The sequence below is a fragment of the Alexandromys fortis genome, unplaced genomic scaffold (genome assembly GCF_014885135.2).
Source record: "Alexandromys fortis isolate MF-2015 unplaced genomic scaffold, M_Fortis_MF-2015_v1.1 scaffold_38, whole genome shotgun sequence".
In the NCBI taxonomy this organism is placed as follows: domain Eukaryota; kingdom Metazoa; phylum Chordata; class Mammalia; order Rodentia; family Cricetidae; genus Alexandromys; species Alexandromys fortis.
Window position 1 is genome coordinate 6,678,511 of NW_026067916.1, and position 72,089 is coordinate 6,750,599.

Consider the following 72,089-nt stretch of genomic DNA (forward strand, 5'->3'; position numbering starts at 1 on the left):
GGGAGGAGCAATGATGGTAGGTAGTGCCTGGACTAAGGAGACGTAAACCGAACGCCGTGTTTAGTAATTTACAGTAATGACCAAAAGAGCCAAAAAGAGGAGGTAAGCAGCCATAAAGCTTTGACTTATGTTGTAAGAAGAGCGGGCTGCGTTCCTGCCGCCAGGCTGCCTGGCTAGCTTATGCCCTGAAATAATTACACGGAAACTGTATTCTTTTAAACACTGCCTGGCCCATTAGTTCCAGCCTCTTATTGGCTAGCTCTTACATATTGATCTAACCCATTTTTAATATTTTGTGTATCACCACAAGATGCGCTTACCAGGAAAGATCTTAACCTGCATCTTTCTGGAGTGGGAGAATCATGGCGACTGCCTGACTCCGCTTCTTTCTCCCAGCACTCTGTTCTGTCTACTCCGCCTACCTAATTTTCTGTCCTATCAGGCCAAGCAGTTTTCTTTATTAGTTAACCAATGAAAGCAACAGATAAGATACAAGACCCACCTCCATCAGACTTACAGAAGAATAGACATTCTACAAATATTTTCCAAAAAATTAGAGCATTGCAGCATGAGGAATAGGTATTTTCTAGTATTCAAGTTAAAATGAGCTTTTTAATTCCATTTTTTTTTTTTTTTTTTGGTTTTTCGAGACAGGGTTTCTCTGTAGCTTTGAGAACTGTAGCCAGTCCCAGAACTAGCTCTTGTAGACCAGGCTGGCCTTGAACTCCCAGATCTGCCTGTCTCTGCCTCCCGAGTGCTGGGATTAAAGGCGTGCGCCACCACCCGCTAGGCTTTGATTCCATTTTTTACAGTATTCAAAACTGGCCCTTTGCAAAGATGGTGCCATTTCTTATGGAGGAATACAAGAGGGCTTAATCTACTCATGTGGAAGGAGACACCAAGGGATGTATAATTAATATAATAACTACATTTACCAGGACCATAGCCAAGCATAGTAAATCTGAATTGAAAAAAAATTTCAGAATTTGTCTCCTATTTTCACATTAACAGAACTAATACTATATAAGATAGAGAAGGGTCCTAACTTTGATTTATAATAAAATTTATGAACCAAAGCAAATTATATTTGAGAAAAAAAATAACACTAACCTTAGAGATTAAGAGTACAAATACTGTACATATATGTAAGTTTCAAAAGTTTGTTTTGAGTTTAATGAAAAGAAAAAGTAATATGTACTTTATCTTTTGTTGAAACAAATGTAAAAGAAAATAGTCATATATGGCATATTCTTTAACTTACCACTCCATGTCTGCATTTATGATGCAGGCATTGCTATACAGAAAGGTTACATGGGATTGAAACTTAAATATTTTGTCAATATACTTTTTCAGAAAACACGAAATTATGAACACAAATTTAACCTTAAAGGGAATATCATGCCAAACAAACTATTTAATTTTACAAAGAAGAGAAACACTGAAAATCTAATAAATTCTCTCCACTCAGACCACTTCTGATCCCCTCTTAGCTTTAATGGTTTTAGTAGCATTTGCTAAAGAGACAGTGTAAAAACACATTTAGCTCACTAATAGAACAAAAACCATTTTCTGTCTATCAGAGGATTTCAGTGGAACTTTTCATTGTTATCTAAAAAAGGTGAATGATCAGCCAGATTTCTTCTCTACACAAGTCATGATATTTCGGAGACAGCTTTTCCTACATTCATGACCACTTTTGATCTGTGTATCGAGTATTTCATATTTTAAATTGGCAGTTTTGTTTATGGTAACTTTCCTTTAGTAAGCTGGCCATCGTGGACTCAAAGATCCCACATGTAACTGAGACTCCAGATTGACATCTTCCTTTGAAGTTGCTGCTTTAAAGATTCCACATTTCTAGATAACCGGAATTCCCAGATGTTGTCGTGATTCACATTTAACACATTCCGTCAGAGATTTGAATCTATGTCTAATAAGCTCTAAAATATCCAAAGAAAATATCCTTCAAGCGTGCTTATCTTGGCTTGTCTCTGCTGCTATCCCCCAAGCATGCTTGTCGGGCTCGTTCCTGTGGCTGTGAAGTAAGAGCAGCTTCGTGGAGAAAGGCCTCATTTTCATCCCAGTCCTGGCTTTCAGATCCCAACTTCAGGGCCATCCCAGTGGAGCAGCTTGAAGAACCAGGTGGCAGGGCATCTATAGTCATAAAGCAGAAAGGACAAATGAATGCAAACATTCTATCTTGTGCACAGCTAGCTTTCCCTAGGTTCCCTTTCAGTCCAGGACCTCAAGACCAAGAAATTATGCTACCCAAAGTGGCTAGGTCTCCCTACATCACAATTCCTACAACTAATGTAGTAAAGAGACTCCTTCACGGATGAATTTGGTGGCTCTTGTAGAGATGAATCTAGGTTGTGTCAAGTTGAAAATTAAAACCAACCATCACAATAATCGAATCCTAGTTCGTTTTCTTTTACTAAGCATCTTTCATAAGTGAAATAAAAATAGTAATAAGTACATTTTTTTCAACATATAAACACATTTTATACTTTGCTTATGTTCTGAGTTCACTCTTAAATCTTCACAAATATTTTACAGGGAACAGACTTTCCCTTTCAGAAAACACGGTTTGTCAGTAAGGAGAAGAGCAGCAATTGCGGCAGAATTTCAAAGCAGTGCTTTTGATACCATGGCAGCCACATTGCCTTTAATGGCGTGGTTAGGAGCTGCTGGTGGAACGTGTTCTGTGCACTCCCTGATGTTTTCCTGGAATGCCTCCAGCTATAAACATAACAAGCTCACATAATGAGAAGGCGATTCATGAACAGGTGACAATAATGCGGTGTCAGATACAGCTTTATGTATGTGTAATATATTTTGTGTTGAAATCATGTTAACACATGACTTGGAAGATTTTGCACTGTGACAGGACAGATCGCCAAGTGGGTGCCATTTGTTGCAGGATATAAAGTGTACCTCTAGGAACCATAACTGTTTTTTATTTTGCTATAAACTCATTTTCTTTCGATTTCTCATTATTCTTATTTATTCATCACTATTTCAGGTGGCACAAGAATATTTTAATTTTGACGTTTTCTGAGTGCACATGGAAAGCAATGAGTTGACCATCTTAGTATTTCTTGACAATGCTCATGAAGTTAAAAACATCAACTTCATTCTACTCACTAATGGCAAATATATTTCACTTAAAATTCTGTCAGTGAAATGGTTTTCATTATTTCAAATAAAATAAAATGTTCTTTCTTGCTCATTCTTTAAGTTGGCTTGATGTATCTTTATTTCAATTACATTCTCTATGATGGTTTTGGTTTTCTTATTTGACTTACCTAGATTTTCATCTCCAAACTTTTATATATTTTTTTCTTTATAATTGCTCCTCCTTAGCCCACGAGCCTTGTTTATTTCCCTGAAGTCTCTATGCCTTCCTTATCCACTCCCCATCATTGGAAGCTGTTGCAGAATTTTTTTTTCTAAGAACACTGTTTTGTTGCTTTCTTGTTTTGTTTACATTTGCATTTGTGGGGCTGAGTCAGGTGTTGGAAATACAGGTCTCAAGTTCGCTTTCTGTTCAAGTATTCACCAAGACCCAGGCAACACAAGAGTGCAGCAGGATTGGGGTAGTTTCTCAGTGTCAGTTGTGGGAGGAGCTAGACAGCTAGCTACCTACCCAGCGTGTCCAAGGAACCAAGCTGATCCACAGCACCGAAGGGAAGAAAAGCTGCAGCCCAAACCTATAAAAGCTAACCAGTGTTGATATATGTCCGTCCTATTTGGGAATGAGCATGTAGTCTTTTATTCTCCGAGTCTCTGATGTTGTGGAAGGAGCAGAGGTACTTGAAGAGTCAGATGTCGGCAATAGCATCAAGGAAACTATTCAGACAACAGGGCAGCTGCACATGAGAAATCGCCGTGATTTTGAGAGTATGTTCAAGTATCGTTCAAGCACCAGTCCGACAAAATTCCTACAAAGAACGGGGAAAGTGGAGACAAAATTCCTCCCCCAAGGGGCTGTTTGAAAGATACTGGGAGAGTGAGAGCCAGTTTTCTTTCTAATGGTATGACCCTTCATCGGTGGGTCACATTCTAGCGCAGATCCAATTCCGAAACTACCTGGGGAACACAAACTGGAAATACTGGTCCGAGAGAAGTAAAAGAGGAGGAGGAAGAGAAGTGGGAGGAAGAGGGGACAGAATCTAAAATTTGGGTTGCAAGGAATGGGAGAGTGGTTATAGGAGGAGTTGCGGGGTGCAAGTTCAAGAGGCAGCATGTGAAAATTTCAAGCAATTAGCAAAATTATTGTTTAAAAATAACAAGTTTAGCCAGGCATGGTGGTGCATACTTTTAATCTCCACACTTGACAGGCAGGGGCAAGAAGATGTCTGTGCGTTCCAGACCAGCCTGGTCTACATAGTGAGTTCCAGGAGAGCCAACACGACATGTAGAGACTCTGTCTCAAAAAGACAAATCAAATAATAGTAATAATAAAATAACCAGTTCTGAAAGTACAGTATTAATCAATTAAATAAGTTGCACTTTAGTATCAATAGCAGAAAAAAAATAGTGAAAACAAAAATGGGTGAACCAGAAACATATTAGTTAACAGGAATAAGAGTGAAATTATATGAAGCTAGCAAACAACGCTAGGAGAGAATAAAGCAGGAGGCTCAGGTATAAACACAGGGAAAATAAAAATAAGAAAAAAAAAAGGAAAATTAAAAATTTAGTTGTAAAAGCAGAAACAAGAGAAAGAAAAGAGCTGACCTACTTGACAAAAGAAGAAAATAGCAGGGGAAAAAAGGAAATGGAGAAGTAAGGAGGAAATGTTAAATGTTAAAGCACCAGAGAGACCGAGGCAGGAAGGAGGCCAGGTAGTCAGAGGCGAGCCGAGCACTGCTGTGAAAGCCTGCCTCCGAAGAAGAAAACCAGACAAACAATAACACATTTTTTTCAAAAAGAAAAATAATAATGACAGAAATAATGAGATTATTTTTTCATACAATAAAACACTTATATGCAAATATTTAAAGGATCCGAACTAGTTTAAAAATAGAAAAAAAAAAAAAAAACTAAAAATATGATACCAAAGGGGAGTGGCAGGTCTCCAGCCCTCCCAAGAGGACAGTCCCGTGGGCAGCGGGGAAAGATATCAGGCCATGCCCAGCAGTGCTCTGGAGTCCTGGGCCGTATGCCAGTTACAGAGAGCAGAGCTGTCATTTGGCGTCATCCTTGCTGGTGTTCACTGAGCTCCTGGGGCTTGTGGGCTTCTCCTTAGGGCAGGGTGGGGCTGGGTTTTCCTTCTTGGTTTTTTTTTTTTTTAATATATTTTTAGTGAAATAGTATTACATCATTTTCCCTCTTCCCTTTCCACCTTCCAGACCCTCCTGCTAATCCCCCCTCAACCCATGTCCTTACCTCTCAAATTATATCCCCTTCTTCTTATTATTATTGCAGTTATACGTGTTACACTCAAATACACACATACACATGCATGAACATACACCACCACCATCGCTGCCACCACCTGCTGAGTTCACTCTTGTTCAAGGAATTTACAGGGTTTCAAGGCTAACCACTCAGCAGTAGGTAATTGGTTCATAAAGGAGATCATCCTTAGGAGAGGCTAATTCTCCTTCTCCCAGCAATCATTGGCCATCACTAGTTATTTGGCTAAGGGTGGGACCTCTGGAAAATGTTCCCCTTCCACATTTACAAGTCCATTGATTGCTATTGTTCCAGTCTTATTTGTGCAGCCATTTCCGAGAAAGATTGTTTTTACCAGAAGACTTCTAGGTATCCTGGCTCTTAGAGTCCTCCCTCTGACCGGACCTTCTCTTCCTCCACGTTCCCTAAGTCACGAATGCGTGAACTGTGATAGAAATGTATCCTTTGGGGCTGGGCTCCCCATGGTCTATTGACAGCAGAATTGTTTCCAGCCATGGTTCCCTGGGATGGTCCCAATTTGCTCTGAAGAAAGGTTTCTTTGGTGGGACGTGGTAACTGCACTTATCTGTCATGAGTATTGTTTTTCCAGCATCATAACTGTAGAAGATTCTTTCTCATGCCCATGACTGCAGTGGCCCAGGAAACTGGCTGGTTGTAGTGGGAGGAATTACAATGCTGCAGCATTGTGTGCTTAGAAAATGTCAGTTATGGGATGATCCTGTTCAATGTCTCCTCCACAATGACTGTCCCCACACCTGACCTTCCCCTACCTAGCTTCCGTAAAAGACAGGCTTAGTTGCAAAAGTTCCAGGCCTTTCCAAATTATTTCCCACCTCAATTTCTTTCTCCCGTAACTAGACCAGCCAGCACTCAACTGATCTATCTACATGTGACCCTTGTTGTGGGTTCTGATGACTGAAAAATGTAGGAATGTTTCATTCCTATGTCACAGATGCAGATGGGACCTACTCGGCATGTTTTTTTTTTTTTTTTTAATGGTCTGAGAAGTCCTTCTATATATGTTGCTTTTGTTGGTTAATGAATAAAGCTGCTTTCATCCAATGGCTTAACAGGATAAAGGCAGGCACGAAATCCTAACAGAGATGTAGCGAGAGTAGGCAGAGTTGAGGAGAGAAGCCATGTAGCCAACTGCAGGAGACAGACGCCCCCCAGGGGAGCTCGAGGAACTTTGCAAGTAGGTCATGACCTCATGGTAATGCACAGATTAATGGAGATGGGTTAGTCTAGGATATAAGAGCTAGTTATAAATATGCTTAAGCTATTGGCCAAACAGTATTGCAAATAATATCGATTCTGTGTGGTTATTTTAGTCCTGGTAGTAACAAACCAGCAGCCTCCACAAACAGATTGGAGCATCAACTTGGGCTGACTACATCCACATAAAAGAACCTAAGAGAGCTTGAAATGGAATTCTAGATACACACACACACAAAAAAAAGAAAACAGAGTTTAGCGCAGCTTTTTGATAGCAGCGTCTTCTCTGGTGGGCTCTGTTTGCTGGAAGCAAGCAGAGGCACGATTCTTTTAAGAGAAGGCTTTCTGACTCAGTGGCGGCAGCAGCAAACACTGCGCAGCTCCTTTTAAAAATGTTCCTGGTTCATGATAGTTGCACAAGCAGCTCTGGTTCCTTCAGGAGGCCAAGCTCTTAAATGGGGTCTTTTAGGAGCATGTTACAAATTGCTTACTGCTGATACAGAGCCACTACAACCCTAGATCTGAGGCAGAAAGAATGGCTCTCGGGAGCAACAAACATGTTTCTGCCATGTTGGACTGGGCGAAGCAAGCAGGTAGGACTATGGAGTTGGTTTTAGGCATGCCCACTTAGCATTTAAAAAAAAAAAAGAAAAGAAAAAAGAGAAAAGCACTCCTGGTCAAAAAATAATTACAGATATGCATGCAATAACGACAAATCCAGATGGAAAAGACTTCTACATGGGTCAGTGTTGAATAAATGTACTTATGTTTGAGAGAGAGAGAGAAAGAAAAATGAGTATAGACAGTTATAATATAAAAGAGTATAGACAGTCATAGATTAAAGGAGTAAAGATAATAAAATAAATATTAAATTTGTAGAAAAGTAATAGAGTAGAAAAATAAGCCATGTAAAGATGGGATAGACACAGAGAGTCTGAATTATGTATATTATATTGTGTTTTCTTTGAATTTTTTGACTGTTAATGAGCTAAGTACAGAGAGACATTTCATTGTACCAGCTTCTAAACTAAATCAACATATATGTTTTAAATGTATCTTGGGTTCAAAATTTGAGTCTAAAAATATGTTCCTATGGAAAAGAGGTTCTACTTTTGTTTCTACAGAGGAAGAGAAGAACCTGTGGATTCCTTCCAGACTAATGTGGTTTGACCAAACAAGACCCTCTAAAACAATGGCCCAAATAGTCCAACATCCACGACAGCTTCAGGACTGCTGACTGAGATAGTCCTACAACACAGGAACCCCATGAGAGACCTGATTAACAGCACCCCCAATCAACAGGAAGTAGTGTAGACAACAATGCCCAAATTCCCAAATATTGTTTATAAATGTGTGTTTATATTTAACGGGGGATATGCTATAGAGATTTGCCCTGGTATGGATCTTGGTTTATTGATATAAATTTTAGGTCAATTTTGTTATATGATATTTCTGCTTTTGAGTAAGGTATTATGTTTGTGCATCTCACTTAAAAATGTAATGTATAATTAAGAAATACAGATAGATAGTCATCTGTAATAGTCAAGTTTGTAGTCATGTTAGTTAGGTTTTCTAGATATATAGAAATTATTTCACTTTGATAGATCATCTTCAAGCCTTTCAAAGACCTGGGAATATGGCATTTAAAGTGTTTTACAAACTTAGGACTTTTCATGAAAATGAGACACATCTGCTCCTGGCAGCATCAATTACTTCAAGAGGAAGACGGGCATCAAAAAGTCTCCTTATGGAGTTTGCTAGCCATTTAGGCAAGAAACGGCTCTTGTCTGGAGTGCTTGATGATATGCTGTATAAACTGTACATGGGGGATCCACAGAAAAAATGACTGCTGAACTTGCATAAAGGTGAGATGGTCCTTCAGGGTTCCTGCTTCGTGAAAGAACAAAACAAGTCTGCTAGACATTCTGCAGGACACAGATGAAAGCAATTGATGAACTTTGCCAATACAAGGAATAAGAGATCTTCAAATTTTCTGCTTTGTAGAAAAGTCTGCTGGATACTATGGGCCTGTAGGCTGATGAAGGGTCCCCAATGTTACAAAAGAACTTTGGGTAACTGTTCAGGAAGTGAGAAGTTTCTGTCAATTCTAGAGGGTTTTTCTTGTTTGGTTGGTTTTTTTCTGTGTTTTTTGTTTGTTTGTTTGTTTTTGTGGATTTCTGAGACAGGGTTTCTTTGTAGCTTTTGCGCTTTCCTGGAACTAGCTCTTGTAGATCAGGCTGGCCTCAAACTCATTGAGATCCGTCTGCCTCTGCCTCCTGAGTGCTGGAATTATCAGTTCTAGAGTTTTGGAAGTTGCATGCAATGTACTTCCTGTTTACTTAGGTAATATTATATCCTTCTGGAGTCTTTGATGGAATTAAAGAATACATAGTTATAATTACAGTTTCCCTTAGTAATGATAAAAAATAAAATAGATATAAATATGGCAACTGTTATTCTTGCTTGATACCTGTTTTTTTATATGTAATTGTACTATGTTAAAGTTAAAACCTTTTTATTTAAACAGATAGGGGGAAATGGTGTGGGAAGTCCTTCTGTAAATGTGTTGCTTTTATTAGTGTATTGCTTTTATTGGTTAATGAATAACAGAGTAAAGCCAGGTGGGAAATCCTAACAGAGATATATATAGAGAGAGAGTAGGCAGAGTTGAGGAGAGAAGCATGTTGCCACTGCAGGAGACAGATACCCCCACCAGAGATCACCAGAAATTTGCAAGTAGGCCAGGACCTCATGGTGATGCACAGATTAATGGAGATGGGTTAGTCAAGGATATAAGAGCTAGCTCAAAATATGCTCAAGCTATTGACCAAAATGTATTGCATATAATATAGCTTCTGTGTGGTTATTTTGATTCTGGGTAGCCAGGAATGAACAGCCTCCGCCAACAGTTTCCCACTACTTCCCACTAGGGCATACTGGGAAGAAGGAAACATTTCTTCAGTGTTGGCATTCTATGCAGACTCCTGTCTGGATAGATATAGAAACCAGGTTTAAGTGAGCCTTCTGAGTGTGATTTTTTTCCTCTTTCATTTTATACCCTTATGCCTTTCAGCTTCTCAGGGGCTACTCTCCTCTCTCTCTCTTTTCCTTCTCTTTCTTCTCTGACTGGTAACTTACTTTTTCCTACTCTCTAAATTCTACTTTTTTTTTGTTAGTTTGCTGTTGGCCTTTTGATTTTCTGCTTATTAAGCATGTTAAATACTACACTGTCTGTTCTATTTGGAAACCTGAGTGCTTTCCCACCTCAACTACCCACTATGGTCCAGTTTTTCTCTCACTTTTCCTAGGAGATATTGACTGGTGATGGTGTCCTCACTGCCACCCATCCTAAAGCTTAAATCCTTTAGGATTTTTTTTTTTTACTTTAAGAGTCATTGCATTGATCTAACAGCATAACAGTTTGAAATGTATGCTACTTAATTTCGTGTAGATTATAATAATTTCAAAAGAAGAAGAATAAAACTAAAAGTATATGGTAATTTTTTAGAGAGCTTTCCCCTTCCTTCCTTCCTTTCTTTCTTTCTTTCTTTCTTTCTTTCTTTCTTTCTCAATTTTTGTGAAATTTAGTTCTGTGGGGGTCATTGAGATGGCTCCTTCAGTAAAGTACCCGTCCCCAAGCCTAAAAACTTGAGTTCCATCACTGGAGCCCACACAATGGAAGGAAGGGGGCTGACACCTTGAATTTTCCATCTGTATTCCATGTATGCCCCATGGCACATGCACTCCAATACCCCCCCACACACTAAATATAAACAAATGTTTAATTAATTTGCCTACTTGGTATCAGGTGATTTTTGCAGTAAGTCTCCTGTATGTTATCTCCAGCTAGAACAATCCAGAGCAGGTTATTTTTTGAAAGTATACAAAATGTAAATAAATATGAAAGGAAACTGAAGGATTGCAGTTCCCCCATGAGAACTGAATCACATCGTCTTATTTTCATATACTGAGATTATGATCAAATTTGAATCACTGATAAATTACATATCAAGGCATATAAGATAAATGTGTTTTTCAAGTACAAATATTGGAACTGCTAATATTAAGGAATTATAATGGTCTTAAAAGCTGTGAAGAAACCTAGCATTGTTCATATACAACAGGGATAAGCTGACATGTGTAAGAGGTTTTACTTTATTATATTTTAAATCCATCACTGAAGAACGTGGTAGTATCATGTATTTGGACACATAAGTGAATATATACACCGAATTTTATTTTTCTATCTAAAAGCCTAGTCTTTTTCTCAGGTGCTTGGTCACATGACCTTTGTGTTCTTCGAGTCCTCTATTTCAAATATTTGTGAAATTCCAGACCTTCAGAAGCTCTCTGGTGCTCCTTTCTTGTCCCAGGTGCCTAAGCAGCCCACTTAAGATGTGCGGGGCAGGACGCTACCAACTCAGCAACAGCAGATCTCATCAGCAGCGTTAACCTACATCCTGCAACGCTCTTACGCTCCTGGGCCAGCCCTGTGGCTTTCTATTGGAGTCTCTGGGATGTGATTTCCAAGTGTATAACCCAAGTTTCTAAAATGTCTACCTCTAAATTCCAGAGACACTGTCATCCTCACAGAGGAGAAAGTGTGCGGTCAGATCACAAGCCTGGGCTCCTGTTAGCCAGTATGGCTGTGCCAATGGCTAGAGTCCTGGGTTCCGGTTCCTCACAACTCCGACCTTCTTGCTAGTGATGCAGTACCTGGCCCGCTATGATTCACTCTGAGATAATGAAGGCATTGTGTGCCTTGCTTTTTCTTTCACAGAAGACTGGGAAGCATTTTAGGGAAAATTTTAAACAAGTCTCCGAAATTTCTGGCAAGGAAATTAGCCTGACATCTGGAAGAGAAACAGCCTTGCCTTAGCCTCATCCAAAATGTATTTTTACTTTATGTCTGTACGTTTATTATCCCAAAAGATAATGCATAAGTTCCTCTTGGTCTTGAGCCTCTCAGCAAAAATGCTTGTGCGTTCCATTCGTTACCTTCTCTGTCTTAGAGCAGTTACTGCTTCAACCCCAGCCCTGTATTTCATACGCCTGCAAGTCGGTGTAGAGCTGCCTCACGTATTAAGTCAACAGCATTTACCAGGGGCGGGAAAATGCAATCCGCATGCACCCAGTGGGTAGAAGCATAAATAGAGCAGCACGCGGAAATGAGCTGATAAGCTTGGTGATTCTACATCTGCTGCCGCAGAGTTTGGCGACAGTGCGCGTTTGGTGGTTTGTAGTTTCTGTCCTCTGGTACTCCCTCTCCGGCAGATCTTTATGGTCTGGTTTCCTGAGCTGAGAAGAGACTCTTTCCACCCTCACTGAGTAGCTGCGTTGATGAATCTTAACAGATCTTTCAAAAAATTGTGGTGGAAAACTTTTCCCTGGTGAAGCTTTCAGAGATATTGGCTATGTAACTAAATAAGGCGAGCCATATTTCAAAGTAGTGTGTTTGGAAGAGTGCCCAGAGTAAAGAAAGCATTAATAGGCATAAAAAGCAAGCATATGGATACTATAAGATGCATAATGGAAAATGTCCAAATAAAGTAGTGGAACCTTCCAGTCCAACAGTACGAGGGGCAGCAAGGAAAATATGTTCTCTCTTAAGTTCCTGCCAAAATCTGAGGACAATGCCACCTATAGAGTAAGCTCGACAGCTGCTGGAAACTGAGAAGAAAACTAGTTATGGCCAGCTTATTCTGAGCTAATGAGATACTATTTATGTCTTGATTTGATTGCAATTAGAGTCTCTGTTATGCGATCCCAGGTTCTATCAAGCCCAGCCTCAGCATGTAATTAGATTGTATTAAATCTTTCACACAGAATGAAAGAAACCCTGAAAAGTGTTTCCTTGGAAAGGGCCTAAAGAGGAAAGTATACAACATGCCTAGAACTCTATCTATCGGTAACTGTCTCATTTCCGACCGTGCACATGGATTTGGGCTGAGCATATGAGTGAAATAAGATATAAATGATCCTTGAAAGCTTTTTAAAACTTATTGGAGTGGTAGCTATAATAAAGAATCTTTATTTTGTTTTCTCTGATCTAGGAGATCAGTTCAGGGTTTCTGATTATGAAGATAATTGTATTTCAAATTCTGAAAAAAAAAATCGTGCCCTGTATGTACTTACATTCGTGGGACACTCTCACGTTTTAGTTGAGGATTGATGTGTAGTTTTATCAAAGGGCAAATATTTTTGGATGACAAGAAACAAGAAAAATAAGTGACTGGCAGAAGAGAGGCAGAACATTTCTTACGTGCAGCTCTAAGGAGAAGGCTGTTCAGCAGGCGCTGGTAAGGGCTGCACCTAGAACGGGGCAACGGCGAGCTGAGCTGTAAAGAGGAGACTACAGAGTGGTGTGGGGTCTGATAAATTTCTAAACTACATTAGAAATATCGCAAAATCTAAGTAGAAAGCCCGTATTTTATAAGGTAAATCTCTAAAAAAAAATCAATGTATATTTTGCCCTTAAATATTTCCTCCTCATGCACAAAATAAACCACTGACATTCACTATCATTTCATCTGTTCCCAAGCATCTTTCTAAGGTCAGATCCAGCACACTGGTCCTTCCCGCAGTTCTGCTCATGATCCATTCTGTATCTTTCACGGATTGGTTTTTGCTACTAAAATGTTGTTTTGCTACTTTGTGTTTGGGCTGTAGTGATATTTCATCTGCATTTTAATAAGTAAAGCTTGCCTGATCTTCAGCGAGTAAAACAGTCACACTGATCAGTTGTGTCACCAGGCAGTGGTGACACACACCTTTAATCCCAGTAGCTACACTAGTTTGCCTTGGAAACTGAATGGTAATGGTGCATGCCTTTATCCCAGCACTAGAGAGGAATATAAGATGGGAAAAAACAGTTCTCATTCACAGTCTCATTCTGAGTTTCCTGGAGGCAGGATCGCCATTTCGGACTGAGGGAGAGGTAAGAACCAGTGGCTGGCTGTTTTACTTTTTCTGACCTTCAAGTTGAACTCAAATTTCTGTCTCTGGGTTTTTATTAATCGTGCTACAATGAATCACCAATATCCTGTGTCTCTTATTAGGCTATGCCATCATTGTTATATTTCCCATCGTACTGGAAGCCCCTGCTTCTTGTTTATCGTAACTTCATCATATCTGTCATGGATTTGCTATATATTACGTGTACCATAAATGATACATTCAGTATATGAATGAATAAACAGTAGGAAAATGTTTGCAGCTTTTTATCTATACTAATGTTTTATACGCTTTGTTTCTCAATTGTGCTGTTTAGAGACCCTGTCCAGGGGTCAATAAGTTTGCTTCCTTTGAGTAACTATGTAAATCCATATTCTATACCGCTTCCCTTCCGCTATTGCTTTGTGCCATCATAAAGCAAGCCACAACATACAAGACTGAAGGGCTAGACAGTTCGAGGTATCTCCTGTGGCCTAGAGATTACAAAAATCATTTAGCTGAGCCAATGCAGAGGGTGCTGGAGAAATTTAGACTAAAATTGAGTTAAGATATCATAAAACAGCATACCATAAAAGCAACTTATTAAATGCTTCATGCCATGGAGAATTGACCTCTTGAGTTTAGGGTCTTCTGACACTAATGGTCCAGGTCAAGACTGTAGTTGCTCCATTAAGAAAGCACACATAGTCCCGTCATCTAAACTAATCATAGAGTTTTGACTAACTCAAGCCTCAAAGTTTACCTTGTCTAGTGTGTGTCTTTTGCAAGCTGATTACTTACATTATGATTGATATGTGATAAAATTTTTACATTTAATGGGACAACCCATCTTTAAGGATACACCACAATATTTATTTTATTTTTTAAAGGAAACAAACTATCTTTTTTCATTTTACATACCAACCACAGTTCCCACTACCTCTCTTCCTCCCACCCCCTCCACTTTTCCACCCAGTCTACCCCCTATCCACTCTTCAGAGAGGATAAGGCTCTGAGGAAGAACCAAGGCCCTCCCCACTATATTCAGAAAGGTATCCTTCCAAAGAGAATAGGTACCAAAAAGCCAGTACATGCAGTAGTGATAAATCCTGGTGCCACTGTCAGTGGACCCAGTCTGCCCCAGCCATACAACTGTCACCCACATTCAAAGGTTCTAGTTTGGTTGTATACTGGTACCTTCCCTGTCTGGCTGGAGTTGGTCATTAGCTCAGGTAGACTGTTTCAGTTGGTGTCCACATTATGGTCTTGACATTTTTGGTCATATTCTCGCTCCTCCCATTCTTCAACTGAACTTTGGGAGTTCAGCCCAGTGCTCCACTGTAGGTCTCTGCCTCTGTTTCTATCAGTTGCTGGTTGAAGGTTCTATGGTGACATTTAAGACAGTCATCAATCTGACTACAGGGTAAGACTATTTCAGGCACCCTCTCCTCTATTGCTTAGGTTTTTAGCTGACGTCATCGTTAGGCAGAGGTGGGAAGATTGACAATTTGAGGGAAAATTTAAGATCTGTTACCTCAACAAAGAGGAAAGAAATAGAGATGGAGGACAAGTTTTTAAAATATTTGTGCAATAGAAAAGAATTTAACTCAAGGTTATTGATATTGACGTCTCAGTATTTACTGTTACTTTGCATAATTAACAATTAAGGTAGTAGGCTACATTTTTAAGCACAAATCAACTTCTGTACCCATTTATACTCATTTTTGTTTTCTGTGTGTGCCTCCTTATGAGCAAACACATATGTGCATGTGGGAAAATGAGAAGAAAACTTGTGAAAGTCCAATTTTTCATCCCACCATGCATGTTCTGGGGGTTGAATTCAGGTAGTGGTGTTGATGGCAAGTGCTTTTGCTTGCTAAACCATTTCACCAGACTAAATTTTAATAGTTTCCTCAACAAAAGTCTATAGTCAATACTTCTCTCTAAATTAATGCAATTAAAAAAACAATAATAAATTAATGCAATTGATTTTTAAGGATTATACCTAGAATTATGTTTAACTAAAGAAGAAATAGAATTCATACTCTCCTATAATATATCAGTTAAGTGTGCTTGTATACGCTTAGAATTTACTTCACTTTTGGCATAAGCTCTTTCTTTCAGGTCTGTTACATCATGTCATCATATTTCCCTTATATTAAGCACAAATATTACAGCACCATCAGGCATTCAAACCCTCGTCCCAAGAGCAGATTTCAGAGGTACTCATATTTTAACAGCATCAGGCATGTAAAACAACACCTTCTTCTCAATTAGAGATGCAACGTGTCCATTCATTACTTTCCTCATCTCTGTATATTCCTTTATCACTTTCATTTTGTATTAATACATGCTTGTTAAACATGCACATAAATTTCTCATCTGACTTAACTCCTCAATACGCGATAACACTTTAGCATGGTGTTTCATAAAGATTTGTTGGATGAATGAATAAATTAATTAGCAACAAGTTGTTCTCATTTGGAGATGACTCTAAGCTGTATCTTCATCATCCAGAGTTTCAAATTAAATATTTATTCCTTTTCAATAGGGATGCAATGAATTACTCGAAAAACATTAGGTGCAATTAGCTGTTACATTAGCTTATACCTATTTCTACAGAAAATAATATGTAGCTAAAGTTTTTCCTCAATTAATGTACTGTTATCAGAAAAAAATACTTTATAATAAACAGAAATAACAGTGGGATTAATTAATTTCTAAATCACTAAATTGTCACATAAAACAGGACTTTATTGTAGAAATAAAAATATCAATAAAACACAATATTATTTGATCTTTTCTTTGTTTTTGATTTTTTGTCAGTGGATACAATGAACTCACAAAAATATATACTGTGAGAGTATTATTGAGTCATAGTACAGGACTGTATCTATGAAAGAGCTAGAAGTGCAGATAAGGACAGAAATGGAGAGAGAAGGGGAGAAGGGAAGGGGGAAAAGAGAAAAGGGAGAGATGGGAAAAAAGGAGAAGGTAGAGAAAAAGAGTGAGAGAAGAAAGAAAGAGAGGAGAAAGAGAGAAACAGAGAGAGAGGAGAGAGAGAGGAGAGAGAGAGAGACTGAGAGAGAGAGAGAGACCAAGAGAGAGACCGAGACGAGAGAGAGAGACAGAGAGAGAGAGAGAGAGAGAGACAGAGAGAGAGAGAGAGAGAGAGAGAGAGAGAGGAGAGAGAGGAGAGAGAGAGAGAGAGACAGAGACAGAGACAGAGAGACAGAGGCACACAAAGTGTCTGGTTGAGGTTAAGAAAATCCTTGTTTGGTTTTTAAATATTTGCAACTAATTTTGTCCTGTTTGTTTGGGGAATGGTAAAGTAACAAAGCTTTTATACAATTGAGAGGCAGTTCTTCTCTCGACCATGCCACAGGAACTACTACCGTCAGCATAAAGAAAAGGTTTCCGGTGTCTTTGCTTCACAATCCTCTGACCAAGCATGGGCAGCTAGCCAAAGAATGCCATGTCTTGCCAGTTTTCGGCCAGCTGCCTAGCCAAGCAACCCCATCGGGAAGGAGTTCAGAAGCAGGCTTGAGGGCTGCCATCCTCGGAAAGAAGACTGGAAGCAACAGAGAAGTTCTTTTTTTGGATTTGGAGCTGCCATGTAGTCTCAGTTTTAACACTAATCTAAAAAAGACCTTCCTCTTGATTTGCACTTATAATATAAATATTTATATAGCACCAAGACTTGAAGCAATTCAAGAGTTGCCTCAATATGAATTATCTCAACAGAAAGGGTGTTCTGCTTTTAGTGTTTATGGGCATACTTGACTTATAGTTTACTTCATGTATAATGTTCTGGTTAAATAGCCAACGAAGGTTTAGTAAAGAATTGATGTCTACTTCTTTAAATGTATTCAATACATTCTCATGATTTCTTCTTTCGTTCTTCAAAAATATAGCAGACAGTTTTGAAAATGTACAATCTGTAACCAACATCAATTTAGGAAAGCATAGCTCAAATTGGAAGTGCATTCCCTTAGCAACAGTCAAATATTTAACCTGAAAAAAAAAATGGTGGTTATAAATTTTTTCTTCTTTAAGATAGTTCGATTTAATTTAACATATCTATAAAAGTGAAGAACAGATAACTTAATTCTTTCGTCCTAGGATAAACTTGCAGTATCCTACACTATTCATCAAGATTACACTAGAGCACGAGAGAAGACCCTGGAGGGTGAGTGCAATGAGATGGCTTGAAAAGTGTGAGGTTTTGTATGATGAAAAGATCTCATCTTTAAGCTGATTTCAACTTGGGATAGGATTTTCCCAATGTACAAATAATTAATAATATTTAGAAAACTTTTAATGAAGCTTGAGTTAAATTTTTAAGCCTTTTAGAAAAGCCAAAAGAATATGATTGAACGTGTTTGATTGACATACAAAGCGGGAACAAATGAGTTTCAAAGATAATTGCTTTGCACATTTGCTAGTAAGTCGAATAGCAGCAAGTAATACTACCAGTAATAGTTACAATAAGAGTAGTAATTGTTCATTCTCAATAACCAGTACCATTGGCATGATTCAAACCCATTGAACTGTCGGCCATTAACTTTATATACATAATTTATGAAAACATAACACCTTTAGCTTATGATCACCAAGACTGTTGTGGTGAGGATAGTTAAATATGAGCTAAGCCCTAGAGCATCATGCCTTAAAATATGTGTTTATGACTATATTATGTGATAGGGATGTGAAAGTGGACACCAACATAAATAATTCCTGTACTTTTTGTCTCTTTTTGCCTTTGCTGAAGGAAGTGAATGTGTATGTCATATTGTTGAAATAGGAGCGGCAGGGCTGCGTCCCCGGCACCCGGCCGCCCGCATGGCTAGTTTATACCCAGAAATAATTACACGGAAACTGTATTCTTTCAAACACTGCCTGGCCCGGCTAGGTCCAGTTTCTTATTGGCTAGCTCTTACATATTGTTCTAACCCATTTCTAATATTCTGTGTAGACCAAGAACTGGCTTACCAGAGAGGATCTTAACCTGCGTCTGTCTGGAGTGGGAGCATCATGGCGACTCCTCTACTAAGCTTCCTTTTCCCAGAATTCTCTTCTGTCTACTCTGCCTACCTAATTTTCTGTCCTATGAGGGCCGAGGCAGTTTCTTTATTATTACAAGACCCACCTCCATCAGTCATATCACTATCTACAGGAAACCAGAGAATTTGATATAAACATATTATTTTATACTTGGCATATGGAACTGTTTTATGTATGATCTCATTTTTATAAAAAGAATAAACCTGATTCCAATAAATAAAACACACATATATATATGCCTCCCCTCCATCTTATGCCATTTTAAATTAAAAAGGCATGAGTGTTTCCAAAGAAAAATCAAGCAAACTGATGGTGGGTATCTTTTTTGTCAGGCAAATTGAGGAAACTTAGAAAGAGAACATCCTTAATCTTTAGACAGAGATGAGCCAACCTGAGGGCATAATGAAAACCAAACGGACGATACCTACTCATATTTCTGAAGCAGAGAGACTGTTTCCATGTGGCAGGAGAGCAGAGAAAGCCAAGTTGAGAGGCAAGGGAGCATGGTAGCACAGGTGAATGCAGGCTCTTGTACTTAGGTGTAAGGGGAGCATCTGTCTTCAGACATCACTCCATGTATTTCCTATCATCCGTCACTTGAACTTCTGCATGAGGCCATACTGCCTACAGATTCTGACAGACAGATTCTTGCTGCTTCCCACCTGTCAGCAGGCTTTTATCCTCGACGTGGAATCGCAAAACTTAGAATCTAGCATAATCTAAGGATTTCAACAGATTAATTTTCAGTCTTCCCACAAATAAAAATCCAGGTATATATCTTTAATTGTGCACTTCTCTAAATATTTTGGTAACGAATTGTGTAACTTTTATACAAAATATTATAGGGAACTCTAAAGGAAGAAATAGTTCCTGGTTCATTCTTGCAACCAGAGGCACTGCCATACCAATGTGAGAGAGAAACTTTACACAGATTGGAAATTATAATATTTCTCATGTATCTCTCAAAAGTTAAAAATATATAATACCATATCATTATGCCCTAATGGGAGTTACTAGATGAAGCTGAACACCTTACTAAAATCAATCATTGTGCTTTCTCACAGCATTAGTAAAGATTAAAAATGTGATAGCAGTGGGTTGAATATGAAATGCTCCCCCACTGGCTCATATGCTTAAACACTTAGTTCCCATCTGTTTGTGGAGGTTGTGGGGACTGTAAGAAGTAAAGCCTCCATATAGGAAGCGAGTTGCTGGGTGTGGGTATTGAGACTTTATTCCACATTCTGTATTTTGTTCCTCCTTTTTTCCAGGAATGTAGATGGCAAGGCACCAAAAAGTCTCCTTCCTTTGTTGCAGCAGTGGTTTCTCAACCAGGACATACTCTACTCTTGAAATGCTATCAGAATGAGACCTTTCTCCTTAAATTGCATTTGTATTTTATTATAACAACAGGAAAGAAACTGAAACAATAACCCTCAACAATGGAAGACAAACCATTTGACAATGTTCAAATATTACATATAATATACATTCTCCAAGAACCATGATTAGAGGAGATTGTCCTTTATCTTTTAAGAGGAAACCATCTAAAACCTAGATGTTCTGGCTGTAAAGATGGCTGAGTACTTAAGAACTCTGGCTGCTCTTCTAGAAGATCCCAGTTTGAGTCCCAGCAACCAGACATCAGCTCTGTAGTTCCAGTCCTGTGGGATTAATGATCTCTTATGGCTAATAATCACTGAATAATGAAGCATAGACATTCATGAAGGCAAAACAGCCATACATATAAAAATAGGTGAATATATTAATTAATTTAGAGGTAATGTTATAATCAAAAGTAAAATTCTTAATTTCTCCATAAGGTGACAAAAGACAAATTTATACAGATTTATTATTTCTTTTCAACATTTTGAGGTAAAAAATTAGTCAGTGACATGCAAGAGAAGGTAGTTAAGCAAATAAAACCTAAAAGAATAAAGAGAAAAATCTATCATATATGAAAAATACACCTAACTAATTTAGGATAATTTAGAAAATATTAGTATTAAAAAATTTAAGAAAGAAATCTATAATGGTCAATAAATAAGTAGAAACAGTGTGAAGCATGATTTACAGTATCACAAATGTATTTAGTTTTGTCATTTAAAAAGGTATGTTTGATGCAGAGTTTTTCAAATATTATTAAATAGAAGACATGTTCTTGATGTACAGGAACACACATGGATAGATAAACTCAATGTTGTCCTCTCAAATTCATCTTCATTTTAATACTTAGTGAACGTGTGTGTGTGTGTGTGTGTGTGTATAGTAAGCAAAGTGTCATAATCTTGAGAAAATACTAAGAACCTAGATCAGTTCTCTTTAGATACAAGGAATATATCTAAACATAATAAAAGCAAAATACAGTGAAATGATAATCAACATCCAATTAATGGAGAGAAAAATCAAAGAAATGCCACTAAAATCAGGAGCAAGGCAATGCTATCTACTCTCCCCATGTCTGTTCAATATAGTATTCAAATTTCTAGCTAGAGCAATAAGATGATAAAAGGAGATCAAAAGGATACAAATTGGAAAGAAGAAGTCAAAGTATCAATATTTGCAGATGATATGATAGTACATAAAAAAAAGATTCTACCAGGGACCTCCTACAGCTAATAAAACCTTCATGGATGTGGCTGGATATAGATTGACTTTTAAAAAACTCAGTAGCACTTGTATGATAAAGAGGCTAAGAAAGAAATCAGGGAAACAACACAATTCAGGTTAACCAAAAATAACAGAAAATATCTTGGGGTAACTCTAACCAAGAAAGTGAAAGACCAGTATGACAAGAACTTCAAGTTTTGAAGAACATAATTGGAGAAGACATCAGAAGATGGAAAAGTTACCTATGCTCGTAGATTGGTAGGATCAACGTATTGGTCTATCTTACCAAAAGGAATCTACAGATTCAGTGCAATCCCCATCAAAATTCCAACCAATTGACAGACCTTGGAAAAACAATATTCAATTCATTTGGAAAAACAAAACAAAAACCAGGATAGCAAAACAATCCTGTACTGCTGTAGGAACTCCATCAGCCAGTAGCCTTTAAGTTACCAGCCCACTTGGGCATAGTCTCTTACACTACAAACTCTATTGTAAAGCACATGCTAGCCCTGTATTTGGGCTACTGGATTCAGTTCCTGTTTCCCCATTCATGCAGAAGACTATGATCTGTGAGTTTACCCCTAAAGAAATAACCCTTTATTATACTCAATTCTGAGCTAGTGCGGCAATTTTTTTTTTTACTATCCTTTTTCATCTGGTACCCATGTGGGTCCTCCATGCCTACCATGTGGACTGGTCTGAAAGGCACAAAAAGCCTGTGGTTCAAAAGGTCTCCCATCCTGTATGCCTGGCTTGATTTCACCTACTAAGCAGTTTTTTTGTTTTGTTTTGTTTTTTGTAAAACCACTCGTGAATGTTGCATTTTCCTGGTCCTGAGACATCACTTTAATACTGCGGTGTGTGTGAGCCCACAGGACCAATTAACAGCACAGATGATAGCTAGATAGATAGGTAGATAAATGATAGATAGATAGATAGATAGATAGATAGATAGATAGATAGATAGATACATAGATAGATAGATAGATAGATAGATAGATAGATAGATAGATACATAGATAGCTGATAAACATAGATGGTAGATGATTGAGAGATATAGATTATAGATAGATATAGATTATTTAATAGATGATAGATAAACTTAAAACAAGTAGTACTGTATATAATATATATTAGTATTTGTAGTATATATATACACACACACATATATTTGTATAGTATCTTAGAATTAGTATCAAAGTCTCATAAAGTCCAACTATGAACCAGGACTAGCACAACAGTTTTATTTTCATTTAAAGGCTTCCCTCCAATGGTGATGAAGAAACAATTGATTATTTTGCCAACTGCCAAAAGAGTAGTATCCAGACAAAATGTATACATGTATATTTTTTATTTCAATGAAAAGAAATTATGGGTAGCATAATTTCAATATACATTTAAAGGAAATAAAGTAGATTCACCAATTTCCATAATTTCTAAGTTGCCTCTTACAAAATAAAATTAGTCATTTCTCTTTCAAAATTGAATTTCTGATGACAAGATAGTTATTCAAGTACTAGTGATGTCTTCCAGGCTGCAGAAAAGGAAGCTTTGAGATGATCCATTGAATTATGTATAAAATATATTCTTTATTTAAAAATTAATTTCTCAATATGTGTCCTATAAATTCAAAGGAATAATTTTTTTCTCTTTCTCTTATAAACATACAAGAGTTAATAAGAATATATTTCAGCCTCTGAACCTGACAGATAGTGACTAGATGACTATGGCTGCACTGCTGTTCTAACATATCCAGCTGCTACTGCTGTTTAACCTATCCACCAGCAACACAGGAAAAAAATTCTGCTCTTCCTGCTTCATTTGAAGATTAATAAAGTCTAATAGTCAAGCTTCCACTCACAGGTCAGACTTTAAATTTACATTTCTTTAGAGTAGTTTTATTCACTACACATAATATTTGATTATTACTTATTTGTAAAATAAATATATTAGGTGATGTTTACCCAATTGCAAAGAGGTAATGTTTTAACTAAATTTGTTCAGATGAATGGATTTCCATGCCCATGAATCTTCAGACTCAACTACAAACCATCATATGAACCAATCCTTCTTGAACTTGGAAGGAGCTTACAAACTGTGACTCTGACTGGACTGGTGTGAGTCATTAGCATTTTTAAGGAGTTCCCAGGCATGTGGAGTCACCTGGTGTGCGATGCCCACGCACGGAATCATGAGAACATATGCTCGTCCCTCAAGGTGTCCATATGGGAGTGGAGAACTCCAAAATGTGATGTATGATTCAAAGAGCAGTTATAATAAGATCAGGAGGTGGAGACTGGCTATGTGGTGTAGGATAAAAAGACACCAAAGAAAAGTGATTATGTCATCAGGATGTGATATAAAAAAAAAAAAAAAAAAAGAGAGAGAGAGAGAGAGAGAGAGAGAGAGAGAGAGAGAGAGAGAGAGAGAGAGAGAGAGAGAGAGAAAGGTGACCAGTTTCTTTCTTTGGGATCCTGTTCTTGCTGGAAGTCAGAAATTACGAAAGTCTTTAAACTAAAACTGTCTCTGCTTTTATCATCACCAGAGATGAGAAAAGAAGTTTGGTTTTTCCTCATCTCTTTCCCTTAAAGCAGTTTACTTCTTTCCTGGAAACCACAGAGGACATGACTGAAACTGTAAGGCAGATGGATACCTGGGAGAGGAACAGGGACTATTAGTCTATTTTCTACTCCCTCCATCAAAATGCCTTATTAACTCAAAGACCAGCAGGCTCGATGCTATCACACTCCACGGGACCCTTCCTGTTGGAAAGTAAGGTGCTGTCTTTCTTTCTCTTAAGCTCCCCCATAATAATATACTTCTTTCTACAACCCTCTACTCTCTGGCGCATGAATTTCATGTTTTGAGTTTGCAAGACAAGAGCCTGAAAGCTGCTGGCCTAGGGCAACCTTCCACTTCCTCCCCTAACCCAAGTCCATCACTCTCTGAGATTTCCCACTGCTCCTGAATCATGAGTTTTCACACAGGGAGAAAGGTATTATGTGAAACTTTCCTGATAAAGGTACCAGATGGTCAGCCAATCCTTCATCCTTCCATGCCTCCACTACACTGTCTTCCCGTCACTCACCAACCACTTACTTAGGGTTGTCTTTTCATTTGCTTTCATCTTAACTGAAGAGCTCAGGTATTTTATTAGGCTTTAAAATTTTCTCTGAGAATATTTACAGAGAAAGACACATGTGTTCCAACTAAAGGAAAGTGGCTGTTTTTATAGAATAGTGTTTGATAAATTTATTGAGTCCAGAAAAATTTATGGATTTTTTTTTGTACTTGGTAAGTGAATTTATTGACTCTCTCTCTGTGTGTGTTAAGGATTTATTGCTCAGGAAATGAGTGGCTCCCTATTCTCTTCCAGAGAATAAAACAGATTATGCTTGTTAATTTGGGTGAAAATTGGGTAACTGTGGAATAAGCGATTGTGAGTGTTGATTTAGTACTTTTTGCTTTAAGCAGTGATCCCAAGTGTAAAACATCATAGGAATTGTATTTTATTATTTACAGAGAATCCATACATTAGCTAAACATACAGTCCATTACTATTAATGATAATATTAATTAAGTAGCTAATTCAGACTTAAAGAGCAACACATTTATAATAAAATTGATAGTTGCCTATTTCAATGAACTTTTTTTTTTCATTTTAAAACAAAAGTCTTGGTGCATCTCACAGCCCATTTTAAGCGTATTGCACTGTGAGACCAAGTTCTGGGCAATGAATTACATCCTGCAGATGGTAAAAGATTGAGTCAGAGACTCAATCCTTCTGGGCTATTATTATCCATCCAATTTCTGTAAGTACTTACAATGTACATTATGTGAATAGATGTCATGTGTTACTGGAGTTAAATGAGACGGTAGTCATGGTCACCTGTCCAGCCCCGCCCCACTACTTCAAAACAAGTGTTTTATCTCAGTGTATTTCCCCAGAACCCTCTTCCAGGGGTAGCCTCCTCTCCTCACTCCATAGCATTGATAAAGCTGACCATAGCCCTAGTGTAAAAACATTGTGTTGTATTGAGACCATCTAGAAAGCAAATCATTTCCCACCAAGGTTGACTTGACTATTTGATGACGTAAAAAGGCCTTCAGTCGGAATGGGAAGCTTTAGGTTACACCATGGGAAAGTTGTCCGTGGAGAGAAAGCTCCACTGGGAATTCCATCAGGCTGCTCACCTTGCCCCGTCAGTCTCTGCTGCTTATATGTAAGTTCCTGATCTCATGGCGCTATCTTTGCTTTTACTTCCAGTCTGCTCTGGTCCTCTCTGCTGGATGTTGTTAACTCCTGCTGTGATGATGTCTTGTAGTCTACCTTTTTTTCTCATCTATGCCCTACTTTCCATTTGAATTTTACATTTTGCTTGCTGTTGTGCAATAAACTGAATGTTTTATTGTATTCCATTCTCCAGGACATATGGGGCAATATTTAGAATTAACAAATATTTGCTAAAATTTACCCTAACTGCTTCATGTATGTAATCTGAAGAGAGTTGAGATACTGTCATGAAAATACCTCACTAATGCTTTTTCTTAGACTGAGTATTACAATTATTACCATATAACAGTGGGGGTACGCTGAGTTTTGAGATGTTCAGTGAAAGATAAAGTACAAATTTGATCTTAGACACAGGTTGTTGAAGTAACTACATCTGTTATGCTCTTTAATACCCCTTAATATCTCATTTGTTACACATAATAGAAAAATTGTCCCCAGCCAGGCTGTGGTGGCTAACACCTTTAATCCCAGCACTTGGGAGGCAGAAGCAGCAGATCTCTGAGTTCAGTGCAAACCTGGTCTACAGAAGTGAGTTCCAGGGCAGTCAGAGCTGTTACACAGAGAAACTCTCAAAAAAACAAAACAACAACAAAACTTGTCCCCAGTATTTATACTTCTTTTTTCTCCTACTACTTATGAGAAAGTTTTTGCAATGTTTGCTTTTCTTAGTGCTTAGTCATTTTATGATTTTTTTTTTCTTATAGGGATCAAACGCTATTTTATATAATTAGTTTCTGCTATAATACGTATATTATTTGATATAATCTGGATAGAGCATAAATGAGTGAAAAACATCATATACAAGAGTTTGAGACAGTATTATGAAGTCTATAATTGGTGTAAAATCAAGTAAAGAACAGAAAAAAATAGTGCCTAGACTTATGAACAATTATCTACAGTTTTATAAAATACAGCTATACATTTTCATTTCCTGTCTGAACAAAAGTTTAATATCCCATCTTTACTTTTAATCTCGTCAATAGTAGTCAGGTATAAACAAAATTCTAAAACTGTCGGTTTCTTGGTTCAGGAGATTCTTTCCCAGTATTCACAGTAGCACACACTCTACACCAGGTGGCATGATCTACTCTAGCTAGACAGAAATTAATTCTCAAGACGAAAATACATGAGCAGCAGTATTGTCTTGTCTTATCACATTTCTGTCACAGTATTTACACAGGAAGTGACCACATAATTACAAGTTATTTTGGTATAAATAAATATGCAATAGAGTAAGTATATACATACATGTGTATGTCAAATTGGCATTTCTCTTCCTTAAATGAATTTTGGTTTTATAAGTTCCACAAAGCACTTAGTGTTAGAATTATTGAGCACATTACGCTCATAAGTGTCAACACTGCTAAGCAGTGATAATAAAGACTTTATTGAAACTGTATCACGGTAAGAGAAATGAAATGTCTTCTCTGGAAAGACAGCATATTTGACTTTGCTTTGAAAATTCCTTTCCCTCTGGAACTCCCTAAATCTTCTGGTGTTTTTTGGAGCAGGTGCGGGCTATTTGCTAACAACATGAACGCCTTCTCCCAAACCACAGCCTCCTTCTTTGCTTGCTATGTGTCAAGGGGTAATGTATTAATCTCTTCATTTTTTAATATTGAAGTGGGGAGATAATCATTTTCCCACTTTAATTGTTGCAATAAATCAATGACTAGCACAACAAAAATTTAGAATAAAATAATTATTAAATACTTAATGCTGATACTAGTGATAAGAGCAGTAACCCAAACAAAATTGCTAGTTTTGAACATGAAAAAGAAAATCATGAAGCATCAAGAAACATGTGTTTTACTAACTTTTGGGTGAGGATTGTGTTCCTTTATATTTTTTTATTTTTATTTATTTATTAAAGATTTCTGACTCTTCCCTGCCACCCCCTCTCATTTCCCTCCCCCTCCCCCAACCAAGTCCCCCTCCCTCGTCAGCCCAAAGAGCAATCAGGGTTCCCTGCCCTGTGGGAAGTCCAAGGACCACCCACCTCCATCCAGGTCTAGTGAGGTGAGCATCCAAACTGCCTAGGTTCCCACAAAGCCAGTTCGTGCAGTAGGATCGAAAACCCATTGCCATTGTTCTTGAGTTCTCAGTAGTCCTCATTGTCCACTATGTTCCTGGATAAAACTGTGTTCCTTTATATTGATAGAAGAACTCTCTGTGTAGCCCAGGCTATCCTGACAGCCAGGAGTCCCCTATCTCACTCTACAGGGTACTGAGATATCATGACAGTGGCCCTATGACTGGCAAACAATGCATTTATAACTGAAAGATTTTAGAAAAGGGAGGTGCTGTGGAAATTTCTTCAACCAATAGACTTTTAAGATATCAACCCACTTGGTCATGGATATGATGTGATGATACAGTGTTGCAATAATGGCAAAGCAAAGCAATCTTAGAGTAGAACCATTGTGTTGTATTGAGACCACCTAGAAGGCATCTAGACAGATAGATATATGATAGATAGATATATGATAGATATAGATAGATAGATAGATAGATAGATAGATAGATAGATAGATAGATGATAGATAGATGATAGATAGATAGATAGATAGATACATAGATACATAGATACATAGATGATAGAGATAGATAGATGATATATGATAGATAGAAGATAGATAGATAGATAGATAGATAGATAGATAGATAGATAGATAGATATTATAGATATGACAGGTATCTCCCTCCCCCTTTCTGTCTGTATGTCTCCTCCCATCCTCTCTCTCACATACACACACACACACACACACACACACACACACACACACACACAGACAAATAAGTAAAGAAAAAGAGACCATAAATTTGAATGAGATTGGCATAGGAGACATTGGACACAGGAAAGGGCAAGGAAGAAATGCAATTAGTTATATTATGAACGAAAAAAAATAAAGAAATAATAATAAATAAAAATTGAGAGTTGGAGCCAAAAAAAGAAAGAAAGAAAGAAAGAAAAAGAATACTTTGAAACTAAGATTTGAGTATCATTGCCAAAATTGTACTTACATGTAAGGGTTTTTGTTTGTTCGCCTGATTGTTTTTCTTTACAGAGAACATGAAGATTTTGGCATGTTTCATTTAACATGTAACTAAAATAAAATATTTTATTCTCTGTAATAAGGAAATAGATCTCAATTTTAGAATCTTTACTTTTTACTTGTACATGTGAAATGGTGAAGAAAGGAAATAGTTAAGAAAGAAAGGAAAGAAAGGAGTGAAAGAAAATGAGAAGAAAAAGGAAGAAAGAATTTTGTGATCTGAATAATTCTTAAATCAGTTGTTTACTTATTAGTCATTATGGCACAAAATATTGTATCAATTTTGCTTGTGAAAATCACAGAATTGATATTGGGGGTGGGTGAGGTGCTCTTTCATGAAGGAGCACCCGAATTCTATCTCTAAAATCTAAATGGAGAATAAACAAACACACAAAGAGACAAGCCTGGGTGTGGTTGCACAGGCTTGTAATCATTGTGCTGTAAGAGGTAGCTCCCTTGAAGTTCAAAACTTCTTTTAACATCAGCTCCATGGAATACAACACCTTCTTCAGACCTTCACATGCACTGGCACTTGTGTGCACATACATACGTAAAGACCTACCCACAGACATATATTAAATTTAAAATAAAAATTATCTTAAAACAAAATAGACATTGAATTAAGTAATATGAAATGTCAAGTAATCGAGGTATAGCAAAAAGTGACTCATTGCACCTTCTTAAGAACTGATAGCTGATAAAAACACAAAATGCAGAGAAATTTGAGTAGTATAATCTTTAGCAAAATACTACATTGTTTTGTCAAGCTACAAATGATAAACCTTCACTGTAAATTTTACACATTCTTCCTAAACCTTATCCTAAATGATCAATTTCTAAAGGGTTATCATGGTAGCCTAGACAACTGGACCTTGGATTTTAGAAAATTTATGAGTGACAGTTAATTTCTGTACAAATCCTATTGAGATAAACTTCAAAACTTTGAAGAAAAGAAGAAAAAATCCAAATTTTTGTTTGACCTTTACTTAGAATTATAAAGTCCTGTTCATTATTGTTAGTTTTTGTATTCAAATATTTCCAAAAATGAAGCTAAGATTCCTGAATGATAAATATAAATTAATTTAAAAAAACAGAATCTTAGGCACTAGGTCTTATCTACACTTTTTATTTACTGTGAAGAGACACCATGACCAAAGCAACTTATAAAAGATCATATTTAATTGGGGACTTGCTTAGAATTACAGAGAGTGAGTGCATGGCCATCATGGTGGGGAACATGGTTGCAGGCAGTCATATTGCTGAACTAGTAGCTGAGATTACATATGATCCAAAAACATGAGGAAGAAACACTGGGCCTGGTGTGGGCTTTTGAAATCTCAAAATCTAATTCAAGTGACATATCACTTTCAATAAGTTCCCACTTCCTAACCCTTCCCAGAACAGTACAACAAACAATGCGCCAATGGGAGCAATTCTCAATAATATCACTACAGGTACTATTTTTCTTTCTTTTTCAAATTTTCTTTTAATGAACGCTCATCTTGTACCTATAAAGTTGTTTTCATCATTTCCTCTTGGAAATACAAAACCATTAAAAGAGAGAGTAGACCCTGTTAATAATAAAGAAATGACCCAATTAAATCTAATTATCAGATTCTTTAATTTTTAAAGCTCATGCATCTTGTCCTTTCCATTGCTCTCCCCCAGAGATTTCACTCTGGATTCTCAAGGATTTGTCAACATCTTGTCTTCTCTTATTTTCACGAAGATCTTGATTTATAGAGCAGTCAAAAAAAAAAAAAAGCCTTTTTAGGCAATACTTAATGACATTGGGATATGTGGAAATCCTAAGACACAAAATGCTTTATATTAAAAGGAATTTATAACAGTGTACATTCAGGTTATATGCATAGACATTATGGGCAGAATCACCATTAATATTTAAGTGCTTTAACACAGGCAAATGAATTAAAATATGTTTGCTTATTTTCTTCACAAAGAATTCATACAATCAGTAGATTACATAAGTGTGCCAACACAATGAAAATATTGTCCATCAATACAGTTATTCTGACTGAATTGGTTGCTAATTTACTGAATATACTTTAGACTAATATACAGGAAAACACTGAATTATGTAATCTCTAAATTCACACTAGATCTGAGACTGTGGTGATGAATGTTTTGATGTAAAAAGATATTGTTTTTATAATTTTTTTAAAAATATTTATTTATTTATTTATTTATTATCTATACAATATTCTGTCTGTGTGTGCCTGCAGGCCAGAAGAGGGCACCAGACCTCATTACAGATGGTTGTGAGCCACCATGTGGTTGCTGGGAATTGAACTCAGGACCTTTGGAAGAGCAGGCAATGCTCTTAACCTCTGAGCTATCTCTCCAGCCCCTATAAATTTTTAAGAGTTTTGTATATCATGATATTTGTCCCTGTTGAAAGAGAGCGGGGTCCCTTTGTTCTGTCTGCCTGGCTAGCTTACACCTGAAATAATCACACAGAAACTATATTCATTTAAACACTGCCTGGCCCATTATCTCTAGCCTCTTATTGGCTAACTCAGTTCTTCTGTCTATGTGTTGCTTTCTTTGGTTGAATAAAGAAACTGCTTGGCCTGATATTGAAGAACTTAAGTAGGCAGAAAAGATAAAACTGAATTCTAGGAGACAGAAGCAGAGTCAGAGAGAGTTGCCATGGAGATGCCAGGTCAGACATGCTAAATCTTTCCCGGTAAGCCATGACCTCGTGGTGACATACAGATTATAAGAAATGGGTTAAATCAAGTGTGAGAGTTATCCAATAAGAGAATAGAACTCATGGGCCAGGCAGTGTTTAAATGAATACAGTTTCTGTGTGATTATTTCAGGTGTAAACTAGCAGGGTGGCCAGAACAAGAGACTGCACTCCCTGTAACATGTCTCCCTACTGAATATATTCCAGATCTTCCCCCACCTCCCAACCAATTTCATGTTCTCTGTGTCTCTGTCTTTCTCTGTCTCTCTCAGTGTCTCTTTCTTTCTCTCTCTTCCCCTTCCATGTATGTGTATCTTTGTGTGTTCTTTAAGCCAAAAATAGTTGTAGAATCCAGTTTGTGTGTTATCTAACTACTCCAGTGTTCAGCCAAGAGTGTGATGACTATACCAAGTATAACACAATTGAAGAAAACTCACTTTCCCTCTCAAATCACCACCTGTGCCAATATCTTTTTAGCAAGGGGTCAGATTTCATTTTTATCTCCCCTCTCCAAGCTGGAACTTTGCCTGCCTTGAGTTTACACAAGTCTTCCATGTGCTCTCACAGTCTCTGCTGATTCATATGTGAATCTTCCTTATTCTGTATGGAAAACACCCAGTTCCTCAGTTGACTTCCTGTTGCTTGCATATCAAGATACAGCCAGTACCATGTATGCCTGCATGCCACCATGTTCCTTGTAATGATGATAATAGACTGTAAACCAGTCACCCCAATTAAATGTTTTCCTTATAAGAGTTGCTTTGGTCATGGTGTCTCTTCACAGCAATAGAAACCCTAAAACAGTATCTTAAAATGAAAGGGAAATTTTCAACATTACCCTAGAAAGGACAAATGAGAATGAAACCTAAAATAATGACATGAACATTAGCCAACAATTAAGAGCAAAGGGATGGATTAAAATATGAGCAGAGATCCCAATTCTCAGCCTCAGAAATTTAATACCACAGGAAGAAGATCACCACCTTTAAAAATGTAATTTTAACTTTATTTCTTGGGTTTGCTTCACGCAAAGTTCAGTAGGCATAATATTTAATTTTCTTCAAAATCCCAAAGAAAAGGAAATGATGGAAAATATTTCTGTAAAATCATAATTGCAAATTTCAGAAGCAGAGCTTGAAAGATCTATTCCTGTTACTAAATTATAGATGAGTGATTCTTATGACTTTATCCTTGTTAACAACTGAAAAAGAATCTTGTCAACAGTTGCATCTTCAAATAGATGAAGATAACCATACCTGCAGAAATGAGCATCCTTTGATGTCTTCTGACTGAGAAGAGCTGACGGTCAGATGGTTGTTCTTGTCTCCTGGTGTGCAGACAAGCCAGGCAATCTGATCCGAGCTATCATTTTACTTGTCCATTTGGGGAAAAAAAGTGATTGAAACCAAAAAGATAAAGAGACAGAGAGAAAGAGACATACTTTAGTGATAATTTCACAATTCTAGAAATATACAAAATCTTATTAATTATGCAATTTAAGTTGGTAAATATCATGATGCTTTAGCTATACGTCAAAAATACTTTAATTGCAATAAATAATCCTACAAGTTTGTGGACTGAATCAAAGGATGGTGTTTGTAGCCTGTAGCGTGGTTTTACTGTGAAAAGTTATTAAGACCAGGCTTTCAGTCAGGGTGGGGGACCTTCTTCAGCCATTCCTTTCTAAACACAGATACTGTAACTTATTGAAATTAGTTCAAATTCAGTTGACCAATCAATAATCACTTCATTCTTGACTTGTTGTTTACTCTTCCCCCTTAAAATTTCAGTAGTAATTACAAATTTATAAAGAAATAAAAATATGTTATATTGAATTATAAGTCAATAATGTGATTTCTCTTTAACTTATAGTTAGTGGTGTATATGAAAAAGAGAAATAACATTAGCATATTTAAGTGTTTGCAGTGCACAGAAATATTATAGAAATAATTCTGGGGAGGAAGTAAAGGTATCGATCTTGTTCTATCTTTAGATCTAAAAGAACTAATAATATGTTTCATTTTTTGGTATTCGGCTTTTTACAAACTTGAAATTTTTTTTTAAAAAACACATCAATTTTTCAAAAAACTTTTGTATAAAATCTTGCTGCATTCATGAAGATACAGCAAACAGTTCTTTTCTACCGGAGAGAAATTTCTCCAAGGAACTTGTGTAGCTGAGAGGCTCCAGCTGCTGTGTCTGCAAAAGTTGCTGTGTTTACTTCAGCCCACTCCTCTATACACCATCAAGTGATCCTAAGGACCACAGCGCTGTTTGGCTACAAAACCTGTGCCTCTTTAACATGATGCACAAGATGTTCTGTGTTGAAGTATGTTTCCCCTGTGTCCCATGATCTTAGTTAGGGTTTTATTGCGTGAATAGGCACATGACCACAGCAACGCTTAAAAAGGAAAACATGTGATTGGGGCAGCCTTACATGTTCAGAGGTTTAGCCCATTATATCATGGCACAAAACATGGTGGCATACAGGCAGGCATAGTGCTAGAGAGGAAGCTGAGAGTTTTCTATCCAAATGGGCAGGCAGCAGGAGCAGAGAGACACTGTCTGTCTTAATTAAGCCTATGAGACCTCAAAGTCCACCCCCAGAACATACTTCCTACAACAAAGCCACACCTACTCCAAGAAGAACACAGCTCTTAATAATGTCACTCTCTATGAACCTATGAAAGCCATTTTTACTCAGTCTACCACTCCCACCATCATCTGGGTGACAGAGTCTCTGAACTGCTCTAAGTTTAGGCCTTTCGCATTCAATACGTTTTCTTCTGCCTTTTTCTTATCTGGTATCTAATCAGCCTTGTGGCAGCAAGTTTACATGTGGCAACTAAGGGAACACATTTTACAAAACTCCAACTTCATATGTATTGTCAGATACGTAACAAAACTCTGCTTTCCACTGGATGAATCTTGCCAATGTCTGCATCAGCAAAGGTGCTACAGAAGTCCCTGGTAATTTTGGGTATGCCTCTGTCCTCTGCATCTAACTCCTGTGGATACCCAGTTGACTCTCTTCCAGGTTTTACATAGTCTGAGATGCTCCCATTAGGACCTCCCTCTATTAGGTTGGATAGCTGTTCTGAACTTCTGTCTCCCGCTTCCCTTCCTGTAGTTGTTTATTGTGTGATACCCTGATTCTTTCAATTCATTTATTCTTTGATAATTTATATACGTACACAACTCATTATGTCCTCTTCCACCCCCCAGATCTATCATTTTCCTCCCCTCCCTCCCACCACGTCCCTACCCCCACTTTCGTGTTTTCTGTTACTTTATTTTGGTCATGGCAAATAATCTTTTTGATGTGGTCTTGGATTCAGTTTGCCAGTTTTTTAATGAGTGTTTTAGCATCAATGTTCATGAGTGAAATTGTAATGTACTTCTCTTTCCTTATTAAGTCGGTGATTTGGGTATCAGGGTGACTGAGGCCTCATAGAAAGAATTTGGCAATGTTCCTTCTGTTTCTATTTTATTGGATAATTAGTAGAGTATTGATATTAGCTCTTCTTTGAAAGTCTGGTAGAGTTCTGTGATGGGGAATTTCCTTCAGGTCTTTGAGAGACTGGACTAGGATGGGCGTCCCACGGGTACAAAAAAGCCCGTGGGACTGCTCTCTCACTCTCTTTCCCCCCGCTCACCACACCTCAATGTGGGGTTCTATTCCTGTTTCCTCACTGTGATCCTTGAGTTCCCTTTTAATAAAGAACACGTTAATATACCCTAATTGGAGCTAGTGTGGAGTTACTTGATTCATATGCCTCCCCTTATCTGACACATTCTGCTTCATCTGATGCCCAACGGGGGCCAAGTCCACTCTCCCTGGGAAACCCCATCCCCGCCACGCTCTTAGGGACATATTTCTCACCTGCCTGTGGCCCAGCTGCCCCTGCCTAGGAACCCAACTTTCTCCGCTGCAGCCCAACATTAAGGGGACTCAGGACTGAGGGGAAGCACTGTGTGTCCTTCTTATTCTGGCCATCAACTCTCTCCATGTACAGAATCGCTTTAATTGTCCTTAATAACTGCTCTTAATTTGTTAAACAAAGCATATTTGTCAGTATCTAAGTAAGCAACAGTGTGTGGAACCAGAGTGGGATGCCTCTCTCGCTTCTCTCCTCTTTGTCCCTCTGCCAAACGGCTGCGATCGTGACACTTACTGGTCAATAAAGGTTATTACACCTACTCAATTCACTAGAATGCCTAAGGTAAGTGAATTAATAAATTTAAAAGCTATATGATGACTGAAAATATTACCATTCAAGAAGTAAATAACCATTTTGCTTATGCTATAGATGGTATTCTACAAGGCTTATGTGATTTTCCTTATACATCTATTTATTTGATTTTGGGAATTAGCTTTGCTTTTTTATATTATAACATTAAAAAATGGTTTGATAATAGAACCAAAAATAAGGCAATTCTAAAAATCATAGTCTTTACAGACTAATAATAAATGGCTAGCCAGAAAATTATTATCATTAAAGAGGACAACATTAATTTGACAGACAAATAGCAATCTATGTCAAAAGGTGCTGAAAAATTATCTAAAATAATTCATAATGGTGAAATTAACAGTCAAAATCTGTTAGAAAGTTATGATAGGTGAACAAATAGCATGTCTCTCCAGGAAGGCAATATGCATGACATTCAAATAATGTCCAAAGATGAGACATTATCTTTACTGAACAAATTTCATACCTTGAAATCATATGTGCAAAAAAAGGACCAAAAGCTAAAAAAAAATCAATGAGGACATTAAAACTGACACTGGAAAAAATTCAGACTTTACAAAATGCAGTGGTAAAAAGATTTAAAATAATTGAGGAAATTATCAAAACTAAGAAACGGGGAGAAAATGTGCAAGAACAGGATTTAGCCTCACCAGTATGTGCCAGACTCTGGGCTGACTTACCCAGAGTTTGAACTGCCTATCCAGTAACACCCTCTAAAAAGCCATCTGATACTAAATACCCTGAAGTATTCAAAGAATATAAATGGCAACCTATAGATATGAGCAATCTAAAGGAAAATTAAGCTTGCAATAGTATCTTATTATTTGCACTTACCATTTTTAGGAAAATGATGAAAACGTGGACTTCAAGCAATAAGGCTATCCTACATGATTGGTTTCAATTACTCTGCGGTCCCCAAAACAGACTCCAGCTTTTATGAAAATGCTATTACTAAAGAGGCAAAATTTTAAAACAACAGGGAAAAACAAAAGGATTTGAGGCGTCCCAAGATCAAATCCTTGATGAGGGCTATTACTTAGACCCACAGGACCAGGCTTTCTATGACAAACACACCTTGTCATTATGCTACACAGTAGCCTTAAATGCTTGGGACAAGATTTAAAAAACGAAAAAAAAAAAAAAAGAAAAATTAATACTAGATAGATTATTGTGAATAAGCTCAAAGTAATACTACTAATAATAATAATAATACTGAATAATAGAATTAATACTTGTAAGATATTATTTATAGACAAATTACATTGGTATAGATTCTTGTGTATTGATACAAATTCAAATTCTATTTGTTAGATTGAATATGCTCCTATTTCTGTTTACAATATTTGTACACCTATGCAAAGTTCTTTTTTCAGATTGTATGCATACATGTTTCTAACTGTGTTTAAGACATCTTGTATGTTTATACAATTTTAGGATATATTTATCGTATTGCAAAATACATTTCTACCTCTGGTCAAGATACTTATACATTGCTTACATTGTCCTCATTTGCTGCACAGTTATATAAAGATTGTTTAATATTCTAATATGAAGTCTTAGTCTTTAAGTTACATAAGTATTAAGTATTATAGGTCAATAGTCATCCATTTTGTCATACTTATAGTTAGACTAATCAGGTTTTTTAAATACATAGAGATTGTACTCTACATAAATAGGTAATCTGCAACCAAACCACTTGAAAGAACTGTAAAAATATTGCAATTAAATAACATAGAATTCTGTTGATGTGAGACACAATTTCTGGCAACACTGATCTATTCCCAAGAGAATGTTGAGCAGCAAAGTCACTTGGAAACAATTTGGAGATTGTTTTCCTCTTGGCAAAACTGGCCTTTGGGCAATGAACTGCCCATGCATTGAGCTCTGACAAAATACATGGTGTCCGGACTGTACAAGCAAGATACAAGAAAAAAAGACTGCCAAACCTTGCCAAGACAGGGCAAGATAGTTTTAAATTTTTTCCTGCCTCTAAAAATGATCTGTCAGTTATTCTAGGCCTTAGCCAAAGTTGGTTGCTTCAAAGCTGCAAATGAGACTTTTGCTAATGCCCAGTAGCCAGTTGTTTCTGTCATCTACTACACATTTTAGAAGCTGCTTGATTGTATTTCCTGCTGACTCAAGTAATATTATCTCCCTTCTCAAGCATTTGATAGGGTTAAAGATAGTCTAAGTTACCTTCCTCTTATGATTTAGCCAAGCCATTTCTAATAAAAGACTTAGACTCCTTAGGATAGAATAATTATTAAAACATTTAGCATATGTTTCTTGCTTAATATTGTTTATATGGGTTATAATTCTAATTTTTATACTTGATATTCTTATTGTATATAGTTTTGTATTGAGTTTGAAACTCTCTTATTTAGACTAAAGAGGGAAGTTATGGGGACCCCCTTTCAGCCATCAGCCTTTGAGAGGCTAAACCAGGTGGGGTGTGTCTTGGGTACCACAAAGAGCAGGAGACCACACTCTAGCTCTCCCTCCCTGCTCGACACACCTGGATGATGGGTTTTGTTCCTATTTCCCCACCGTGATCCGTGATTGACCTTTTAATAAAAAAAAACACCTTAGTGTACCCTCTATGGAGCTAGTGTGGATTACGTGATTCTCATTCCCCCATCTGATGTGTTCCACTTAATTCTGTGTTAAAATCAGCTGGTCATGGACTCTTTTTGCTTTGGGATTCACTGGCTTTACCCAGTGTCATTGAATGGGAATCGGTTTTATATTATTCTCTTGATAACTCACCATTGGCAATGTCACCATGACTTTGTCTTCTCCAGCAGTCTTCTGTTGTCTACCATTAGCTCCCCTAAGCAGAGTGGAGAACCATGAATCCAGGATCCCCTCTGCAATCTGTGACTAAATGTTTCATCTCATATTTGTGCAGATTTTATGCAGGCAAACACAAGAGTTGTGAATTCATATGTAGCATAGTCATGCCTCTGACATAAGACAGTATTACACAGCCCTCTTGTTTATCTTTCATATCTTAAATATTTTTCTACCAACTCTTCTGATGTGGGATTCTCCTCTGTATGCTTTGACTATGGTTTATTATCTATCACTGGTCAATAAAGAAGCTGCTTCAGTCTATGGCAGGGCAGAATATAGCCAGGCTGGAAGAGATAGAAAGAGAGTAGGTGGAGTCAGGGAGATGCCCATGGGGGCTGGAGAGATGGCTCAGAGCACTGGCTGCTCTTCCAGAGGTCCTGAGTTCAATTCCCAGCAACCACATGATGGCTCACAACCATCCATAATGAGATCTGGTGCCCTCTTCTGGCCTGCAGGGATACATGCAGACAGAACATTGTATACATAATAAATAAATATTGAAAAAAAGAAAAATACGTAAGCTACAGGCCAAACAGTGTTGTAACTAATATAGTTTTAGTGTGATTATTTAGGTCGGAGTGGCCAAGAAACAAATTAGCAGTCTCTGACTATAAAATGGCACACCATTGTGGGGCAACTCATCCACATAAAACCTGAGAGAGTTTTGGAAGAATTCTATACACAAAAAAAAACAGAGTTAAGCACGGCTTCTTGGTAGCAGCATATTTTCAGATAGGCTCTGTTTGCTTGTGGCAAACAAAGTTGTAGCTCCTTTAAGAAGTTTCCAGACACCTTTTGTGGCAATAATTGCATGCCTTCTTTAAGTGAAGGCTTCCTGATTTGTGCTCGAAGCATGAACTTTGGCTCTTTGGGGAGGTATGGCACTTAAATGGTGTTTGTGAGTCGTGTGCTACTACTTGCTTAATACTGTTTGTATGCTTTTGAGCAGGGAGAATCCTAGTGAATCTTGTCAGTTTCAAGGACTTCCTGAAGCTATTTGAGTTGTTCACTTCCTGTCTTAAGCAGCTTCACTACAGATGAGACATTTCAATCTGCAAAGAAATTTATGTGCTGCAGGAGATAAAACAATGTATATCTTGAAATTGCTTCGTCAGACTATCAAGTTTTAATTTTAGGTTAAGCTAAGTATAGAAAGAACTTAGATTAGTCTTCAAGAAAACATAATTAAAACAAATATATATTTGAATTTTGTTTTACTCGTACAAGTTCTATTGTTTTTAAAAATGACCTTTTAGGAAGAGTTTATGTGTTCAGAAAACATATCTGTCAGAACATCTAACAGATCATAAGGCTATAACTGAAGGCTAAGAATAATAAGATTCACAAAACATGGGGAAATGTGATTACTAGATTAACTCTAGGTGTAGTAATAGTACTTTATTTTGTGTATATGAGAGAGTGAAATATTTGATTGAGTGGATGATTTCATGATAGTATTTCTCTTTCACATCATTCTCATCCTCATTTAGTTTAGAGTAGTCTATTTTTATTTAATTTTCTCTGTTTGAGTTTTCCTCCACTTCACTTTTACTTTTTTATTATCTCTTATTTTCTATGATTTATAGTTCTAGTCAGATAAGAATTGTGTTCAAAACTCTAAAAGAAAAACAAATGAAAAAATCAATCATATCAGTGTTTAATATACAAATAGTACTTGGAAAGAATTGAGCAGAAGCCACTTTTTCTGACCATTTCGTTTCTGTTTATTCATATTTCAAAGGAAAATGTTATATTCGTTTTGCTCTCATGGGTTAGCATTTACCTTTGGCTAACTCATAATATAGGGAAACTGGCCTCATTCTCTCAAGAATGGCTATGTTCTATGTGTACTTATGTTGGAGTGTTTGTATTTAGCAAGAAGAGATTCTTGGATCAGGAAAGATGAAAGGGATATAACTTAAAAGTTAAATTACAGCAGGTTAAAACAATGTTTGCAGAAACGGCACAGAGGGTTTACTGGTGAGGTACATAACAGAGTTTCCTAAAGAGCATCCTTTTTAATGCAGCACTGTGGATTTTAGTGACGTGAGTAGTGGAACATGCTTGACTGACAAACACATTTCAGAGTCTTAGAAGAACAAAGGTCAGGCTTAGAATCTTACTGCCAGTACAGGTGCAAGCCTTTTGATTACCTTCTTCTCCAGTGTGACCTAGAATGGTGCAGACCCATTCACTCTTGTGAGTGTCGAAAGCACTGTTTCTTCTCTTTACTCTGGCATGGCATCACTTTTCTGGGTTCATTAGAAAGACAAACATGTTTTATAACTGTGAATTATAGTTAATTGAGCAGGTATTTAAAACATTAAAGGAACCTGATCCTCCTTAGAGGAAAGACTATACAAGCAGAAACTTACACCTATAAACAGGTGGGCATTATTGTCATATTTTTTCGTAGCAAGTAAGCTACATGTGCTTCTGTCTGATTCAGAGAGCTTAATTCTCATTCATCCCAGCTTTGTGTATCTAATTTAAACTTAATTGGTTAAACTAGCATTTGCTTGGGTAATAAGAAAATTTGTTTCTATTTCATGGTTAGCATAGACATTACTGAATCTTTATCAAGGCTTTTTTTTTTTTTCCTGAAAGTTCTTACCTTGGATCTTCCTCATTGGCTCGCCTTACCGTGAGCTATTTATTCACATTTTAGCTTGTTCTGAGGTGTCTTTGCATTCAGCATGCATTATTTCTGACAACAGATTTTAAGTTCAGCATTTGTCTCAAATAATTTAAGAATCCAATTTAAGTGTATATGTGTGTTTGAGTGTGTGTGTGTGTGTACATAGGAATACATGTGCACCTACGCGTGGGTTTGTGCATGAGAAGACCAGTGCTTACGATTGGATGTCTTCTCTTACAGCTCTCTGCCTTGGAGTTTGAGACTGGATCTCTCACAGAACCAGTTGCTTACTGATAATTGCTCGTCCACAGATTCTCGCGTCTCCCAGACCTAAGGTTATATTTTTGCACTACACACTGCCATTCTCAAGGGCTTTTTGTTTTGTTTTTATTTTGGAAGTTGAGAATCTGAATAAAAATACTTAAGTTTGGTGACTTAACCAGCTCTCCAACCTCCTTTGGCTTGTAAATTTCTCATTGTGTAACATGATTTATCTGGAGTTGTACATGGTATATTTCCTGATGATACCAATGAGGTACTAACAGAACAATAGAGGATGTAAATCTCATCATGCCCTAATTTACCCACACCCCAAGAAAATAAGGTCAATTCTTCATATGTACTGGTTTTCATATATGCCATATATATGTAGCAAATATGATTAATAGACTAGATAAAATTATCATCTGGAAATAAAAACAGCATCAAGATATTCAGTCTACTAGCTGCACAGTTTCATTAATAATATCCTTCAGATGCAAAATGAAAGATTCAAGTAGCATAGTAATGAAAGCTCCCCAAGTATTACCAACAGCTCATACCTAGTAATCCTCGACTGCCATATTGTTTGGTAATTTATTATATAAATTATTATAAATTGTAAGTGCATGAAATATCTCAATGGAACAAAAGAGCTTGCATTGGAATTTATATGGCATAATTTGGGGGAGGAAAAGAGGGGGTGTTTACGTGTATGTATCTCTCAGGGTGAGAGTCAACAAGTAAACAGGCCTATCTGACTTCATAAAACATACTGGAATCACAGATTGTATTCCAAGTCTGACTGTTCTTTGAAAAGTTGGACATGTTGCTGGGCAGTGGTGGTGCACACCTTTAATCTTTGCCTGGAGGCAGAGGCAGGTGAATTTCTATGAGTTTGAGGCCAGCATGGTCTATGAGAGCTAGTTCCAGGACAGGCTCCAAAGCTACAGTGAAACCCTGAAGAAAAAAAAAAGGATTGTGATGGTGAGGAATTATCTAACTGTGGCATGAGTAAAATGTTGTGAACACTGCACTGACAAACATGGCTTATCAATCCAAGTTTTGTTTAAAATACCATATATATACTCTTTTTCCATAGCTTTATGTAATTAAGTCACATGTTAGGCTTTGAATCTTCACTACTACTCCAAAAAGACAAAGATAATACATTTTCCTGCCTTTACTTCTGTTCAATTTTGTTGACTAAAGGACTGAGGACTTTAGAATCCAAAGATTTTAGAGTCCGCGAGCCCAAGGAAGAGGCAGACGCAAGGATGGTATGAAGAAATGTCTTCGGTCAGTAGTACAGACACTACAGCAGAAACCCATGAACACTGAACCTCAGCTGTGCTTTCACTGACATGTGTCTTTGTCTCCTGTTTACAACCAACAACCACTCAAAGAACAGATAAACTTCTCGAGGGCATATATGGGAAATGGCGTGTTCCTTAGAAGCAGTGGTCTGATCCTTATTAGCTTAACACCTATTGATTCTCTCTGTGTACTTTTTAAAAACAAGGGGAGATTTTTTTATAATTTCCAAACATTTAATTTTATTCCTAGATAAGGAAACGAGCATCTCTGAAAAGAATGTCCTGTGATAATTTGGTATAATGAAGTAATTATGTATCCTAATATTTCAGAGGAACCACTTAAATTAGTTACAAACACAAAAATATGCACATTAATTTCTGACTAAAAGATGTTCCTACTTTAAAATCATAATTATATGTTAAGTAATTTGTTCTCTAAAAAATGGTGCATAAACTCAAAAGTTAGTAAGTATCCCTTATTTAAAGTCATTTCTGAGCCACTTAAAATAATTTCTCACCAATCTACTATATATTTCCATCACTGTTACTTACAAAACATGCTTTCTACAGTACTCATTTTTCAGGTTTTTATTTCTGGTGATTATTAAATATTCAAAAGCAAATGTCCATATCCCAGTGACAATAGTAATATCCTGTAACCAATACCAAGTCCATGTCTCTTCTTCATGGGTCTTTCTAAAAGAGAAGAGAAATCTTTCTCTTTTTCTGTATTCCTTCCACTCTTTTGACAAAATCAACTCATTAAGTCTCTCTCAACTCCTGCCATGGTGGAGATAAACCCTACCAAACAGTAAGCAAGTTTTTTTCGGATCCTAAAATAATAGAGTTTGGGTCACATAGCTCACAGATTTCTTTATGGTAGAAAGGATCAAATCTAATTTAAACTACACTGTGTAAATAAATGTGCTACCATGAAGAACCTTGATCACAGAACATGGCTGGGCACGCAAGAAGCTCATGAACTAGTGGCCTCCAGATTCACTACCTCATTTTTCAGCTTTTCTTTGTTGCAAGCTCCTCAGCAATTTGATTCTCAGCTCTTTTTCCTGTCATCCCAGAGGATTCCAGCTGTGATTTGCCCGACTTTATGATGTTGTTGTGGGGTCTGGATTGATTGTGCTAATTGTTCTCCTGGGGAATTCCAGCCTTTGATCAGGGAATAGCAGTTTGCTTCTGTATAAATGATCTTAAAAATTGATTCCATCCCCTTCTTTCTACGTCTTAAAGTTTTATTTAGCAGTTTCCAACGAGCTTAGTATTTGGTCATAATTCGGGGATACGTGATAAATGTTCCTTTTAACTTATGGAAACATAAATAGACCGTATTGAAGCTGATCGTAGAAGACTCGAATTCTGTTGTTCTTGGCTTCCTGCTATTTCACATGTATGGGGCACAACCAGTCAGTCTCCAACCAGTTGGTTATGTTGCGGCAGCTGCTGCCAAATACAGCAAAGTTAAGACTCATTGCTTAGAGGAGTTAGGTTCTAGTAATGTTGATATGTATGTGATTAACGGCCTCCACTTAATCCATTCCTGTGTACTCTGTTAAGACCTTGCTGTTTTCCGGTGCTCCTGTTTTAAAACCTTCCATCATCAAGTTAAGAAATTTGGGTGTTCTCAGTCCTGACAGACCAATATTCATTTTAACATTTTCATGATGATTCTAAGGATCTAACAAAACACAGATAGTGGTCCATATGGCACAGGCAGACCCTGTATCTACCATCTTCACAGTGCCCCAGTACCGCCTGGTATTGCCAATCTTCCTTGTCTTTGGCCATGCTTACCAAAGGACGGAGCTAGAGATAGGGCTTGTATCCCAGCTCTGTGCCCTGCACTGTCTAAGTCAGAGTCTCCACCAAACTGTAATTAACTCTTAATTCCTCAATCAGTTCTGATGTGTTGCCATTGTGAGCCATCACACCTAAGGTATAATAGAGCAGCCTCGATATATTCAGTCACAAGAAACGTCCAATTGCCATTGGCCAACTGAGAGCTAATGCTTAAAATGAAAGGGCAGCTTGAAAATGTGGTGTTAAATTATCAAACATGGTTTCGCTTGATGACCTTTGAACTTGAGGCAGAAATTGCTCAAACTTGATTCGGAACCCACAGGCGTTGTCGTAGAAGAAGAGTGAATGAGTGCTCGTCCATCCCTTGTTAAGACTGCCTTCCTGTAGTGTTGAGAGCAGCCTTAAGTTTGAGGCAGTGTTCTGAGCGTGAATAGCAGGATCAGGCATGGTTTCTTTTGATTTCCTGATCATTTAGTTTGTTTTATTTATCTAGGAGGGCATTAAATGTTTTTATAGACACATAAAATACATTTAAATTAATAGGACATATAAAAGCATATGATAGAATTTAATGTTTATAAATGAAACAATCAATGACTTTAACAATCAGAGAAATTCAAACTGCTTTTAAGAATTGAACCCATGTATCTCAATATTTCAAAATTGGAAGAAAGTATTAGACTTTTGAAAGCAATATTTGGCTTACTTATTTTTTTGTAATGATCCCAAAACAGATATCTAGAAGCTGCCATACATGTATATAAAAGAAAAGGAAAAACAAGATCGTTGGCAACTGAAGTATAATTCACAGCAGCTTAATGAAAGTTTAAATCTTTTAATATAAATGTTCTTCAATTTGCATTTGTTCTCATTATAAAACAAAAATTAATGCTAATGTATGAGGAGTCTCAACTATATGGAAAATGACTATTTAATAAAGCCTTAATATTATGAAAATGTGTACAACACTGAATACATTGAAATTACATGAAAGCAATCCACATGCTTCTTATATGAAATGCAAACTGAAGAGAGTCTGACATCCAGACCTTTGAGACTGAATAACAATACCCTAACACTGAGAACCTATTCTTAATACTTTCCCAAATATCCCATTCCACTTATCCCACAATGAATACATTTATGCACATATTTTGTCTTATCTTTTCATTAAAATATATTCCAACAGAAGGTTTTCAATACGTAGATGGTAAGCTTATTATATATTTTCAAATAGAGTTACAGAAAGGTAAGTCAGACAGAATACCCCAGAAGAGGTCCGGTGGGGATCCAATGAGGGTGCTGTACCAAAAAAACAGAGGTTTTGAATCAAGGACTCATTACGATGGGTGTTTACCAGGCAAGCTGATAAGACAAAGGGGTACACTACATGACACACTGAAGCCTCCAATGACATCAGGACGGATGAAGAGGTGATGGAGAGCTATGAGAGAAGGAGAAGCAGAGATTTTTCTGTTTCTGGTGTGGTTTTTGTCTGTTTTCGTTGATTGGTTTTGTTTCTCTTGCTTTTATTTGCTTGCTTGTTTACTTTGTTTTGTTTTCTTCCATGGGAGCTGTGCAACAGGGATGGAGGGACTGGGGGAACCGAGAGGTGATCAGAATTGGGGTGCATCATTTGAAACTCCCAAAGATTCAATAAAGTTTTTTTTTTTTTTAAAAAAGAGAAAGGTAAGTGAGTTTATCTTTCTGGAAAGAACTTCATGCCATGAAGTTTTAAACTTGACTAATGAGGTAACTTTGTATTGTAAATTGCTTTTCTTATATGGCAAATACTCAAGATTTGAATAAATATTGAGTGAGGTAATTCAGACCCAGAAAGACAAATATCATATGTACTCACTCATAAATGGCTTTCAGACATGAAGCAAAGGAAAAGCAGCCTACAGTTCACAACCCCAGAGAACCTAGACAGCAAAGAGGACTTTTAGGGGGACATACATTCCTCTATATAGGAGGGAGAAAAAGTCAAGATGTCCTGAGTAAATTGGGGGCATATAGGTCATGGGAAAGGGGAAGAAGGGAAAGGGGAGGATAAAGAAAAAAGGTAGAAAAATGTATAGTTCAATAAAAGCAATAAAAAGATATAAAAAAGGCAATACACTATTTGCTAAACTTCTTTGTGTTTATTTTCATTGATTCCTTTTGCTTTTTATTCCCAGAGATATTTTTTATATTTTATTTAAATCCCTACTAGTGATTGAATTAATAATTATTGAAAATCCTGATATTTATTATTAGCATATGTTCATTGTACAAAAAGATAAGTTTTATGATATTTTCATGCATGTATACCACACACTTCATTCATACTTAAATCTTTGATTTTACTTTGTTGTCACATCTGTTTTTGTTTGCTTTCTTCTCAAAATTTCTTATTACCACTTTATTGTCATCCATATGCTATATATAAAATTTATCTTTTTCACCTTTTAATTAACATTTTATATATACATCTAGCATAATTCTTTACTGATTCATTTGGAATTTCACATCATGCACCCCAGTTTTGCTCACCTCCCACTTCCTCCTTATCTGCACCTCACCCCTGTAGCGCCCCTCAAAATTTAATTAAAAACAAAACAAAACCAGCTTGTTCCTCCGTCTTTCCCATCTCTCCAGCACCTCCTCATTTGCCCTAGTGGCATTGGGAGCTGCCGTTGTCACGCAGTACACCTTTTTGTCCCATCATCTCTACCAACAAATATTCATAGCAATGGGTTAGTGTCTGGTTCAAGGCCTCTGGCACATCATCACTGGACCCTAACTGAAACTTCTCTTGGACAATCTACTGAAGGTTACCCCAAGTCTGGGGTTCCTATGGCTATTGTTCTGCAGGACCAGCCCCTGCAAGCACTCTGGTAAGTCACAGATGGGGTAGATGTTAGGGTGTGCCAACCCGAGGCCCATGATACAGGTATGGGTAGTAGCTGAGTTGGTCAGTCTGGGCCACTGGTTAGTCACAGCAAGGGGCTAAGCCAGACCTCATAGGCCCATGCCGTTGGGGCCAGCTCTCCCACAGCCATGGTGAGGGATGGGGCCATGTCTCCTGCGGGGAGGCGATCTTCTGCTGCAGTGTCCAATGAGGAGCAGGGACAGCTATCCCCGGGCCAGTGAAGGGCAGGGACAGCTCAGCACAGACCTCATATTCAACACACATGGTTCCTATGCCCCCTGAAGTAACACGGACCATGGACATCATCACAGACCTCAGCTGCACCAGGAACACGGACCCTTGTCAGCAGCCTCAGCCCAGACATCACCATGGTTCCGTGGTCGTGCAGATTTTCCACACAGGCATGGCCCTTGGACACGAACATGGCCAGAGGTAGTGACCAGATCTGGCATCCTTGTGGCCTTTGGTAGCAACCTGAGTCATGGACGTCAACACGGGCCTGGATGCCGTAGGACCATGGACCTATGAGCTTCGGCAGCCTCAGGGAGCAAGCAGGACCACCCACGTCAGCCTGTTTCTCACCACCTTCATTTCTTCAGTTCCCACCTTCCCCTTCCTCCACCCCGCCCACAGCACATGGATCATTCAGCTTCTCTTTCTCTCACATTTCTCTACCATATATATGTTCACTATAGTGGGCACCCACCTTACAGTGCCAAGCAGGCCTGTGGATGCCTTCAACCAGCCCTGATGGTGAGGACCCAGGCTGGCCTGTGGGTGTCTCTCACCCGCCTGATCCAAGCGGCATCAGGCGGGCCGGTGGATCAATTCCTTTCATTTTAATCATTGCTAATAGACATGACTAGGAACTGTGCCAAAGTCTTTACACTTTCCATTTGATTTCATCTTGACGTTGATACCAGGGCATGTTAATTTAACCCGACTCAAAGACAAAGGCCACATGCGTGTAAATAAGTAATGACGGTGTGTCTAGACTATGAAATTGCATGAAACGCTGAGAGAGCAAAGAAGAGGCGTTGAGAACAGAGCGGAGTGCACAAAAGATCACTTGGGTCATGAAAAGAGAAAGGGAGTGCTGGTGAAGCAGGGGAGAGAAACGGTGAAAACAAGTTTTGTTTGAAAAACATCTTAACGAACCCTAAATTCTTTCTAGAGTAATACAGATGTAAAACTGAATAGCAATAATAATGTTGTGGTAGCTGATGTTATTTCTATTCTATAGGTAGGAGCACAAACACCTGGGGAAGCTGATAGAGCTGTCACAAGCCAGACTATTGAAGCATAGGTAGAACCTTCACACATAACCTGCCCTAACCATGCCCTATATAAAGTGTAATGTAGACACCTTCTACTCACTGTTATAATTGTATATTTTATCCTTCTCATCAAAATTAATTTCTCTTCTACATAAATTCTGTGACTTTGCCTATCACCTAGCTTTTGTCACTGCTTTGTGCGTGTACCTTGTCTGTCTACTTGAAACAAGTGGCCATGGGAAGGACTGATCCATTCTGTAAAGTCTGTGCCTCCCCTGTATGGCCTTAAGAACAAGGGCAGGTCTGAGGTCAGACCTGCAAGGCAGGCCAACTCACCTCCCACCCATGTAGTCACTGGGAGAGCAGATCCCAGGCTAACTCCTCCCTCCTCCCTGTGTCCTTCACAGAGGAGAGCAACCTGCCCACTGTGACACCTCGGGCTGTGCCTTGGAGAGTGGCTTTGTCTTCCCAGTTCCCTGCTGACTATGGTGATGAAAAAGCTGTCTTTAGCTCTAGGGCATCATGTTTTCTTTTTCTGTCTGAAACTTTTTTCTCTTCTAACCTTTTATCCAAATTAATAATCTCCCTCCCCACCATCCTCTGCTCTCTTCCTCTCTCCTTCCCTCCCCTCTCTTCTTTTCTCTCCCCACCTCCCCTGACTTCCCCTACCCCTCCCCTCCCCTCCCCTTCCCTCTCCTCTCCTTGGGATTACCAGGTAACAGGCTCCGGAGGTCCAAGCTATACCTGGGCATTCTGCTTTATCACTCTTTGTTTAATTCCTTTGAATGTTTTTCTTACTTAACGTGGAGCCAGGTCAGGAGTCTCAAATACACAAGGATCCTTCCATCTCTGCCCCTCACAGAGCTGGGGTGACACACAGGCACAGAAGTGCCCATGTTTTAGCGAGGACACTGGCATCTGCCTCACGTCCTCAAGCTTGTCAGCTGGCTTGTGTGGCATCATTCATATTAACTGTGCCATCTCTCAAGCCCACTCTTATTTTATTAACTAATCAATCGTTTTAGAATAAACCCTATACCCCGCCCTTATTCTCTCATATAATACTTCCCGATCGATCGTGTTGTGTTCTTCCCCCACCCCACTCCTCCTAGCTGCCCCCAACCCCCAGATCCACTCCTCTTTCTTCCTTCAGCAAAGGGCAGACCTTCCAGGGTTATCAACTGATGACTGCTTAACAAGTTACAATAGGACTAGGTACAAGCCATCATGTTAGCGCTGGGCAAGGCAACCTGGTAGAAGGGGAAAGTACCAAGAGCAAGCAAAAGTGTCTGAGATGCCCCCACTCCCACTGTTAGGAGTCCAACGAAAACACCAAGCTAACAGCGATAACGTATTTGCAGAGGACTTAGCACAGCACAGAGCCAGGCTGTCTCCATGACTGCTGCTTCAGTCTCCTGATTTGTCATCAGGAAGGATATTTCTATCTCTGTGTTTCAGGGGCCCATTCATTTTATTGTATAATAGATAGTACAAACCAATACTCATTCATTGAAAGTATAAACTATGTCCTTGTGGAGAGAGGCGCCCTGTTCTCATAGGTATCCTTCTTTGATGGTCATATAGTTTTACACCTTCAAAGAGACCACCCTTCTCTTTTCTTCCTATTTGTCCAAGGCTACTGGGAAATACAGAAACCATGGAAAAGGCAATGTTTTGATGGGCCTGGGGCAAAGTGGCACTATCCTAGCAGGAACTTTTGGAAAGAATTTAATACATGACTAAGTTCTTTCACGTCTTCACATTAACAGAAATAACTCAATGACATTGGAATTTGGACCATCTATATCAACTCAGTTCTCCTTCCAAAATCGTTTTACGTGAATCTCCATGTCCTGCTGTGAGGATGGTGATAAAGTTTCTTAGACACATCTGAGAGTGCCATTGCTAACCACAGTTGCCTTAGCGTGATTGGTCTGTGCTCATGGCTACTCTCTTTCTTCATGGCCAGTCCTTTAGTTAGCTGATTCCAGTCAGGAAACTCCATCCTCTCTGGAAAACAAGCACAAGGACATGACATTTTATCTAGTAGGATGCTTTCAGTGTCCTCATTATTCATTTTAATTTTTAATTTTAATTTTCTCCCTTTGTTGGAGAAACAATAGCCATATTGGCTTCTCATCTACCTGGTACACTGGAACACTCTGTTCTGTTTTTTCTGTATAACTCACTATGAGTCAAAATCTGCCGCGAAGACTGTACTACCCATTATGATAATTGCTCCCACCTGGAGGGCAATCTAAGAGCCGCCAGCCATCCTGAATTCTATCAGGGTCATTAATTACTTTCAAGAAGCTTTGACTCAACACCTTCTACCATGAGCCTGGCCTACCTAGATAAGCAACGGTGGGCTTCTTGATGGTGTTCGTTTCCTCCACTAACAATTTTCTTTGATAAATAGCGTGCCCGTGGGGGCGCTCTCATGAATCATAGTTGGTTGATGTGTTTTCCAGCCTTATCTACAGCAGCTGCGCCACCTTAAGTTTCTCATCTAAGGCTCACTTTCCCCTACTTCCAATGCTGCCTGCAGAGATTTCACACTTGTCTCATGTCATCGCTGCCAGACTATTAAAACTTGTATTGAGCACTTTCTCTTATTCTCTCTCCCTCCCTCCCTCCCTCTCTCTCTTTTAAGACAGGGTTTCCTCTCTATAGCCCAAGCTGTCCTGGAACTCACGCCATAGACCAAACCGGCCTTGAACTCACAGAGATCCCCCTGCCTTTGCCTTTGTCTCTGCCTCTGCCTCCTGAGTGCTGGGATAAAAGGCATGCATTCCCCCCACATCCTGGGTTGCATTGAACTCTTTGTTAATCAACAAGGGAACATGGGCTTCTCTATGTGGCCAAATAAACATTCTAATATTTACATATCATCTTAAATTTGAGACCATTCACCTTTTTTTTCCTTAATGTTTCAGTAGCTTCCATGTTCCTTCCCCAGTCATCCCTCCCTATTTGCCATCTGTGAGTTTTCTCAGTTGCATCACTAGTGGCTGTTAGGATAACTATCGCTCATCATCACATGCTAGAGTTCATTAACATCTGACTGATAGGCTATCTACACTTCAGTTCTCAGCTTCTACTCTGTTTCTTAGAAGCACTCATAGAACCAACTCTATTTATTCAGGTTTTCTAGAAATAAGACTTGAGGTGGAAGCTTATACCTAGAGAGTGTGTTGGTGGAAACATTCTACAGACAAAGTATAAAGTCAAAGGATTTGGCAGAAAAAAAGAGTAGTGGGAAGAGAAAAATTACCTGAACTCTACTGTGACTATTATATTTCAGACGATTTTATAGGAAATTGATAGCCACCTAGGGTCTTTACTATCACCCAATTGTAAGGCAAAGTGGTAAAACCCTTGTGTTGTGAAACAATCTTTTTCTATGCCGTGAAGATGTGTCTTTGCCAAGGCACCTTCTGATTGGTTTAACAAACAGTTAAATGGCCAACAGTTAGACAGGAGTTAAAGGAGGGACTTCTAGACACAGAGAGAACTCTGGGAAGAAAAACAGTAGAGAAGCCAACTACATAGAACTAGTCAGGCCAGACACACAGAATGGGATAGGGTAAAAGACACACGGTAGAATGTAGATTAATAAAAATATGGGTTAATTTAAGCTATTAAATCTAGTTAGGAACAGATCTAAGCTAAAGGCTGAGCTTTCATAGTTAATAAGTTTTTATGTTGTCATTTGGGAAGTGATGGTACAGAGAAAAACGTGCTACATCCTTTTCTTCAGGACTGTCTCCTTTCCTATGCGCAATCTCCAAACTTCATGTCAGGAAAATGTGAATAGAATTGAATGGAGAATACACAACTCACCAAGGGCAATTTTCAGATAAAAGAGCAATACTAATAATCATGAATAATGGGAAAATGTTGGCCCTATTTCTAAAGGAGAATGATGACTTTTAAATAAAAATGAATAAAACTCATCCCTCAAATGGCAATTTAACAAAAGGCTAGTCCAGTTTAAGAATTAAAATAGATTATCAATTTAAAGTTTCTTACCTTTTCATTTCTTTTGAAATTTGCCAGGCAGTGGTGGCACAGGCCTTTAATCTTAGCACTTGGGAGGCAGAGATAGGTGGGTATCTGAGTTCAAGGCCAGCCTGGTCTACAGAGGAAAGCCATAGTCACACAGAGAAACCCTGTCTCAAAACAACCAAAAGCCAAAAGTTGGGGGGGGGGGGCAAATAAAATGAATAAAATTAAAGATGCATGTTAATGGATTAGACTTCCTATTGCCACTGAGTATCAGAAATATTTCAGTAGCTAAGTTTTATCTTAAGAAAATAGAAAAAAAAGACATAAATTCATAACCAAAGCAAAATCAAAGGAAGAGATAATGAATCAAAGGAAAGAGGACTGGAAGACACGTTTACCTTTCTAAGTCTGGGAAAGCTGAGATAAGGAAGAGAGCAAACAGACTGTCCTATCACTCAGTGTGACAATGTCGTGGCATGAAATCCAGTAGAGCAAACAAGACCCACAGAAAATAGAACGGTACTGGGCTGGGGCAAGACTGGGGGAGCGTACAGGGTACAGAGAGGAACGAGAAAGACATAGTTTGATGCTTCAAAGTAGCTACGGTTATAGAATTATGTGAGTTACCGACATCCATCCAAACATTACCTTCAATTTAATTAATGTGTGGAAACCACCATACTAACCGAATGAGAGAGCAGTCAGTTAAGCTGAGTAAAATTCAGAAACATCAATATTAAAAAGGAATAAAGGCTTTTCTGAATATTTCATAGAAAATGGAAGTCCTAAGCATTTAAAATAAAACTTTCGAGCTCTCCTCTTGCTATCCCCCTTTGACAGCGTCACTATGTCTCTTCTGCACTTGAACTGTCCCTAGAGATTCCCAGCTTCATCATGGACATGTGCTCCCTTCGAATCCCCATGTGTGCCTTCCCTAGCTATCATTTCTTACTAAGCTAAGTTTGGGCTGAGCATCTGTGGTTTGCAGCGCATTGATGGTCCTAATCAGGGGTCATTTTGGACCTCTCCCATCATAATGGTTTATGATTGCTGAGCCTTTACACCTAACATCCCAGATTATACATTTATCCATGCTAATCCTATCGAATTTCGTCACTATTGAAGTGAGACACCAAAGTGTCTCACTTCATAATAATCAGTCATGGTTTTTAGCATTCAGGCATCTGTAACTGACCTGCCCTTGGGGTTCTGACAGGATATGTCCTTGGCTGCAGCCACTTCCTGTGCACATTCATTATGTTCCCTTTTAAAAGGGCGCTGCCCACCTCCGATCTCTCTGCCTCTCTGTTCTCTTCTTCCCCTCTTGTCCTCAGAGACCAGTCTTCCGACTCCCCTTTCCTTTTTTTTTTTTTCATTCCCCTTCCTCTAATAAAAACCCTCCACGTGAACTCTGTTGTATGGCGTCTTTCTCTCGTGGCACTTTTTAAATTACATCATTTGTTCCCTGACAAGGAAAGACTCTCCTGGCACATCTCGTGATTGCAGGCAGTTTAAAGCAAGCTGGGATCCTGGGGACCCTGATCCACGTATGACAGCCTCGCTTCTCCGGATCACTAGGTCCCTCCATCCAAAAATAGCATGATAGGCGAGCTCCTCCTGCTTCCCCGCCTCTGGCTGTTTTCTATGATTGAGGGACGACTGGTCTCTCAAGCGTGGTTTCTCACCTTTTGGCACCATTAAGTCCTGGTACCCGGCAGCCATGGCTTTCTTAGGTTCAGAGCCCTGGGCCCCCAACCTTCACAAGACAACTCACTGGGTGACCTGTGCCTTTCTTGGACAGGCTTTGTCCTATGCCCCCCCCCCCCCCCCATTCTTGATTAACGATTCTCTGTGGTGGCTTCTGCCATTCTCTCTTCATCTTTGCATGACAAAAGCCATTGGATCTTGTTCTGCCTCATTCACAAAAATAAGCCTACCAAAAATATGCTTCCTGGCACTCTATATCCTAATATTTTATATGATCAGGATATATTGATTTTATGATATCCCATAAAATATCAGGATAGGACCTTTGCAACATTCCGCCAGCGATCCTGATAGATGGAAGGAGGTATCATCCTTTCACTCTTCCACTTTCCTCTCCCCCAATAGACCTCTGACACTATCTCTGTTGCATGCAACGTGCAACATGCAACATGTTTGCTTAGTGGCAGAGCCTACTGAAATGTCATCACTTCATGCTGGAACCCTACCCATGTGCTCCACCCTCAACAGATCCACGCTCTTCCACCTGCAACAAATCTGCTTTCTTGTTTCCTGGTGACTTCTCCTTCCACTCAGTATTGTCAATTGGGTTTCTAGGAGGGCTTCCCGCCTCTGACCATTCCCCTGGATATGTGACTTCCTTTCTTGAGCACAGTCCTCTCCTCTCCTTATGACTTTTCTCAAAGTCCTGGTACCACGTGACTATGTCTCTCTCAGGCTTGGAGCCCTTGGCCGCTGCTCTGTAAATTTGACAAAACAGAAAGCAGCCTGTGCCATCTCAAAATCAGCCATCTCTGAATTCCTGGGATGCTTACTTCTCTGCCTCACTCATGGGAACTGTGTCATCGTTTATAGCTCATTGTTCCCATTGGACTGCTCTTCATTCTCAAGAGGGAGGAGGAATGGAGTGGGGGAGAGGGGGAGAGGGGTAGAAAGAAATTAAAAGATAAAAAAAAAAAAAAGAAAGAAAGAAACCTGGAGAGTTCGGTCCCCAGCACTGACATGATGCTTCAGAACTCTCAGTGACTCTAGTTCCAGGGGATCCTATGCATTCATCTAACATCACAATATACCAAAAGGCGTCATCACCTCTAAGTGGTTCATACTTTGATTTATACTAGAAGACTATTTTGTAGGAAGGAAATACCACATACCCCTGTGAACTAAGACCAGCTACTGTAACGCAGTAAAGTTTTAGTAAATATGTTTCAAATACAAAAAAAAAATGCCTTGAAAGTCTAATGGCTCCTCAAGGACAATTTGAATGAAAGGTTGAAAGGTAGCCATGTCTGAAAAACAGAAGGGGGAAAAGAAAACTCTAAAATTTACATTGGAAAGTTGGTTGGCATTCAAGTTTTCAAAAACAAATTTGGAAAAAATAATATAAAGCAGACACTCAGCTGATGGGAGAAAGCTGGAAACTGTTGCTGCCAAACCATGCTTGAGAATAATCAAGTTCCCGAAATTGAGCAGAAGTCTGAGGCATGATCAGGTTAACCAAGAAGAAAAGGCCAGTGTTATTTTGACTGAATTGAAAACAGAGTGGGAAAATTTGTATTTTTTTTTCATCAGGAACAGAGTGATTTTCTTCTCTCCGTCCAGTCAGTTTTGTACCCCAGTCCTGAGCTTCAGATCCTTACCAACTCCTTCTGTTCTCCTTCGGCTCACTTAAACCTTGATTCGTTTTCCAGCCTTGTGTTGGGGTCAGCTGAGTCTTCTCACAGCTGGAATTTTGTGTGACCAGCTCTCAGTAGATTGTGTTCAATCCTGGTTCCTCAAGGCTCTCCGAATTTAAAGATTGCTGCCTACACAGCTAAGGGTAGTACTCCAGTGGATGAGGTAAGATGGACAGTCCATCTATAGATTCACTACATACTCATGGGCTAAGTTCAGTTGTCATGGACTTAGCAGGGCCGTGTGAAAGCTCTAGTCACTGTGCACATGAACCTGGTATGCTGACTGTTGAGACACAAGTCACTCTTCACTGGGTAACCAGAGCAAAGGAAGGCAGAGACCTGACCTGGCAACAGAAACCTGGGTGGGGATTTAGATGGCACAATGGTGAGCCATCTAATTACTAGAATTAGAAGCCAGTGTATTTTCTTGCAGCAAAGCCAAAACTAGGACACATCAGACAGTAGGTAATGGCAAGATAGGGAAGTCTTCTTTTTGGCTCTAAGCCTTGATCTTAAGAACTCTACCTATCTCTCTTTCAAAAAACATGTATTCTCTGCAGCGATTGCAGCCAATTCATGTGACCTAACACAGCATCCAGCTCTTCCAGCAAACTTTAACCTGCTTCCTTAGCCACAAACCCTCTGTTGCCCAATTCGTCATTTTCTTTCTACTGGACCATTCCTGCACAAAACAGAAATATATGTTTTATATAGATTTCATATTTTACACATTAATTACACAATGTCAGTAAAAGAAACAAATAATACGAACTGAAAAACTAAAAATAAAAGACCATTCACCATAAGATCATATCCTCTGTCCATTTTTCTGGAACACTTCAAAAGAGATCTCTGATAAATTTCCCTCCTTCTCACCATCTACACTCTCACCAGTCCCCTGCACTTCACCATGATCAAATCAAGACTCCATCCTGACAGTCTACAGAGACTCCTGGGGCAGAATCCTCTGTATGGCTGATGCATCTTCCAGCTGCCTCCGTGGCGTGTAAAGAAGTTGTATCTCACAATTTAAATACCTTTGCCTGATACCAGGTCAAAGTGCCCTCCCTAGCTCTAGCACAGGCGACTGCACATCATGTCCCTGAGAGCTTCCATTGGAGCCACTATCACTAGCCCTTTGAATGCAACGGAGGAGTGGGTATTGAGGCTTATAACCTGGCAATAGCTTTCTTTGTAAACCATTTTGGTACTTCACTTTTTTTCATTGTCAAGTCTATATTTTAGAGCTTTCTGGAAGTATGAAATTTAAGAGTTGTTTCATAATTTTTTTTAAAGATTACCTTCAAATTTTAAATTTAAAGGCAAATTTTAAAGACCTACGTGTTTGCCATACTTTGGAAGCAAAATATGTCCCAGGTATACTGAGTTTAGAAAATTCTTAATTTAACATTTTGTTTCTTGTGACCATTGAAAGAGACCATTTGTTATCTATTTCTAGCAGAGAATCATCCTACTTAGAATCCATTTAAAATGTCTTATCGATCCTTTTGGATTCATTAAATTGTTAGGTTGTAAATAGCTAATAAGGTATCAAGGTATATTATACTAGTTTTCACAGAGGGATCGTATCTTTTTCTCTGCTTAGTGAGAAGTTACAAACGCTGGTTTGCTCAGAGAGCAACATCTTTGTCCTTACAAGTTTCTTCATCAGGTAACACGTGGATAGGAAAATATGGTAAAATGGCTTTTCTGGTAAAGCTCATAATCACTTGCATGAATGTGGTATAGTAGTCAGTGTTCTCTGAAGAAACAACCAGTAGAATGAATGCTTATTAGAGGGGCATTTACTAGATTGGCTTACATGATAAAATCTGAGAGCGCCAACATTTACTGTGTAGCTGAGTACTCAGCGGATGCTCATTCCAAAAGGCTGCATGCCTCAGCATTGTCATTGGGTGCTAAGGTATGAAGAACACCTGGAGAATCGCTGGTCCTCAGTCCACATTGTAAGACCTTGCGAACAAGAGCAAATGAAAACGTGCAAAAGTCAAACTTCTGTCTTCTATTTTTTTCTTTCTTTTATTTGGTGTGCCCACCACAGTTTTCTTTCCTTCTTCCCCTTCTATTCACTCCCCCTACCTCTCTTCTACAAATCCCATTCACTCTTCCTCTGTCTCCATTCAGATGGGGTAAGGTCTTCTTTGGGAATCAACAAAGCATGACATATCAAGTTGAGGCAGGACAAAGCTCCTCACCACTGTATCAAGCCTGAACAAGGTATCCATACCACCATAGGGAATAGGTTCCAAAGAGCCTGATCGTGTATCAGGGAAGGTCCTGGTCCCACTGCTAGGGGCCCCACAAAATACCAAGGTTTACAACTGTCACCCAGATGCAGAGGGCGTAGGTTGGTCCCATGGCAGCACCATAGCTGTCCATCCAGATAACATGAGCTCCCACAAGATCAGGTTAGCTGTCTCTGGATTTTCCCCATCAGGATCTTGACCTAGGCCCCTTTGCCTTGCTCCTATAATCCCTCCACCATCTCTTCAACTGAACTCCCGGAGCTCTGTCATGTGCTTGGTTTATAGCCAGAACCTAGAAACAACCTAGATGCCCCTCAACCAAAGAAAATGTGGCATGTCTACACAATGATCATATCTTGTATGAAAAATTCTATTGACAAATAAAATAGCCAAATCGTTAAGTAGTCAAAGTCAATGAATGGAGATGTGGGTGCCCATCCCTTACCATATTCCACTTGTTCATACTCTGCTTGGAGCTAGAGAAATTGGGCTTTCCTTTAATGTAAAGTTTAGAAAATGGGAAAATATGAACATGTGGAAATTTCACCCCTGACCTGTAGGTGTTTATCTTTGTTTATTCTTGGCAAAATGTAATGCTAGTTTAAAGATAAAAAGGCTTAAATGGGCTCTTAAAATCTCCCTGAACTTCAAAGAGCTCTTACAGTGAACATTCTCACATTTTAAATAGGAATGAATGAAACCATGTGGATCAAAAGTCCTCAAATTGTACACACACTTAGAAATTAAGAAAATAGACATTAAAAGTGAATTTCAGACTTTTATTTAACCCCCCAGTAGCTGTCAATAAGACCATAACATGTATTTGCTGACTTTAATACTTAAATGTGTATGAAACAAAAAAAAAACACAAGCAATAAAAGATAAGAGATTACGAACTCACTTTACAGTAATACTAACACTTTACACTAATAGTGTGGAGTGTATTTTCCACTGGGGATAGAGAGAAAGCTCAGCTATTAAGATCTTTGGCTGCTCTTTCAGAGGACTGGATTTGGACTTCTAGCACCCTTTGGGAAATCACCATCATCTGTAACTCCAGCACCAGAAGATCCAACACCCTGTTCTGCAATCCAAAGGCAGGCACCAGGCATGCACGAGGTGAACAGACTTACATGGAAGCAAAACACCCCTACACACACACAAAAAGAATCTCCCCAACATCACCCCAAATTATTGGTTGGTTTTCTGACTGTTTATGAAACTATGCAAAAACATGATGCTAAGCTAAACACTGCCCTTACTATCAGAAAATTTACAGGAATTCACCAAAATGACTAGATTGTTTTAATTAATAACCCTAAAAAAAGTCATGAAATATCGAAGGCACTAGAATATTTACAGGCCTTATAATTTACCAAAGAACGCATTACTTACTTCAGGCCTGTAGCTGAAGAAGGCCTCATCACTAAGAGTGATGAGGAAAAAAGAAATGGCAGGAAGATTATGAGCTACTTTTGGCCACATCTGGGTGAAATCAAAACATCTGAGAATTAATTTTCAAATGATGAGAAGACAGTAGTTTGGCAAGCTAGAGTTCTACAAAACATTCCACATACCTGGCACTGTCGATCAAATCAACTTGATGCATGTTTTTGTGTTTTAGATATTGTAGTATACCACTAGAAAATATTCCCTAGGATACTAGACACCAAGAATGCCATTTTACAAGACCTCTTGTAAAGCACGGGATCTTGGAAAGAATTCAAGAATTAATTGCATTTTCTTAACTCAGCTCATTTTGGGCTATTTAAATGGAGAAACAACATAAAAATATTGAGAAGGTTTTAAAATAGCAAAAAATATGTCCCATATGTACAGTACAAGTTTAGTAGAGATACTCATGCTTAAATGATGGCATATATGTTGGTTATTTTTTAATTTAATGTTGTGGTCTATGTACGTGTATATGTTTATATGTGTTTGCAAAGTAAATAGCAGTATTTATTATATTTGATACATTGGCTTATCTCTAGATGCCTATACATGTTCAACAATATTCTTGAAGATTATTCTACAACTTCAATATACATAATCCAAAACTCAAACTCAAGGAGGAAGAAAAATGATAGTTTAGATACCTAATGAGCCCCAACTTCTTAACAGGATCATGGTTGGCTTGGATGAGAATGGTCCCCAAGTGAACATTAATTTGAATCCCTGGTGTCCATCCATCTAACTGAGAAGAGTTAGAAGATGTATTCTTGTTAGGCCTGCTCCTGGTGGCAGGGCTTTCGGGTTTCAAATGGTTGCTACACCATTCCAAGTTAACACTCTCTTCCTTGTGGTTGTGTCTCAAGATGTGAGCTCTCAGCTATTGCTCTGGTACCTGACCTGCTTGCTGGCTGCCTGTTCCTGTCATGGTGGCCATGAACTCTACCATCTGAAGCTGCAAGCAAACCTCCAGTCAACTCTGCCTTAGGTAAGATCATGGTGTCCTTTAAAAAATGAAAAAGTAACTAAGACAATATTGTAGTTTGGTTTTATTTTGTTTTTCACCTCGATCTAGCAACACAATAATATGTTTATTGTTTTCCTCTGGTGTTGTTCGTATGGTAGTTGTTACTGTTTCACTTGCTGCTAAATTTCCTATTCCTCTTTATTTGCTATTATGTGTTGTTTGCATTCCCCTTTCCAGAGTGACCTGTGGGTGGAACCGGGCACTTTCATTTCCTTAAGTGGATGCTTTGCTACTAATCTAGTTCATTGGCCAACTCCACTGAGAAAAGCAGCCCCTTACTCCACCGTCAAACCAGCAATCTTCAGACCACAACAGATCTTTTAACTAAAAATATAGAGGAAGTAACAGCCCCCAAATGACTGCTCAGCTCCAAGTAGGCGTGGCTGAGCAGGTAGGGAGCTTAAAATAGAGCCTTGTACATTCTCTGCTAAAGAGACAACAGGATTAAAACTCAGCAACAAGTTCTTTTTCTTCATAGAAATGTAAAATGATTAGGTAAACCACAAACCTCACAACAACAACAACAACAACAACAACAACAAACATTTTAAAGGAGTCTTATAATCATCTTAAGCTACTACAGCAACTGCCGTAGACTTAGTGGTTAAAGCGAAGGTACTCATTTCTTACCTTTCCAAAACGTATGATCAATAAGGTAAGGAAACCAGTTGTTTGGGGTTTAGATAATCTATACAGGAAGGTCGCCAGCTGTTTAGGGTTCAGGTGATCTATACAGTAAGGAAGCCAACTGCTTAGAATTTAGATGATTTGTACAATAAGGATGCCAACTTTTTGGGATTCAGATGATCTGTACAACAAGAATGCCAGCTGCTTGGGGTTCAGATGAGCTGTACAGCAACAGTGTCAGCTTTTTGTGGTTCAGATGAAGATCATCTTTATAGTGTGTAGGCCTCCAAGTTACATATTCACATGACTGAAGGAACCGAAATTTTCTCATTTCTCCTGTTATGAGTTCACTAATAGCATGGGCTATATATAAATGATATAATTTACATCTGATCTTTAAAAATAATCACAATTGGCGTTATGTTTGGATTTCAGCTTATTAACTTCAGGGGAACATAGATATTCATCTATACCATTAAGGAATGATAGGGGAAAATCTACTATAGAGGTATTAATTTATTAATTTATTTGGTGTGCAATACATATGAATACATACATATTCATTTGTTTACAGTTATATGATGTTAACTTTTAAATGTAAAATTTGGGAGGTTATGTAATTACCTAAATTTCAGAGTGGAAAAAAAGTGAAATATAGCTAAAAGGAGAAAGTCTAAGAATAAAATAGCCTAAAAGATATGAAAATTTGAGGCCTAAATAATCAAAACATGAGTAGAGAAGGAAATGGAAAGTGGATGAAATATAAGAAATAAAATGTTTATAGTTGAGCAATACAATAGAATGATTGAATTTTGACTATTTCTTACTGGGAAACAAAATAGTTAAACCACAAAAACACCAAACCTAGATCCGTAGTGTCGTTCTTGATTAATATGTACACATATCGCAAACAAACATACTGCTGAAAGTAATTCCAATAATCCCCGTTATTTTGATGCACATTGCTCCCATGCTCCTGCAGGCTGTGAGTCCATTCAATGGTTGTTTGGCTATCATTACTCCTAATGATTTTTAAAAAGTCTTTTTCCACCTCCAGGGAATGAGAATGGCTTGGCAATGAATGTTCTATGACTACTAATGAGATTTTTTTTCCTCCTTTGCATCGAAAGAATGTTATTTGGGATAGGAAACCGACTTTCTCTAAGTGATTTTCACTTAGATGATAGTCATTTGCTCCGTTTTCCCCACCAAGATGGGTATGGCATTTAAGTGATTAGTGCTAACGATGTGAAGGGCTAAAAATACTTAGGATCATCAGCCACATTGCCAGTTATGACACAAACACCATAATTAGATGGGTCTCTAGTCAACATTACTTAAAAATTCTTCTTCACCAACTATTTTTACTAAGTTGTAGATAAAAAAGCTTCTTTTCTGCTTATTCCATGAGCTACTTGAAGCTTAAGGCCTCACTTAGAAAGATGTTTAAAGCACCTAAATGGTGTGTAGCACAGGTTCCTAATACTTCTAATTGGAGGAGTTGAGTGACAGTGGGGGGTAGGGTCGATTATATGGAAGAACCCTATTGTTTGGCTGCTCTGCTTATCATGAGCACAGCAAGGTTTTGTACTGAAAGTGGATAAAACAGTCTGTGAAGGTGCACTCTCTAAAGATGTCTGAGGGAAAGGAATATCTGAGAAAGAGAAAACACTTGGTTGGACATGTATGAATAGCATTAGCTGTTTAAAGTTAGGGTAAACTAGAAAATCTTGTGGTATTAATATCTAAAATATAGTTAATCCTATCTTAGCTAAAAATGTCCTCTTAAAATTTGAGGAATAATTTCAGATGTAATCAAATATAACAGAAAATCTCTGTGCAATTTTCTTAGTTGAAAGGAAGAGAGTAAAATACGAGCTGGTAATCTTTATTTTAGTAAGAAGAATTTTTTTTGGAAATCCGCAAAAAGGATATAAATGCGCAAATGAATCTTATTGACTATGGTCACCAAACTTTTAAATGGATTTTTAGAATTTATTTCTGGGGGCTGGAGAGATGGCTCAGTGGTTAAGAGCATTGCCTGCTCTTCCAAAGGTCCTGAGTTCAATTCCCGGCAACCACATGGTGGCTCACAACCATCTGTAAAGAGGTCTGGTGCCCTCTTCTGGCTGCAGGCATGCACACAGACAGAATATTGTATACATAATAAATAAATAAATAAATAAATAAATAAAATGTTTAAAAAAAAAAGAATTTATTTCTACTCTTTGGTAGAAATCTCATATCCCTTGTCAAATATCTACCCAACATCAATTCATTTATGGATGCCTTGATCACTTCCATTTTCTTCCTGGATTTTCTGCTCTTCAGTTCCATTGTTTGTTTGTTTGTTTTTGTTTTGTTTTGTTTGTTTTTTTCATGTCCCACTTTAGTATCATCATGAGGTACTGTCTTTCACTAACTGTCTTATTTCATTTATTTTCAAGTTCTCAGTCTTCACCTAGTCTCATGACTGGAAAGTGCCCCTCTACCACCAAAGCATGAGCATGTTAATTAACTCGCTCTAATCATTTTACAGATATCTACATATTATAGATGATCAAGATTTACATGATACATATAATGAAATATATAGTTGTCAGATAACAGAATAATAGGAGTTTAGTAAATGCAAGTTAGACTCTTCTCCCCGATGGAGACGATGAAAGTGGTACAGATCTTCCTTCGTAGACTATTACACTGAATGCCGCTGCCAGAACGTGACAGTAGCTAAGTCAAAATGGGATGGGTCATACCATTGCTCAGCAAAGATGAAGGGCGGCTGTAGAGAGTAAAAATAACTGTGAATAAGAGTAAACCCATCCCTTCTACAATGCTATCTTTCTCCATACAACACATGGGGGCTCTTCTCCACATGGCCATAATAATGTCCAAAAGCAGAATGAAGGGAGGCCCAATAGAAGTCAGGAATAATGGTACATCTGAAGGTGTGGTCTGGCGGAATATGAACAAAATTGCTCTTACAGCTTATCAAAATTGTGATCTAAAGGAATTGAACCACACAGCCAATATGCAAAATATATCCTTCAAACGTCCTAGAAAGTCAATAGGGAAGTGGTCATGTGTTCATGTTTGTGTGAAAGTGTGTATAGCTATTTCTGAGCTCTCTATTACTTAAATGCTTAATGGTGCAATTCAGCAGAGGTACAATAGACATATACAAAAACCTGTGTAATATATCACAAGTCTTGCATATTATAATACAGAGGCATAAGATACTGTATAGAAGAAATCATCAAAAATTTCTCTTGGCGAGTCACGAACACTCTTCCAAGACTCTTGCTACAGGGAAACATTGGGGTTGTGGCACAGCCATGTTTTGTTTTAAAGGATAGAGAAAGCAGAAATGAGGACATGAGGAAAGAAAGGAATTTGGAAAAGAGAAACTTAAGCACTTGAAGGGAAGGAGGGAAATATAACAGAGAGGTATTGCTTGCTTTCAGCTACAGCAATCAATCGTCGTGGGTAGGATCTACTCAAGAAAGTTGTGAGAAAATGCTGCTCATGATTTGATGTAATGTAAGAGCTGCTATCACTCAATTCCAAGAACCATTCAGAAAAATCTACAATAACTTTATGGTCATGGCTTTGTCGTCGCTGTGTTGTTTTGTTTCATTTGTTTTTTTTTTTTGTTTGTTTGTTTGTTTGTTTGTATCCACCCTTCAGTTACAGTCTGGGACTGACCATAAAATCTCATGCATACTGCTTTCTCTCACCTTCCTGTGTGTCTTTAATCCACGGACGTTTCCTTAGGAACACAGGCTCTGTGAGTTCCCTTCAGACAGGAAAACCACCATGTTTGCAATACAGTGCATGATAACATCTGCTCCTCTCAAGAATATGAGACACAACGCACACTAATTAGAACTTACAACTATAGAGAAAAGGAAATAAAACTTTACAAACAATAGATTAAATCCCCCTCCCCCCACCCATCTTCGGAAGAGCTGGTCGAGGGTTTCACAATGAGTTAGTTTTATGCCAGGACGGAGAGGGAACTATTTTGAATGGACAACATAGAGTTTAAAGTGAACAGCAAATTCATTTAATTGCTAAACACTATGTTAAGCAGCCATGAGAAAGACAATCTTAACAATGTATTAAGTTTTGTGCTTTCCAGGGTGTTGTTTCTGCTGCAAATGGAATGATTGATATTCAGTCTCAATTTTATAAGGTTTAGAAAAATCTAATTTAAACTGCATTGCACTGTATCCAGCAAGAAAACCAATTTATTTATATTAAAAAGTAATTTTATCATAGATGTAATGGGGAAAGAAATCAATGTCTTTATTTCTTTGTGAATTTAAGAATTTTCTGTGTAGATTTTAGATTATGGTAAATATAATTGCTAAGTTGAAAGCATAGTTATACCTTCACTGAAAATGAGCAATTTTGCTACAGGAATGTCACTAGAGAGGCCATTGATGGCAATTCATTCAGCAGTACAGAATTGATTACTCAGCCACTGCTGATAAAAATACTTCAATTTATCTTTCAAAACAGTGATTCTCAACCTGTGGGTTTTAAACCTTTTCAGAACTGCATATTGGGTATTTACATTATGATTCATAACATACAGTTACATAGCAATGAAACTAACTGTGGGAGATCACCATGAAAAGCTGTATAAAAGGGTCACAGCATTAGGAAGGTTGAGAACCACTGCTTTAGAACCTATTGATGTCTGTATTTCATAAAAATACCTTTGTGATCGATCAGTTGTTCATGTGACTTGCTTTGAAAAAAATAATTGTTGCAATCATTCTACAACATAGGCTTGAGAATCTAAAGAGAAGATTGGCATGCAAGGTAAATTTCTAGGTTCAATAAGGGATCAGCAATTTTGCAGAGGTCGTGTACAATCATAGATGGATAGATATGGTTTTATAAGGCAATTGCTAACTGCTGCTGAGCTTGAGAGGCCAGTAACATGAAACTGTCTTTGAGTGATTCCTGTTTTGTAGGAAACAAATGACAAAACAGTGTTGACATCTTAAATAGATAAAAATCAGCCAAGATATAATGACAGTGCCATCAGCATTATCACTGTTCACTGAAAAGCTACTTTCTGGGGTTGCACGTGGATTCAGTAAATATTATTCATATTTGTTACACACAAAAACCGAATCTGATAGGGAGAGTAAAACCAGATGTCGCCACTCCACATAAGTACAACCACTAGTGCCAATGCAAAGCAGAATGTACCTAACTGGAAAGTAGAAATCTTTAGTCCTTCAGTCTTCCCTGGCTGCTATTCGTCCACAATCTACTTAACCTGGAGAAAATAGGAAAGATACATAAAGTTGCTCTCTATCATCTGTTTGTTCCATTTTCTCATGCAGATTTCAGAATCAGTTAAAATGCATTCAGCTGCAAACAATTGCCCTCACTGCTATCTATAATATATACCATCTTTGTATACTGCAGAGAGAGAGAGCTAATAGAACTATTTGGGCTAGTTGCTATATAGATCAATATCCCATGGGGGATTCCCCTCCATATGTTGTGAATAGCATTGGTTAATAAAGAAACTGTCTTGGCCTGTGATAGGGCAAAATAGTAGAGCTAAGAGGGGGAAACGAAACTGAATGCTGGGAGAAGGAAGGCAGAGTTTGGAAAAGCCATGTAGCCCTGCCAGAGAAAGACACCGGATGCAACTTTACCCATTAAGCCACAGCAACAGGAATGTGGCAATACACAGATTAATAGAAATGGGTTAAATTAAAATGTAAAAGTTAGCCAATAAGAAGCTAGAGATAATGGGCCAAAACAATTTCTGTGTGGTTATTCAGGGTCTGAGCAGTCAGGAATGAACAATGGACACCTAAAACAAATGTCATCGCTACAATCACAAGCATTCTTTCTGTTAGTAACAAAATCAAATCCAAAAACTCCATCACATTCTGTTTTTAAAAAAAAAAAAACATGAATATGTGTGAGCCACAGAATGAAAGAGCAAATATTTGATATTTCTATCTGTTACAGTGGGAGACAGTTCTGATTAGGCAAAAAGAGGTAGATGTTTATAATTCTACAGAAATGAAAGAAGAGATGTGTGTGGTCATATCTGTAAGAGCCTTCTACAAACTGTGTTTTCAACTTTTCAATGATCTTCATTTGAAAGATAAAAATGTAACTACTCATTCGGTGATGGTACCACATGCCTTTAATTCCAGCACTGGGGAGACAGAGGCAGACAGATGTCTGTGAGTCTGAGGTCAGCCTGGTCTTCAAAGTGAGTTCCTGAACCAGGACCACCATGGTTGCTACACAGAGAAACCCTGTCTTGAAAAACAAACAACAGTCACCACTAACCACTCACAGGTTTTCACCTTGCAGTTTTCCTATAATAAAGAAAATGAATAAATGTATTTTACTGTACCTCAAATGAAAGGTACTCTGAAATTAGTTTTATTGTTTTTACATGATCACTATATTTTTACTTGCAAAATATTTGAGTATGAAACAATATTTGAAACAAATATTTCATATTCCATAGCAAACTTTTATTGAAGAAAATTTTCTACATTGGCACCTAAAGCATTTATTGATTCTTTTTTGGGTTTGTAGACTTCTAGCCATTGCATTGTGTTGATTTGCTATCATTTATGTTATCAGTCACTCATTATTGAATGGAAATTTTTGCAGTTGTTTGATATTATAAACATTACCTGCCTTAAAATAAATGTATATTCTTTATATTTTAAAAGGTTTACATAAGATGAAAAGAAAGTTGCAATTATATTACATTTGGTCTCACTTTCCAGAGTTGATAAATACCCATTTCACATCCAGTAACATCTTAGGATATTTATGTTTAAACAGTGCCATCAATAAAATATGTTTCCAAATGTTGGGATTATAATGACATATTTTTAAAAAAATACTATGATACTTAGTTTTTATCTATTATTTTATAGTATATCTTTATTGATTTCAAGATGTAATTATATGTGAGATACATTTTTTGTGATACATATTACAAATATCTAGTATTTGCAAACACTATGGTACATAGTAAATTATTTAAACTACTATTTTGGCTTGTTATGGTGTATTTTGCTAAGACACAGCATACACACACATATAAACACAAAAATAAAATAGACAACACTCACACAAAACAAACAAATGTGGCAATGGAAATCACTCAGTAGAATATAGTAGTTTGAATGAGAATGGGTACATGATCATATGTTTGAAAATTTGGTGCCCAGTTGGTGGAACTGTTTGGAAAGGATTAGGAGGTGTGGCACTCTTAGAAAATGCATGTCATTAGCAGCTAGCTTGAGGGTTCAATCCCTCCTGCCATTTCCACTGTGCCCTCAACTTATTGTTTGTGAACTGCAATGTGAGCTCCCAGCTGCTGCTCCAGCACTGTGCACGCCTGCGTGCTGCCTGCCCTGAAAAGATTACAGATTCCAATTCCTCGAGAGTGGTAAGTCCCAAATAAACCCTCCCTTCTAGGAGTTCCATTAAGCCATGATGTCTCATCATAGCAAGAGAAAAGTAACCAAGACAACGCAGACACACACACATGTATTTGGAAATCACTTTGCTATGAGATCCTTCTAGCTACTCTATCTTACCAAAAAAAATTCTCTGCTTATTTGTCTTTAACTCAAATGCATTGCATGTACCATAAGACTTTGAACATAAAATATTTTTCATTCTTTCTTTCGCTTTCTCCCCTCCTTATCTACTACATTTTTCTTTTTCCTTTCTTTCCATTTTCTTAGCTTCAAATCTATTATGTGACAGTCAAGAACACATATTTCTTATTTAGATACATTTTAGAGGGCATGCCTTTAGAAAAAAGTCTAAGTAAATAAATATTTATCTAGCACCTCTACTGTGCAGAGCATTTGAAATTCATAAGCTATGATTTAGCACATATCGAAAGTTCTGACAGAATAGAGTCCCGGGATGAAAATGCCCACCAAAAAGTAGAATGCTGGAAAAACAGCCTAGCTGTCGGCCAAGAAGTGTATACAGTACTTCTCATGAGCAAAATGTTTTCTTTATCATCAGTAAGATTTGGGACCCTGATTTCTTCTCTTCTAACAGTTCCGTGGTTGCATTACCAATTCTATATATTAATTCTTTTACTTCCACAACTGAGCCACATTTATTTATTTATTTATTTATTTAGACAGTGTTATGTCTGCATGTATCCCTGCAAGCCAGAAACGAGTAGCAGATCTCATTACAGATCATTGAGAGCCACCATGTGGTTGCTGGGAATTGAACTCAGGACATTTGGAAGAGCAGTCAGTGCTCTTAACCTCTGAGTCATATTTCTAGACCCCCGAGTCACATTTATGATGTGGCCTTTATTCTTTCCAGTTTTTATTTCTAATTTTATACATGAGTTCATCTGCTCTTTATTAACTTTGTGAGTTTTGCCCCCAGGGAATTCTTTCTGCCCTGTGGTTCTCCACTCCACAACTGATAAATAAACCCCTGCAGATTTATCACCACCTCCCTCATAGTTTTGTAATAACCCTAGGAAATGGCTTCCTATTTTTCCTAAAGGTGAAACAACTGATAATTCTGCAATATTGGGTTTGTTTTTAGAAGTGCATCATTATGCTTTTCAATATGAGCTTATAGATTTTACAATAATCTCTCCCAATATTAATAGAAGAGATGCATATATTAATTAGCTAAATTCTGCCTTCAGTTAGCTACAGTGTGGACAAGCTACAAGGACACACCCCTGCCTCAAAGCCACATCCTTGCCTTCTCACCAGGATAGACCGAAATCCTCAGAAACAAATCTTTTTTTTTTCCCCCTCAACTCTTGGGACTAATGAGTCCTGGCCTTCTGCTGCTTTTCCCTCCTAGAACCTTCTAATTGAAGTTACTAGAAGCTGTGCCTAGCTTAGAGGATCAGAGGATGGGATTTTCACCTGTTGGCCATTGACTGCAATGTATTTAAGCCTACATGGTGCTAATAAAGAGGAGCTTTGGTATCAGTGTTAAAAGGTCTGCGTGTCGGTCTGTCTCTGTGTCTGTGTTCTCAACCTCCAGCCCCTTGCCTGAAGGTCGCGAACTGGGGTCTAGTGCATAGAGCACAGACTGGGGTCACAGTGCACAGGACTCAACAAGAAAATCTAAGAAAAACCAAAATAGTAATTTTGCTGAAAAGCACAAAATAGTCAATGGTAAACCAAGAGTCAAATTGTAAGCTATGTCACTGTCAGGGACAGAAATTATTTAGCTTTGAGTGAGGCCCCTAAGGGCAGAAATATGGGGGAATGGATTGACAATAAAAGGAAAAACTACAGAATTAAAAAAATGTTATCTGCCCTAATACACACCCCCATCCACCGAACCCTACAAGCTATAAGCCCCAACCCGCCCCAAAATTCACCTATCTTCCTGAAACCTTGGTGGAACTCTGAAACACAGCTTGATACAATATTGAAGGCACCAAGAGATGAGTGACCAGCCACACAGCAGGACACCCCATGCTCTAGGACCTCCATAGTGGGGCAAAGCCTGAGGCCTCTCCTCCAACTGCCTTGGCTTCACTAGCCAGCAAGCACTAGAGCTTGCTGCAGGTAGGCTGCCCCAATACCTAACCCCATCCACTGGACCTTGCAAGCTACAAGTCCCATCCCGCCTCCAAACTCTCCTATCATTCGACAACCTCAGTGGAAATCTGTAACACAGATTGCTACAATACTGAAAAAAAACAAGAGGTGAGTGACCAGACACATGGTGGAACACCCCACTCTCTAGGCCTTCCATAGTGGGGCAAAACCCTAGACCCCTTTCCCACCTCCCTCAGCTTATCTAGCCAGCCTGCAGGAGAGTTTCATGCGGAGAAGATGAAGAGAGAGGAACTCTAAGGCACAAGCTGTGACTGAAGAGTAGACCAAGAGAGTGAACCAGGAGAGAAGACCAAGAGAACAGGCTAAGAGGGACTTCAGTGGCTCCCTGAGACACAGACATTGACAGTACAGAGCAGACCAAGAACAGTTCCCAAAGACCCAGACAGCCACTGCAAGGTCTGGACCAAGATGCAAAGGCATTGCCAGCCCCATTTGAAGGAAGAGATGGGTAGATGTCAATGCAAGAATTCATCCAACCACCCAAAAAACAACATGGGAACACCAGAATCCAGTGGTCACACAACAGGAAGACTTGATTATCCTAACCAAGAAGAAGCAGAAGAAAGCAATTCCAGGTGTAGAAGATACTATAGAGGAAATAGATTCATTGGTCAAAGAGAACATTAAATCCAACAAATTCTTCACACAAAACATCCAGGAAATCTGGGACACTGTGAAAAGACCAAACCTAAGAATAATAGGAATAGAAGAAGGAGAAAAAGCCAATGGTCAACATCAAATTAAATGGAAGAAACTCAAAGCCATTCCACTAAGATCAGGAACAAGACAAGGCTGTTCACTCTCTCCATATCTCTTCAACATAATTCTTGAAGTTCTGGCAATAGCAATAATACAACAAAAGGAGATCAAGGGGATTCAAATTGGAAAGGAAGAAGTCAAACTTTCATTATTTGCAGATGATATGATAGTATATATAAGTGACCCCAAAAACTCAACTAGGGAACTCCTACAGCTGATAAATACCTTCAGTAATGTGGTAGGATACAAGATCAACTAAAAAAAATCAGTAGCCCTCCTA